The following is a 72,089-nucleotide window of genomic DNA, read 5'->3' on the forward strand; positions in this document are numbered from 1 at the left end:
ATTACTGCAACTCGCTGTTGGCTGGGCTCCCTGCCTGTGCCATTAAACCCCTACAACTCATCCAGAACGCCGCAGCCCGTCTGGTGTTCAACTTTCCCAAGTTCTCTCACGTCACCCCACTCCTCCGCTCTCTCCACTGGCTTCCAGTTGAAGCTCGCATCCGCTACAAGACCATGGTGCTTGCCTACGGAGCTGTGAGGGGAACGGCACCTCCGTACCTTCAGGCTCTGATCAGGCCCTACACCCAAACAAGGGCACTGCGTTCATCCACCTCTGGCCTGCTCGCCTCCCTACCTCTGAGGAAGTACAGTTCCCGCTCAGCCCAGTCAAAACTGTTCGCTGCTCTGGCACCCCAATGGTGGAACAAACTCCCTCACGACGCCAGGTCAGCGGAGTCAATCACCACCTTCCGGAGACACCTGAAACCCCACCTCTTTAAGGAATACCTAGGATAGGATAAAGTAATCCTTCTAACCCCCCCCCCCCCCCTTAAAAGAGTTAGATGCACTATTGTAAAGTGGTTGTTCCACTGGATATCATAAGGTGAATGCACCAATTTGTAAGTCGCTCTGGATAAGAGCGTCTGCTAAATGACTTAAATGTAAATGTAAATGTTAATGGCAACAACGGCTGACACTTAAATAACGTGCCATAGAATTCTGTGGTACTCCATCTAGCAAAGTCAATTTAGTGGGCTTCTGCAGTCACTACGGGGAGCTCTTTCTAGAGCACCCGGTTAAATTGCACTTAGGAGCATTTTTATCTCTGATTAAACTAGTGAGAAATACAGTGCATTCGGGAAGTATTCAGACCCCTTGACTTTATCAAAAACAATATACGGGGATGTTTTTCAACCATCCCCGAGCCCGAAGGCTAACCGGGAGGGTTCCGGGGGACAGACAAGACAACTGGGACAAGCCCTCAGCGCCGCAATACTGGACCAAACGAGATGGCACAAGCCAAACTGAGTTGGGGACAGCAGAGCACTCAGGTGGCGAAGCTAGCTAGCTAGCTGCTCCAAGTTATTGAATAGATGCAGGTATACTTATGTGCTTATAATATAGAGCTTTTACCAAGCGAATCCTCTCTGGAACGAGCCAAGAAAAAAAAGAAGTGGGAGTAGTGCGGTGGCAGCTATTTAACAGGGTCAGCCGCAGCACTACTAATTCTTACTTGGAATGTATCCTGCAGAGCGGAAGGATACCATATTGGAATAATCCAATATAGTGCGACGTAAATACATTCACAAGAGAAATCAAGTCAACAACTATGTGGGAGTTGTAGTTTTCATTAAGCAAATATTCAACCTAGTTCAGAGCAGAAACACTATAATTAAGCACAATGACCGTAATTCATTGCAAAAAAAAAAACTGCCTTCCCAGATCTCTGTACAGATACACTTTTATGCTATGTTAGGTTAAATACACACAGACTGCATAGACTACATGAGAGAGGAATGTACACAGCACAATAACTAGAGGGACAGAGACAGTTCGTGAAATTTGACTTATCTACTTTGAAGAACTAGTAAAAGGATTTCAGACAGCTCTGCAGCAGGCTAGCTAAATATGATGACTGTACAGTATGGGGAGCACATAATCTTATATGGCCTGGCTGCCTGACTGCTACTTCCTGAGCAGAGACTTAAAGGAATGAAAAATACATTTTATTTGTCTAAGTAATACACAGCTGAAATATTTCATAGTCATTTCCAATTGATGTCTACCCAATGTGGACCTGATAGAGACAATATTATCAATGGTTTTGGCAATTGAATGTTCACTATTTTTGGCTTTGGAATTTCAATTACAAAGCTCTAAAATCATTGTACCGTCATTATATCATAACGCATTAAAAAAAAAAAAAAAGCATAGATCAAAACCAAAATCCGTGATTCTTTTTTAATAATCGAACTGAAATGACCTCAAAAAGCACAAATCACTCAGCACTAACAAATTGTCCTCTAACCAGTGATGTACACATTCTTCCCAGATTCCGTGTGGTTTTTCAACTGTGTTAAAACAGTACGTGCAACTTCATCTCCCCCCTCGCACGCAATGTGATAATCGATGAGCGATTGACAAAACAGTGTTGAGTTTCTCTTTCTGTTTTGGTGATCCCCGTATCAAAACACAAACATTCCAGTGAACCGTGTTCTGCAGATAGTCCTCTGGGCAGTGTGTTGTGAAATCTGTGAATGTATTGTAATGTTTTTACAATTGTATAAACTGCCTTAGTTTTGCTGGACCCCAGGAAGTGTAGCTGCTGCTACTCAATCATTTATGTAAATGGTAAATCTCTACTGACAAACTGGGTAAATCAAGATGTAGCCAGTCTACTCACAATACAGGTGAATGCATATTATTCAATAGGAGTGTGTGCATGCATTGAGTTATTGAGCTTGTTCTAGCTGACTTCACAGGGCTACAGATGACAAACAATCCCTTCCATTTCAGACTTATTTTATTGGCAACTGCTATGAGAGCATATTTTATTGTACTGAACAACATTTTCATAAAAGAAGCAAATCGCTTCTTTTATAAAACTGTGCATTGTCTCTAAGAATGTAATGACGCCATTGGTGAGGCAGAATGTGGCCAAAGAGTTTCTAAACCTACAATTTAAAAATGGTGGAAAAACGATTGGAACCATTTCCGGGTTTTATCACTACCTTTTATGGGTATTATGACTCATAATGTTGTACTCAATTGCAAAAGAATTGGTGCTTTAAAGACAACTGGGTACTCGGGGAAAAAAACAAGGTCAAATCATGACGTCAGTGATCTTCAGGTCGGAAAGTCAGAGCTCTAGAAAGATGCCTGAGTTTGACTTGGAATTCCGACTTGGATGACCATTCCAAATGATTTTTCCTAGCTGGAGCTTATTTTTTCCCCCCAGGGTTCCCAGTTGTCTTTTTTTAATAATATGTTTATTATTTTCCAATAAAAATAAAGTAAAAAAGACAGCAATACAAACAATGACATTCATTGTACTGTTGGATGGGATGGTCAATTTAGAGGACAAAACAAAACTTAACTCACACATACACAAAATAAAACAAAATCCTATTAGGTGGTACATGTATAAGAAGACAGCATATAGTCATTACAAGCAGTGTAGTTCAGCCAAAAATAAATATTGAGTGGAGTACAGCACAGAGTAGCAGCAGATCGTCAGCCCAGTTATGAAGCGGGACTAGACCATTTATCCAGTATCGGCTGCCATATTTTGTAAAACAATGGACTTCTATTGGAGGTGTTGTATCGAATCTTTTCCATATGGATTACATTCCCTAAATCCCGTAACCACATTTCAAAGGTAGGTACAGTCTCCAATTTCCAAAATTGCAATATGAGCCTTTTGGCTAATAGAGTACAAAGAGAGACAGCTTTCCCCTCCTGGTTATTCCCATCAACTGTACCAAACAGAGCGATCAATGGGTCTGGGGCTAGAACTCTATCAAAGGCCTTAGATAAGTAATCAAAAATGAGAGCCCAGTAAGCATGTAATTTAGGGCATGTCCAGAATAAGTGGGTCAACGTCCCCTCCTCCTGCTTGCACCTCTCACATAGTGGTGAGGTGTCCGGGAATATTTTATGCAGTTTTACTTTTGAGTAGTGTAACCTGTGTATCACCTTAAACTGTACAAGGTTGTGTCTGGCATTCACTGAACTGTGGTTTATATTCCTGAGAGCTTCTATCCAGTCCTCATCTGAGAGTTCTGAACCAAGTTCTTGTTCCCAAGCCCTTTTAATGGTGTCTGTGGATACCTCTATGTGGGCCTGTAGCACATCATACAGTCTAGAGACCGACCCTTTTGAATGGGGTTTGACAAGGATCAAGCTATCTAATGTAGGACTATTTGGCTTCATGCCATACTGTGGGACATGTGTCCTTAAGAAATTCCTGATTTGGAGGTATCTGAAAAAATGTGTTGTTGGCATGTTGAACTTTGCCTGTAATTGTTGGAATGAAGCTAACTGACCATCTATGTATAAATTACCAATTGTTGTGAGCCCCTTCTCCCTCCACTGTGAAAACACCACATCATCCAATGCAGGGTGGAAAGCATGATTCAGGCTAATCGGGGTGTCTATGTAAACAGTGGGTATGTTAAGAAAATCCCTAATCTGTTTCCAGATCCTAAGCGTATGACAAATGACTGGATTGGAGTCATAAGTGGCTTTTTTCACATATGATGGGCTATTAACAAGTGCAGGGAGTGAGGAACGTTGACAGGAGGCCTGCTCGATCAAAAGCCATGAAGGCATATCCTTCTGTCTCATCGCAGGTAAACTTTCCCTCCAGAAAGACACAATGTTCAGATTAGCAGCCCAATAATACAGTTTGAAGTGAGGAAGGCCAAAGCCCCCCTCTATCTTGTACTTGCATAAATGCTTCTTTGAAATTCTGGCTGCCTTGTTATCCCATAAAAATGGAGTTACTATTGAATCCAGTTTCTTAAAATAGCTTTGTGGTATGAAATTGGGTAGACATTGGAAGAGGTAAAGAAACCTGGGTAGGACAACCATTTTAATAGCGTTTATACGACCAACCAAGGGTTCCCAGTTGTCTTGAATCCACTGAAGTCAGAGATTTCCGAGTTCGCAGTTGTTTGAACACGACTTAACCTCTCTTGGGTACGTGAGACGTTAGCGTCCCACCTCTTCAACAGCCAGTGAAACTACTGGGTGCCAAATTCAAATACAGAAATACTCATTATAAAAATTCAGAAAACAAAACATATTTTACATAGGTTTAAAGATTAACTTCTTGTGAATCCAACCACGGTGTCAGATGCTTTACGATGCAAAATGCTTTACGCCGAAAGTATACCTTACGATTATTTGAGAACATAGCCCACTAGACAAATCATTACAAACAGTAACCAGCCAAGTAAAACAGTTACCCAAGTCAGAAAGAGAAAATTAATCCCTTACCTTTGATGATCTTCATATAGTTGTACTCAGCAGACATTAATTTACTCAATAAAATGTTCCTTTTGTTTGATAAAGTCTCTTAATATCCAAAAACCTCCGTTTTGTTTGCGCGTTTTCTTCAGTAATCCACAGGCTCAAACGCAGTCAAAACAGGAAGAAAATAAAATCCAAATTGTATCCGTAAAGTTCATAGAAACATGTCAAACGACGTTTATATTCAATCCTCAGGTTGTTTTTAGCCTAAATAAATCGATAATATTTCAACCGGACAATAACGCCGCCAATTTAAAAGGTAAACAAAAAACGCACTCTCTCCGTCTCACGCATGAAAAAGCTCTGTGACACTTTAGGGTTCACTCATTCAGACTGCTCTTACTTCCTCATTTGTCAGGATACAAGCCTGAAACAATTTCTAAAGACTGTTGAAGGCATAGAAACTGCAATTTGAGTCAATGGATACTGTAATGGCATTGAATAGAAAACTACAAACATAAAAAAAATCCTAAATTAATTTCAGGTTTTCGCCTGCCAAATCAGTTCTGTTATACTCAGACACTATTTTAACAGTTTGAAACTTTAGAGTGTTTTCTATCCAAATCTACCAGTTATATGCATATCTTCTGGGCCTGGGAAGCAGGCAGTTTAATTTGGGCATGCATTTCATCCAAAATTCCGAATGCTGCCCCCTACCCTAGAGAAGTTAAGTGCCATGGGCTCTTCAGTGACCACAGAGTTGGGACACCCGTTTAAAAGTACCATCTTATTCAACTGTATTGAGGAACATTCCATTGTTAGTTAGTACTTAACATTATTCAAATGCAATGAATATTATAAAAAGATAGTGTGATCGGGGATTTCTAATGGAGAAGCAGTTTGATGTGGCTAAGGTATCGAGTGGAAACCAGACGGGAGGCGAGGAAGAAGTGAATGAATTTTTGGTGGCGAGGGAGACGAAGTGAATTAATAAAGTTAGTCACAATCTGCTTTGAAATCAGCATATTATGCATTACAACGTGCATATTATCACAAACAAAGTAGTGAATTCAAGGAACGTTACCGATATCGTCCTCCATTGTAAAGTGTACCATTTCTAAAGACGGTTGATATCTAGTGGAAGGCATAGGAACTGTCCTAAATCAATGGATACTGTAATGGTATTGAATAGAAAACTACAAACATTTAAAAAATCCTACTTTCTGGATGGATTTCTCTCAGGTTTTCGCCTGCCAAATCAGGCCTGTTATACTCAGACATTATTTTAACAGTTTTGGAAACTTTAGTGTTTTTTTATCCAAATCTACCAATTATATGCATATCCTAGCTTCTGGGCCTGAGTAGCAGGCTGTTTACTTTGGGCACGCTTTCATCCAGAGGTGAAAATAGTGCCCCCTACCCTAGAGAAGTTAAGAACAAATTATTATTTACAAAAGGCCTACCCGGGGAACAGTGCCTTGTTCAGGGGCAGAACGACACATTTTTACCTTGTCAGCTCAGGCATTCGATCCACCAACCTTTCGGTTACTGGCCCAACGCTCTAACCACAAGGCTACTTGCCGCCCCCAAAATAAGTGGACGTGGCACTTTGCTCTTCACTATAAAAGGGGCTGCACTGATAGAGTTGATCTTCTCAATCATGTGAGACACATTTGACAGAAGTAGCCTAACGAACGTATAAAAAAAAAATTCTACTGAAGTGTTTTTTGTTTTTTTTATCTAAAAATGTCAGTATACCATGCAACACTAGCACATAGGCAAGAGTCAGGAGCACTAAGCAGTGCTCCACAGTCCTGCACGCACAAACATGCACACACACACACACAAGCATTTAATTGTCCCGTGTACACTTTGCTGTATCCTGTGCAGATGACAAATAAATGTTGACGCAACTGCACACAGTCTCCAATTGCAGATGTAGCAAGTTTCATTGCTCTCTGAAGACCAGCTCATTACTCAGTAGCACCTCATCCACTTCCCCCTGGAAGCCCTCCTCGAATGGTCATTAGTCTGCAAATTAACCTCCACACCGCACGTCAATGATAATTGCGTTTGTGGGTTAATGCTATCACTACTGTGTGAATGGACCTGCTCAACACCTGTAACTGCGTGCTCTGCTGTGTTCAGCTAATGAACCTCCCAGAGGAACCATTCAGACGTCTATGTTCTCAACGTTAACCTCAACACGTCTGCCATTGAGCTTTAAGATGAAAATCGAGATTATGACTATAGCAATGAGTGCCATTTGACATTCTCACCCATATCTGATCAGTCTCTACATACGAGTTAACCCATGTAGTCATTGAATATAGGCCTTGTTGGATGAAAGACCATGCCCAAGAACAAGAACGTCACAGTTCACTTTGGAAGCCAGAGAAAAGACATTTGTTAGAACAAAAAGAACATTTATTGTCTAGACATTTCAATTGATTTATATTAGCTAGCATTAAGACCATTTAGTGTTTTTTCCTGGTTAGATATTTTCCATGTAAAAGACATACCAAACATTTGTTATTTCTAAAGCAATTACTGTAAGAAAACAAATATATACACTTTTTACAAGTACTCGACCGATAAAATACAAAGAAAAGAAAACTAATTACACAATAGCAATAGCAGACATGTAGGAAAGGACACAGTACTAGGGTGTGAAAGGTCTGAGTGGAAAGTCATGTCTGAAAGAAGAGCAAGCTGAGGTCAGAGGTCACAAATGGTAGAGATCACCTGGCCATTCACATTCTTTGTCTGTAAAAATAAACTACAATGCCATTAATTCGGCACCTCTGAGGTTTCGGTCCGCCTTTCTGTCCATCTGTCTATAATGAGGTTTCGGTCCATCTCTCCATATCCATGCATACATCCGCCCGTCTGTCCATCATCAATTGTTCTGGAAGCTCTGCCCATGAATGGTCATGTATAGAGAATGTTCTGTAGGATCCCATGACCCAGGGTCAGTTGTACAGTTCAAAGGTCACGTATATACAGTACCTTCAGAAAGTTTTCATACCCCTTGACTTATTTCACATTTTGTTGCGTTACAGCCTGAATTCAAAATTGGATTAAATATAAAGTTGAAGTCAGAAGTTTACATACACCTTAGCCAAATACATTTAACCTCAGTTTTTCACAATTCCTGACATTTAATCCTAGTAAAAATCCTGCTTTAGGTCAGTCAGGATCACCACGTTATTTTTAGAATGTGAAGTGTCAGAATAATAGGAGAGAGAATTATTTATTTCAGTTTTTATTTCTTTCATTGCATTTCCAGTGGGTCAGAAGTTTACATACACTCAATTAGTATTGGGTAGCATTGCCTTTGAATTGTTTAACTTGGGTCAAACGTTTCAGGTAGCCTTCCACAAGCTTTCCACAATAAGTTGGGTGAATTTTGGCCCATTCCTCCTGACAGATATGGTGCAACAGAGTCAGGTTTGTAGGCCTCCTTGTTAGCACATACTTTTTCTGTTCTGCCCACAAACTTTCTATATGATTGAGGTCAGGGCTTTGTGATCGCCACTCCATTACCTTGACTTCGCTGTCCTTAAGCCATTTTGCCACAACTTTGGAAGTCGGCTTGGGGTCATTGTCCATTTGGAAGACCCATTTGCGACCAAGCTTTAACTTCCTGATGTCTTGAGATGTTTCTTCAATATATCCACATAATTGTCTTACATCAAGATGCCATCTATTTTGTGAAGAGCACCAGTCCCTCCTGTAGCAAAGCACCCACATAACATGATGCTGCCACCCCTGTGCTTCATGGTTGGGATGGTGTTCTTCGGCTTGCAAGCCTCCCCCTTTTCCCTCCAAAAATAACGATGGTCAATATTGCCAAACAATTCTATTTTTGTTTCATCAGACCAGAGGACATTTCTCCAAAAAGTTCGATCTTTGTCCCCATGTGCAGTTGGAAACCGTTCTTCCTTGCTGAGCGGACTTTCAAGTTATGTAGATATAGGACTCGTTTTACTGTGGATATAGATACTAGAGGTCGACCGATTAATCAGAATGGCTGATTACAAGTTTTCATAACAATTGGTAATAGGCATTTTTGGATACTGATCATGGCCGATTACATTGCACTCCACGAGGAGACTGCGTGGCAGGCTGACTACCTGTTATGCGAGTGCAGCAAGGAGCTAGCTAGCATTAAACGTATCTTATAAAAAACAATCAATCTTAACATAATCACTAGTTAATGGTTGATGATATTACTAGTTTATCTAGCTTGTCCTGCGTTGCATATAATCGATGCAGTGCCTGTTAATTTATCATTGAATCACAGCATACTTTGCCAACTGGGTGATTTAACAAGCACATTCGCAAAAAAAAGAGCTGTCGTAGCACCAATGTGTACCTAACCATAAACATCAACGCTTTTCTTAAAATCAATACACAAGTATATATTTTTAAACCTGCATATTTAGTTAATATTGCCTGCTAACATGAATTTATTTGAAATAATTGTTTCACTTCTCTTGCCTTCTGTGCAACAGAGTCAGGGTATATGCAGCAGTTTGGATGCCACCCGTTAGATCAAATACGGAACGGTTCCGTATTTCAGAGAATAAACGTTTTGTTTTCGAAATGATAGGTTTCCGGATTTGACCATATTAATGACCTAAGGCTCGTATTTCTGTGTGTTATTATGTTATAATTAAGTCTATGATTTGATAGAGGAGTCTGAGCAGTGGTAGGCAGCAGCAGGCTCGTAAGCATTCATTCAAAAACACTTTCCTGCGTTTGGCAGCAGCTTTTCGCAATGCTTGAAGCATATCAACTCCCGAGATTAGGCTGGCAATACTAAAGTAACTATTAGAACATCCAATAGTCAAAGGTATATGTAATACAAATGGTATAGAGAGAAATAGTCCTATAATATAACATAAAACTTCTTATCTGGGAATATTGAAGACTTATGTTAAAAGGATTGACCAGCTTTCATATGTTCTCATGTTCTGAGCAAGGAACTTAAACGTTAGCTTTCTTACATTGCACTTTTACTTTCTTCTCCAACACTTTGTTTTTGCATTATTTAAACCAAATTGAACATGTTTCGTTATTTATTTAAGACTAAATCGATTTTATTGATGTATTATATTAAGTTAAAATAAGTGTTCATTGTTCATTCAGTATTGTTGTAATTGTCATTATTACAAATATATGTATAAAATCGGCAGATTAATCGGTTTCAACTTTTTTCGGTCCACCAATAATCGGTATCGGCATTGAAAAATCATAATCGGTCGACCTCTAATAGATACTTATTACCCGTTTCCTCCAGCATCTTCACAAGGTCCTTTCCTATTGTTCTGGGATTGATTTGCACTTTTCGCACCAAAGTATGTTCATCTCTAGGAGACAGAACGCGTCTCCTTCATGAGCAGTATGATGGCTGCGTGGTCCCATGGTGTTTATATTTGGTTACTATTGTTTGTACAGATGAACGTGGTACCTTCAGGCATTTGGAAATTGCTCCCAAGGATGAACCAGACTTGTGGAGGTCTACAATTTTTTTTCCTGGCTGATTTCTTTTGATTTTCCCATGATATCAAGCAAAGAGGCACTGAGTTCGAAGGGAGGCCTTGAAATACATCCACAGGAACACCTCCAATTGACTAAAATTATGTCAATTAGCCTATCAGAATCTTCTAAAGCCATGACATTTTCTGGAATTTTCCAAACTGTTTAAAGGCACCCCACCCAACATCCTATAATGACAAAGTGAAAACATGTTTTTAGAAAGGCTTGCTAATTTCTTGAAAATAAAATACAGGTATCTCATTCACACCTCTGAGTCAATACTTTGTAGAAGCACCTTTGGCAGAGACTACAGCTGTGAGACTTTATGGGTAAATCTCTAAGAACATTCCACACCTGGATTGGGCAACATTTGCCCATTATTCTTTTCAAAATGATTCAAGCTCTGTCAAATTGGTTATGGTCATTGCTAGACAACTTTTAGGTCTCGTCATAGATTTAAGTGAAAAATGTAACTAGGCCACTCAGGAACATTCACTGTCTTCTTGGTAAGCAACTCCAGTGGCCTTGTGTTTTAGGTTATTGTCCTGCTGAAGGTAAAGTAATCTCCCAGTGTCTAGCAGAAAGCAGACTGAATCAGGTTATCCTTTAGGATTATACATGTGCTTAGCTCCATTCATTATTTGTATTTAATGCCCAGTCCTTAACAATTAATAGCATACCGATAACATGATGAAGCCATCACTATGTTTAAACATATGGAGAGTGGTACTCAGTAATGTGTTGTATTGGATTTGTCCCAAACATCAGGACAAAATGTTAATTGCTTTGCCACATTTTCTGAAGTATTACTTTAGTGTCTTGTTGCAAACAGGATGCATGTTTTGGAATATTTGTATTCTGTACAGGCTTTCTTTTCACGCTGTCAATTGGGTTAGCATTGTGGAGTAACTACAATGCTATCCATCATCAGATTAACACAGCCATCCTAACACAGCCATTAAACTATTTTAAAGTCACCATTGGCATCATGGTGAAATCCCTGAGTGGTTTTCTTCCTCCCCGGCAACTGAGTTAGCAAGGATGCCTGCATCTTTGTAGTGACGGGGTGTATTGATACACCATCCGAATTGTAACTAATAACTTCACTATGGGAAGTTATTTAAAAAGGGATATTCAATGTCTGCTTTTTCACCCATCTACCAATAGGTGCACATCTTTCGAAGCATTGGAAAACCTCCCTGGTAGTTTGTTGTTGAATCGGTGTTTGAAATTCACTGCTCGACTGAGGGACCTTACAGATAATTGCACTGTCTGTGTGGGGTGCAGAGATGAGGTAGTCATTCAAAAATCATGTTAAACACTATTATTGCACACAGAGTCCATGCAACGTATTGTGTGACTTGTTAAGCACATTTTTACTCCTATTTAGGCTTGCCATAACAAAGGGGTTGAATACTTATTGACTCAAAACCCATTTGACATTATGGGGTATTTTGTGTAGGCCAGTGACCAAAAAGAAATCTAAATTCAGGCTGTAACACAACAAAATGTGGAAAAAGTCAAAGGGTGTAGAATTTTCTGCAGTATCCCCTGACCCAGGGTTGGTTTTAGGACAGTGAAAGCTACTTTGGGTTGTCAGTTGCTGATCATAGTGCTCACCAGTGCAGTCTAGTAGATGACTTCATAGACAGTGGCCTTCTTATCTCCAGAACCTGTAACTATGTACTTATCATCCACTGAGATGTCACAGCTTAGCACTGACGAAGACTCCTTCGACTAGAGTTAGAGAGAGAGAGAGCAAGAGAGCGAGAAAGATTGAGGGAAAGATTAGTGCAAGATCAACACCCAGCCTTGATACAAGATAAATAAAACATGTTGGTAGGTAGGCCGTCGGAGTGAACAGACGGTTGTCCAAGTGGACAGGTGTGTGTGTGTGTGTGTGTACCTGGAATATACTGGCTCCGTACGGTGTCCTCCACGCATTCAGCAGGTTATCCTTTCCTGTGCTCACAAACCATTTACCTGGGCAGGCAGAGAAATAGGAGACAGAGCTTTAGGAATCACATAGACATACAGTAGAGCTAGGACAAATACTACTGTGGATGCAGGGGCCAAATCCCAGAGAACAGAGTATAAATAAAATGAATTTAAAAAACAATCAATCACATCAAGTTAGGATTAGAGCTACTGTATATGAGGAAACAAGGAGAGAGCCAATTGCACTTCCTTGACTCCTCACCTCCTTTCTCCTCTCCGCCTCCTCAAAACCCACTGGATGATAAAGTCAGAAGTCCCTCCCCTCTGACCTTCTCCTCCAATGGATTTTGAGGAGGAGAGAGGACACGAGGAGTCAACGAAATACAATTGAGATTCTCCAATGAAAACCGAATATAAGGCTGTCTACTAGGTCAACAAAAAAAGTTGAACTGCATACCTGTATTAAACAGGGAGTTTAATATATCTCGGTTCAAAGTGGAAAATGAACCAGGGAAAGGCGACTCATTTGGGGGCCAGTTCCATCAGTTAGAAAATGCCAACATAACCTCAGTATACATGGAGACAAACACCAGTAACATCGTTGTTCAGATGCATCGAACATAAAGAATCTTCAAAGTAGCCATCATTTGCCTTGATGACAGCTTTGCACACTCTTGGTTACTACATGATTCCATGTGTTATTTCATAGTTTTGATGTCTTCACTATTATTCTACAATGTAGAAAAAAGTAAAAATAAAGAAGAACCCTTGAATGGGTAGGTGTCCAAACTTTTGACTGATACTGTACATCAAGTTACAGTACACAGCTAACAAAGACATTGTATGTGTCCCAAATGACCCCCAATGCTATATAGAGCATGGTCAAAAGTAGTGCACTACATAGGCAATAGGGTGCCATTTGAGACGCAAGAATACACTAATCTTGAGCACGTCAGCCCCAGAGCTCTGGTGACATGGCCTTACCACAGGAAGCAAACTGGAGAGAGAGCACACAGCTCTCGTGGAGGTGGAGCTGGTACTTGTCTGGCTTGGTGACGTGGAGCACCTCCACATTACTACTCTCCATCCCCACCGCCAGCCACTCTCCCGTCGGACAGTACCCCAGAGAAAAGATCTGGAGAGGGGGCAGAGGGACAACATGGTCCATGTGTGTGTGTTCATGTGCGTGAGAGATAGACAGTAACATACAGTAGTATCCCAGAGAGAAGATTTAGAGAAAGGGCAGGGGACAACCAGGGCCCGGTTTCCCAAAAGCATCGTTATTAACGTTGCACTTGAAAACGCTCGTAAACTAAACACCTGCCTCAGACCACTTGTAGAACAGCTAAGTGTGTCATTCGATGCTTTTTTTGCCCTCCCGTGTCACTTTATACAGAGAAGAACATAGAATCATATGATTTATCAGTCTCCTTGTGACCGCCGATAACTTCAGGACAAAGATCACTACAAATACAAAGTTACCAATGTGTTTGCAATTGATACAAACCAGCGACGTATAAAATATATACGCTTAAAATGAAAAATTAGATGACTGCATTAAAACATAGGCCTGTAGGCTACAGGCCTATTTCAATCCAATCGAAATGAATTTAACGTTCAATCAATTGAGCTCCATTACCCTACTTGTAGGCTACTGTCTAATTTGTCTCAATACATTTAATGATGTGTAGCCTAACATGGTGAATTTGTGCATTTTTTGGGGGGGTAAACAGAATAAGGTGCCTCAATATTTACAGCCGTAGGTGGAAATCTCTCTGAGCTGATCCCTGATTGTGAAATAATTCTAATGTTAAGGAAAAATGTGAATGGAGAAAGCTGATCCGAGAGCAGCGCGTCGTTTCTTTCGATCCTATCAGTATCGACATGTACTCTTAGCAACCTCTCTCTCTGCGTGGTATTTGGGGGAAACGCATGTTGCATCTTCGGCCATTGTAGGAAAGAAATGTAAGTTCCATCGCTACTGGGAAACCGGTCTCTAATCAGTGTGTGCGTGTGTTCAGGGGCGTGAGAAATCGACACAGACACAGCTGCCACAACAAACAACCCTGCCTTTCTCCTCTTTACAATTCACTCCTTAGGTGTTAAGCTAATAGCATCCTGCTAGAAGGCTAAACGTGTTTTAAAAAAATCTGAAAACAACAGCCTTACCGTGAAATGCTTACTTACAAGCCCTTAACTTCTTTGATATAGGGGGCAGCATATTCACTTTTGGATGAATTGCGTGCCCATAGTGAACTGCCTCCTACTCTGTCCCAGATGCTAATATATGCATATTAGTATTACTATTGGATAGAAAACACTCTGAAGTTTCTAAAACTGTTTGAATGATGTCTGTGAGTATAACAGAACTCATATGGCAGGCATAAACCTGAGAAAAAATCCAAACAGGAAGTGAGAATTCTGAGACTGGTCGATGTTAAAGTCCTCGCCTATTCAATTCCCTGTAATATATGGATCTGTTTGCACTTCCTAAGCCTTCCACTAGATGTCAACAGTCTGCAGAACGCTGAATGAAGCCTCTAGTGGGATGTGGGGCCGGATGGAAGGTGTTTCAGTCATTGGTCTGGCAGATTGCCAGTTCTTGATCACGCACTTTCCTCATGATATCGCCTTACGTTCCATTACTTATACAGACATGAAGGAATCCTCCAGTTGGAACGTTATTGGATATATATGATAACAACATCCTGAAGATTGATTCTCTATTAAGTTCGACCAGTTTATTCGACTTGAAATATAACTTTTTGAAGTTTGTCCGACGTTTGCCTGCATCTCCGCGAGCATTTGGACACGTGTACTACACATGCTAGCAAAAGTAGCTAATTGGACATAAGTAATGGACATTATTGAACAAAACAACGATTTATTGTGGAACTAGGATTCCTGGCAGTGCATTCTGATGAACATAATCAAAGGTAAGGGAATATTTATGATGTAATTTCGTATTTCTGTTGACTCCAACGGCGGAGAAACTTTACGTAAAGTTTTTTTTTTTTTTTTTTATCTGACACAGCGGTTGCATTAAGAACAAGGGTATCTTTAATTCTGTGTAAAACATGTATCTTTCATCAAAGTTTATGATGAGTATTTCTGTTATTTGACGTGGCTCTCTGCAATTACTCCGCAATTACTCCAGATATTTGAGGCATTTCTGAACATGGCGCCAATGTAAACCGAGATTTGTGGATATAAATATGCACATTATCGAACAAAACATAAATGTATTGTGTAACATGATGTCCTATGAGTGTCATCTGATGAAGACCATCAAAGGTTAGTGAATAGTTCTCTATTTCTGCTTTTTGTGACCATCTTTTGCTGGGAAAATGGCTGTGTTTTTCTGTGGCTATGTACTGACCTAACATAATTGTTTGGTGTGCTTTCGCCGTAAATCCTTTTTGAAATCAGACATGTTGCCTGGATTCACAACATGTGCAGCTTTAATTTGCTGTCTTTCATGTGTGATTTCATGAAAGATTGATTTTTATAGTAATATATATGAATTTGGCGCGCTACATTTTTTCAGGATTTTGGCCAAGTGGGACGCTACCGTCCCACCTATCCCAGAGAAGTTAATGGTGTTGTAGTAGTGCTTGGTCATGCAGTTGTGGGTGGATATGGTGTACAGGAGGGGGCTAAGCACGCACCCGAGGGGTCCACGTGTTGAAGATCAGCATGGCAGATGTGTTGTTGCCTACCCTTACCACCTGGGGGCAGCCAGTCAGGAAGTCCAGGATCCAGTTGCAGAGGGAGGTGTTTAGTCCCAGGGTCCTTAGCTTAGCGATGAGCTTTGTGAGCACTATGGTGTTAAACGTTGAACTGCATTCTGACATAGATGTTCCTTTTGTCCAGGTGGGAAAGGGCAGTGTGGAGTACGATTGAAATTGCCTCATCTGTGGATCTGTTGGGGATGTATGCAAATTGGAGTGTGTCTATGGTTCTGGGATGGAGTTGTGAGCCATGACCAGCCTTTCAAAGCACCTCATGGCTATCGACTTAAGTGCTACGGGCGATAGTCATTAAGGCAGGTTATCTTTGATTTCTTGGGCACAGGGACTGTGGTGGTCTGTTTGAAACATTTAAGTATTACAGACTCGGTCAGGGAGCGGTTGAAAATGTCAGTGAAGACACCTGCCAGTTGGTCCACACATGCTCTGAGTATATGTCCTGGTAATCAGTCTGTCCCCAAGGCCTTGTGAATGTTACTGTTCAAAAGGTCTTGCTCACATCTGCTACGGAGAGCGTGATCACACAGTCATCCAGAACAGCTGGTGCTCTCATGCACGCTTCAGTGTTGCTTGCCTCGAAGCGAGCATAAAAGTCATTTAGCCCATCTGGTAGGCTCGCGTTACTGGACAGCTTGCGGCTGGGTTTCCCTTTGTAGTCCGTAATAGTTTGCAAGCCCCACCACATTCGACGAGCGACAGAGCCGGTGTAGTAGGACTCAATCTTAGTCCTGTATTGACGCTTTGCCTATTTGATGGTTCATCTGAGGGCATAGTGGGATTTCTTATGAGCATCCGGATTAGTGTCCAGCTCCTTGAAAGCATCAGCTCTAGCCTTTAGCTTGGTACGGATGTTGCCTGTAATCCATGGCTTCTGGTTGGGATATGTACGTACAGTCACTGTGGGAACGACGTCGTCGATACACTTATTGATGAAGCCGGTGACTGAGATGGTATACTCCTCAATGCCATTGGATGAATCCCGGAACATATAGTCTATACTAGTGAAAAACAGTCCAGTAACGTAGCAGCCACATCATCTGACCACTTCCGTATTGAACGAGTCACTGGCACTTCCTGCTTCTGTTTCTGCTTGTAAGCAGGAATCAGGAGGATAGAATTATGGTCAGATTTGCCAAAAGGAGGGCGAGGGAGAGCTTGGTACGTGTCTTGTTTTCCCTCTGGTTGCACATATGACATGCTGGTACAAATTAGGTAAAATGGATGCAAGATATCCTGCATTAAAGTCCCCGGCCACTAGCAGCGCCACTTCTGGATGAGCATTTTCTTGTTTGCTTATGGCCTTATACAGCTCGTTGAGTACGGTCTTAGTGCCAGTGTCAGTGTGTGGTGTTAAATATACAGCTACGAAAAATAGATAAACTCTCCTGGTAGATAGTGTGGTCTACAGCTTATCATGAGGTACTCTATGTCAGGCGAGAAATACCTCAAGACGACCTTAATATTAGACATTGCTCACCAGCTGTTATATTGACAAAGACACACACCCCCACCCCTCATCTTACCGGATGTAGCTGTTCTGTCCTGCCGATGCATGGAAAACCCAGCCAACTGTATATTACCTGTGTCATCGTTCAGCCACGACTCGGTGAAACTTAAGCTATTACAGTTTAATGTCCCGTTGGTAGGATAGTTTCGAAAGGAGCTCATCCAGTTTATTCTCCAGTCATTGCACATTGGCCAATAGAACGGATGGTAGAAGGCGGGTTACCCACTCACCAACGAATTCTCACAAGCCACCCTGATCTGCGCCCCCTGTATTTCCTTATTTTCTACATGTCAATGACAGGGATTTGGGCCTTGTCCGGGGGCAACATTATGTCCTTCGCGTCAGACTCATTAAAGAAAAAATCTTCATCCAGTTCGAGGTGAGTAATCGCTGTTCTGATATTCAGAAGCTCTTTTCGGTCATAAGAGACGGTGGCATCAACAAAATAAGTTACAAAATGCGGGGGAAAAAACACAAAACAGCAGCCATCCCCTCCGGTGCTATTGCGTATTACACTATTGTGTATTATTGTGTATTACACTATTGTGCTCCCTATTTTCACATAACAGATACGTAGTGTATTACTCCGGATACGCCTATTGCACTAGCAGGCTGTAAAGAATACACTGCTGCGAGGAGAAAACGAGCAGCGACCAAATGGTATGAGATCATTCCTCACCAGTGATTTTAGATGCCGGGCTCCAAATTATTATTTTTCATTGGTAACAACAGAAAATAAGATTTTATAAATTGAGATTGGTTAAAATGCCCAATATTGGCCTCATCTCAATCAGATCAGCTCTGATTGGTCAAAAGACCAATTAGTGGCAAAAATATCAGAATTGGCCTGCCTGTCTAAACGCAGCCTATGAATTATATCTAATTTGTGCCCTAGAAATAAATATGTAAAAATGGAAATACATATCTTTATTATAAAAGCTAAAATGTTTATACGAATACCTGTCATTGAAATTACAAAGTAATTTGTGGAATATTAAGTTTCTAAATTGTATAAAAGCACTATTTTCCCATTGAGATGTATAACGTTGAACATTTTACACTCGCTTTTACACTCGCTTTGAACATTTTACGTCGCTTTAAAGACATGTAGGGATCATACATGTAGAGGTCATAGATGTATTGCTATGATCATTGATGTCCTGAAGAAGCTATGCCTTTTCCTTTATCTGTGGCTCCAAATGTTTGGATATCCTGGTTAAGTAGGGCCCCATGATTTCCGCGATGTGGAAAACGTGGACGGAATTGCGGAATTTGGTAATAAAATGGAATCAACTGTAAAACGTGGAATATTGCAGAATTTTTCATCATTTGGCTGAAATTTACTTTTAAAAAAAGTAGGTCTAATTATTGTAGTAACCTACCCTTATGTCACCGCACAACTTGGCTGTCACTTTGAGAAACATGTCAAAGAGGCTGTCAGAGGGCCAAGTCGACCCTAACCCCTAAATTCAGAGCAGAGCAATACCCAAAGGACTCTTATGAGTCAGGCAATAAGCTGTTTTGCAAATTCTGTCAACATACTATTGATTGGACCCGTAAAAATACATGTGATGACCACTTAAAGTCTAAAGCCCATGTGAAGAACAAGGAAAAGCACCATGTTAGCCAGAGCATGCCTGTTCAAACGACCATTACTAGTGCAAGCGCATCAGCAGATTCAAAACAAGAATTTATTCAGGACTTTGTGTCATCCCCTTAGAAAAGTTAAGAAAGCTACAGTCGTTACTAGCGAAGCATTGCAAACAGGGAGGAGCGGTGCCCGAAAATGAGAGCAGCCCCCGTCAAACGCACCTGCCAAGTGTGTTCGCCCAACATATGACTGCCGTTCTACAGAAGGACCATGGGCAGAAGTTTGTGGTGGTTGCTGACAAGACAACCAGATGCAAGGGATTGCAGCATTCTAAACATCGTCATTGGTGAGTTAACTTAGCCTACTAATATACCGTTGCAATAGTCTACATTTACATTCTGCAATGTGAATTGTACGCATGCAAATTGTGATATTCCAAACGACGAGCTATCGCGGTGAAATACAGGGATGCATAATGTCAGCAGCTGTCTGCCTCTCCATTCTAGCTAACTATGGCTGTATCTATATTGTGTTTCACCTTGAAATTTAAATAACACTTAGTGTCACAATATTATTTGAAGTTAAAACATAATTCAAGTTTTTCCTTATCTTTCATTGTAGGTGTTGAAAACCAGTACTTTATGGTAGATGACATTTTCATGGACAGATGCAACTACTCAACATTTTCCCAAGCTATACTAGCCTCCCTCCACAGCAACGATCTGAACCTGAATGATGCCTGGGCAGTGGTCACAGATAAGGCCTCCTACTGCATGAAGACATACAAGGAGGTTCTGAAAGGAACTCTGCCATGTCATCAATCTGGTGGGTGAGACCTGGCAGCGCTACAAATATTTATCTCAAGTTGCATCACTTGTGACATGGATGAGATCCGTCTTCTTCAAGAAGCCTGCCAGAAAGAGAAGATGGGTGAGCTTCCTCATTATGAAGAGTTCGTGTAGGCCAAGGATCCTAATGAAGCAGTGAGCTCCAGATGGAATAGCTGGATTGAGACAGTGAGGTACCATGCAGAGCATGTTCATCTGTACAGAGAGTTTTTGGTGGCAAAAAAGTCATCCTCCCAAGTCACAAACATCCTCAGCCAGCTGGACACAGAAGGTTGCTGCATTGTTGCCTAGATTCTTGCATTATTTATTTTCCATTTAAAAAAAGTGCAATGGTGTGTTGCATCATTACAAATGTACTGTTATATCTTATTAAATTTACTTTATATTCAATCCCATTATTAGACACTCTTGATGATAAAATGAACGTAAATCGTAAATAAATTCAGAAAAATAGAAACGGAATTTGGGAAAAAAATAAAACGGATTTCATAGGGCCCTAACAAAGTTACCAGGTTGTTAGCTAGCCAATGAGGTAATAGGACTGAACAAAATGTCATCGAAATGGTTAATAACGTCGACACACGAGTAGTTTTAGAACAGCCCACAACATGATTTATGAATGTAGAAGGTCCCGGTGATCCACTATAGGTAGATAAAAATGTTGTGGCGGTAATATAGGTTAGATCTTTTGACCTGGTAGGGCTAGAAGCAAGCCGTTTTCGCTGTAGTAATGGTGCAACCATGACGCTAACGCATTTGCACTCGCTTTTACGCTTCAGGGCACTCAAAAACAACGGTACAACAAAGCCTTATCATTGCAACAATTATTATCTGGGATACTTTTATCATAGTCGCACCGTGCTCCCAAAATAAAACCCCATGTCACACAGCTAAATATTTAGTTGTATATGCGCCCAAATTCGTCACACTTTAGAGCCCTGCCTGTGTGTTTGCAGGGTGTGTGTGAACCTCTGGTTCAAGTCGTGCTGCTGGAGCTGTTGTGTGTCTTTCAGGAGTGTGTGTGTGCGTGCATGTACCTGTGAGGTGAAGTCGTGCTGCTGCAGCTGGCGTCCCTCTCTTAGGTCCCAGGAGCGTACGGTGTTGTCCAGCCCACCCGTCCACAGCTTGGTCCCATCGTTGGAGATGTCAATACAGCTGGCTCCGTCTGTGTGGCCCTGGAACTGTCTGTGATAAACACAATTAACAGATGTTATCAAAAATATGTGGTCCTGTGTGGCTCAGTTGGTAGAGCATGGCCCTTGCAATGCCAAGGACTGTGGGTTCAATTCATATGGAGCCACCCATATGAAACAGTATGCAAACATGACTAACCATTAGGGGGATGAAACAATATCTGACAATGGACCAGTGGTTAGAGGCTACTAATTTCTACCTGCTCCCTATTGGCAATGTATTCTCCCATGTGGTCCTTACCTGACCAGGGTCTGGTTGTGCAGGTCCCAGACGGCGATGTTCCCATCGCTGCAGCAGGAGAAGCACACCTTGGAGTCAGGGGAGATGGCCAGGGCATAGCAGGCCGGGGCTGAGGAGGTCAGCTCCGCCTTGATGCGTGGAGTGGGCGTGGCTAGGTCCCAGATTGACAGTGTGCTGGCCTCGCCCCCCACGATGAGCGTCCGGCCGTCGGGGAGCAGCCGGCACGAGCGGATATAGTTGTCTCGGTTCTGACAAGCGCGTGCACAAAGTTATTTTTTGTCTCTAATACACAAACTATGCACACAAAGTGGTACGTACAGTACCAGTCAAAAGTTTGGACACCTACTCATTCAAAGGTTTTTCTGTATTTTTACTATTTTCTACATTGTAGAATAATAGTGAAGACATCAAAACTATGAAATAACACATATGGAATCATGTAGTAACCAAAAAAGTTTTAAACAAATCAAAATATATTTTATATTTGAGATTCTTCAAAGCATCCACCCTTTGCCTTGACAACTTTGCACACTCTTGGCATGCTCTCAACCAACTTCACCTGGAATGCTTTTCCAACAGTCTTGAAGGAGTTCCTACATATGCTGAACACTTGTTGGCTGCTTTTCCTTCACTCTGTGGTCCAACTCATCCCAAACCATCTCAATTGGGTTGAGGTCAGGTGATTGTGACAGCCAGGTCATCTGATGCAGCACTCCATCACTCTCCTTCTTGGTCAAATAGCCCTTACACAGCCTGGAGGTGTGTTGGGTCATTGTCCTGTTGAAAAACAAAGGATAGTCCCACTAAGCGCAAACCACATGGGATGGCGTATCGCTGCAGAATGCTGAGGTAGCCATGCTGGTTAAGTGTGCTTTGAATTCTAAATAAATCACCAACAGTTTCACCAGCAAAGCACACCCCCACACCTCCTCCTCCATGCTTCACGGTGGGAACCACACATGCAGAGATCATCCGTTCACCTACTCTGCTTCTCACAAAGACACGGCGGTTCGAACCAAAAATCTCAAATTTGGACTCATCAGACCAAAAGGACAGATTTCCACCGGTCTAATGTCCATTGCTTGTGTTTCTAGGCCCAAGCAAGCCTCTTCTTCTTATCGGTGTCCTTTAGTAATGGTTTCTTTGCAGCAATTCAACCATGAAGGCCTGATTCACACAGTCTCCTCTGAACAGTTGATGTTGAGATGTGTTTGTTACTTGAACTCTGTGAAGCATTTTTTGGGGCTGCAATTTCTGAGGCTGGTAACTCTAATGAACTTATCCTCTGCAGCGGAGGTAACTCTGGGTCTTCCTTTCCTGTGGCGGTCCTCATGAGAGACAGTTACATCATAGCGCTTGATGGTTTTTGCGACTGCACAAAGAATTTTAGTTTTTTCGTAATTTTCTGCATTAACTGACCTTCATCTCTTAAAGTAATAGACTAATTTATCTTTGCTTATTTGAGCTGTTCTTGCCATATGGACTTGGTCTTTTACCAAATAGGGCTATCTTCTGTATACCACCCCAACCATGTCACAACACAACTGATTTGTTCAAACGCATTGAGGAAAGAAATTCCATAAATTAACTTACCAAGGCACACCTGTTAATTGAAATGTATTCCGGGTGACTAATGTACCTCATGAAGCTGGTTGAGAGAACGCCAATATATATTTTGATTTGTTTAACACATGATTCCATATGTGTTATTTCATAGTTTTAATGTCTTAACTATTATTCTACAAAGTAGAAAATAGTACAAATAAAGAAAAATGTAGGTTTGTCCAAACTTGACTGGTACTGTAGGTGTATATTTAAAGCATGTACCCTGCCCACAAACACACATCCTGTGATGTTGGTTGAAGAACAATGCTACCGAATACGTGCTTTAACTGTGCGATTTTGGATAACAGTGTGTATTATTAGGTCTAGCACTCACCAGGCAGTCCAGTTGGGACACAGGACTCTTGTTGCCAGGGTGACTGATGTCCCAGACCTTGACGCAGCCCTTGCCGCCTGTGTAGACATGGCGCGTGGGGTTGCTGATGGTGACAGCACAGACCACCTCACCGTGGTTCAGCGTGTTGATCTGGCGTGCATGGCGCGGGATGCCAGGGCCCACCAGGGCATCTGGAGGGAACGGTACCGGCTGCATCTGTCCATCGGCGCTAACATGGAAGGAGTAGGCTCTGAGAGGAGAAGGTCGAGGAAGAGGGGGACAGGTGGAATTGAGGCATGAAACACATTTGGGGATATTTGTCTTGCTACTACAGAGAACATAGTACTATAAAAGACACTCTCCTACAGTTTATATACGGAACACACGCAACTCACGGTTTGCCTCCAGGGATGCCTGATAAGCTTGGGGTCATTCCAGGGACTCTCATGTGAGGATGAGGGTCAAAGCCGGCCTGAGGGAGAACACACACAGAGGGGTCATGAGTACACACAGAGTGATCATAAGGAGTACATACTCAAACAGCCACAGGTACGCACACACACCAGAGAAATGAGGTCAGTAGATACCGCAACGGATCCTACATAAAACATACCGACATTTAGCTGTTTAGACACGCAATGATCGCACAATATGGAATAAGAGACACACGAGCACACACACCCACCATAGGGGAGCGTCCGTAGGCAGCCACAGCGGCAGCCGCCGCAGCGCTCATCTGAGGGGACATGTTGTGGAGGCCGGCGTAGCCTGCGCCGGCACTTGCCAGCTCCCCATTCATGGCGGCGTGAGGCAGCATGCCAAACGGCCCGGGGTACGGCCCTGACACCGCCAGCGGAGTCCGCAGACCAGCGGCTAGGGAGTAGACAAGAGCTGTTTTCAGATGGGTTTAATGTATCTGCAGTGCAGTCAGAGTGCAGCATATTCATAACCATATTACGCAAAACACATCCTAAAGGCAAGTTTGAACTCTTAACAGAAAGTGCTCCCAACTTCAAAACTTGACTGCTGACATGCAAAACATTTTTGGGATTGTATTAACAGTGGACTAATGAACAAAATATTAAAATATTAATTTGAGTGGAGTACGCCTTTAATTAAAATAAACAAATACATATTAGTAGGTAGCCTATACTATAGGCTGTTAGGTATGATTGGAAAAGGTCCTGAGGTCAATTCAAATGGGGTGAAGTTTCTCTTACTAGGTGGGTGAGGTAGCTCCATGGAGGGGGGCTTGGATAGGCTGGGGCGGAGAGCGGGTGTGGCACTGGGTCCGGGGGTGGAGTCTCCTCGGTGAGTGGGAGTGCTCGACTTCGGTTGAGGCGTACCCGGCTTGTCACGCTGCCATGGAAACATATAGGCTGTCGTTACCCAGATATCACACCATTAAAGAGAGAGAAATCAAGGGATGGATTGAGGAAGGTGGTAAGAGATAAGACATTCCACCACTCTTTAGAGGGAAATGGGAAGGTCCATTAAAAACTGCGTGTTTCTGTGACCCGGGATTAAAGACTTCAGACAGCGAAAAGTATCAGTGTGTGGAGAGCTTTGGCCACACCCACCATTCCCATCTCTTTGGACTTGAGGGAGGAGGAGCTTGCAGAGGAGGCTGTGGAGGCGGGGCTACAGGATGGGTCCTTCTTCAGGAGGCGTGTCTTGTCCAGCCCGTTCTCTCTGGGGGAGGGCAGGGGCGTACCATGAGGGGAGGCAGGATCCTGGAGAGGGGGGGGGGGGTCACACACACACACTGACTCACACTCAGCTCCCTACTTCCCCTGATGTGAAATGATTAAATTCATCCCAAATGGCACTCTATATAAGAAATAGCGCACTACTTTTGACCAGGGCCCATACGGCATCCATAGAGTTGCTTTGAGCCATCTAGCGAGGTCTGATTCAGAGGGGTTGGGTTAAATCTGGAAGACACATTTCAGTTGAATGCATTCAGGTGTGCAACTGACTAGGTCTCCTCCCTTTCCTTTAAAAACCTCCTGAGTCACGGCCTGTTCACCCTGCTATCATCCAGAAGGCAAGGTCAGTACAGGTGCATCAAAGCTGGGACAGAGACTGAAAACCAGCTTCTATCTCAAGGCCATCAGACTGCATAGCCATCAATAACCGGCCTCCACCTGGCTACTCAATCCCGCACCTTAGAGGCTGCTGCCCTATGTACATAGACATGGAATCAGTGGTCACTTCAATAATATAACACTGGTGACTTTAATAATGTTTACATACCGTTTTACTCATTTCATATGTATATATTGTAATGTACTGTATTTCAGTCAATACCACTCCGACATTGCTCGTCCTAATATTAATACATTTCTTAATTCCATTCTTTTACTTTGAGATGTGTGTATTGTTAGATACTACTGCACTGTTGGAGCTAAGAACACAAGCATTTCACTACACCTGCAATAACATCTGCTAAATACATGTGACGAGTAAAATTTGATTTTATTTGACACACACACACACACACACACACACCTCATTGGAGACATCCACCACCAGGTTGTCATCACTCTTCTCTCCATCACTATCCTGTGGGGACAAAAGGCGTGTCAGTGTCATTCATTGTTCACACACACACACACACACACACACACACACACACACACACACACACAGCTATCCTCCTCACTGCTGCTGCTTACATAATGACTAGAGTCCTTGTCCTCTACTTTCCTCTTCTTGGTGTCGTTGGGGAGTTCAGGTCCGTTGCGTCGCTTGTCTGAGTTCCTCAAACTGTCAGCAACCGGCAGGGTATTACTCTGCCAAAGACAGGAAGAGAGGATGAGAAGAAGCAAGGTGGAAAGAAATAAGGAAATAGCAGATATGTGCTATAGGCCAAGGGAAGGTGGGGCTGTCTGCCAGTCAAAGCCCTTGTGTCATGCAGTCCCCACAACTACACCATTTGGATAGTGGTGGATATAGTGGATATACATTTCGGGCACATGGGAGCAACACAACCACACAGCGAGAAGGCCCTGATTAGTGTGAGTTGTTCTGCCGCTCTATCAGTCCTCCCTCTCCTAGCCCTGTCCAGTTTTTACAGCGGCAGCTAAAGGGCAGTGTGTACTTTGTGTGTGTGATTCACTTCCACCATCCCCTCCCCCAGCTCCCCTGACTCTGTGGATTAGCCCATCATGTTGGAGTCCATTTAGGCCTAAATCTGTCATTGAAAATGTGCCTCCAGGAGCAGCAGAGACATACACACAGCCCCAACCGACAGGCCGTGGGGAGGGAGGCCCCCCTCTTTCTCCCCATGCCTCCCCTCTCCTTGTCCCCAGCCAAAGGCTCCTTCACACCCCCCCCTTCTCAGGGGGAACATTATTTAAAGGCTTTAGAAAGCAGATTGCTGACCCACAAAACACAAGCAATTTCCCGCCGTTCTCTCAGGTCATACAATGCTCCCCCCTGTCAGTGGCTGTATTAAACACAATGAGACCCTTTAAGCGTGGGATTAGGAGAGTGGGAGGAGCAATCTGCTCACAATGCAGGGGCAGTGAAGGGAGAGACCCCCCCCCCTCCACCGAGAGAAGCCGATCCAGATCAGAGATACAGCCCAACACCCCAACCCCCTCAAATGTTATTTGTCACATGCGCCAAAATCAACAGGTATAGACCTTAGTGAAATTATTTCTTACGAGCCGTTTCCCAACAATGCAGACTTGAAAAATTTGAAAAAAAATAGGGATATAGTCACACAAAATAACGAGGCAATATAATGTACAAGGAGTACCGGTACTATGTCAATGTGCAGGGGCACGAGGCAGTTGAGGTATATGTAGGTAGGGATAAAAGTGACTAAGCAATCAGGATAGACAAACAGAGTAGCAGCAGCATATGTGAAGTGTGTGGAAGTGTGTCTATGCGAGTGCTTTGAAGGGCTGGTCATGGCGTGCTTAGTCCCCTCCTGTACTCACTGTTCACCCACGACTGCGTGGCTGCGCATGACTCCAACACCATCATTATGTTTGAAGACCACATCACTGTGGTAATCTTGATCGACAATGACACAGCCTACAAGGTCAGAGAGCATCTTGACTGGCTGCATCACCGCTTCGTATGGCAACTGCATACCAACAAGTGCTCAGCATATCTGGGAAACCCTTCAAGACTGTTGTAAAAGCATTTCAGTTGAAGCTAGTAGAGAGAATGCTAAGAGTTGGCAAAGCAGTCATCAAGGCAAAGGGTGTCTACTTTGAAGAATCCCAAATATATTTTGATCGGTTTAACACTTTTTTGGTTACTACATGATTCCATGTGTGTTATTTCATAGTTTTGATGTCTTCACTATTATTCTACAATGTAGAAAATACTAAAAATAAAGAAAAACCTTTGAAAGAGCAGGTGTCCAAACTTTTGACTGGTGTGTGTGAGATTATATATACACTGCTCAAAAAAATAAAGGGAACACTTAAACAACACAATGTAACTCCAAGTCAATCACACTTCTGTGAAATCAAACTGTCCACTTAGGAAGCAACACTGATTGACAATAAATTTCACATGCCGTTGTGCAAATGGAATAGACAAAAGGTGGAAATTATAGGCAATTAGCAAGACACCCCCATTAAAGGAGTGGTTCTGCAGGTGGTGACCACAGACCACTTCTCAGTTCCTATGCTTTCTGGCTGATGTTTTGGTCACTTTTGAATGCTGGCGGTGCTTTCACTCTAGTGGTAGCATGAGACGGAGTCTACAACCCACACAAGTGGCTCAGGTAGTGCAGCTCATCCAGGATGGCACATCAATGCGAGCTGTGGCAAGAAGGTTTGCTGTGTCTGTCAGCGTAGTGTCCAGAGCATGGAGGCGCTACCAGGAGACAGGCCGGTACATCAGGAGACGTGGAGGAGGCCGTAGGAGGGCAACAACCCAGCAGCAGGACCGGTACCTCCGCCTTAGTGCAAGGAGGAGCACTGCCAGAGCCCTGCAAAATGACCTCCAGCAGGCCACAAATGTGCATGTGTGCATTCAGCAACGACTGAGATACATAGGATATTACAGTTCTTCAGATCACGTTGATAGGATAGTCTCGAACGGAGCTCGTCCAGTTTATTTTCCAAAGATTGCAAGTTCGCCAACAGAGGGCAGCTGTGGTTTATCCACCCCTTCAACGTAGACTCTTCCTTTTTTCGAGTGTCAGGGATTTGGGCCTGGTCCGGGATGAGCAACTATGTCCATTCCCTCAGACTCATTGAAGAAGAAATCATCATCCAAATTGAGGTTAGCGATCGCTGTTCTGAAGCTTTTTTCAGTCATAAGAAATGGTGGAAACATTATGTACAAAAGTTAAGATGAGAGCAAAATAAACAAAATATCACAATTGGTCAGGAGCCCGTAAAATGTCTACTATTCTCTCCAGCGTCATTCCCTCCCCTCCCACCAGCCATGATGTTTACCTAAGAGGCACACACACACTCAAAAGCCATGGATGCATGTGTAAATGAAGCCCAGGTGGTTGTGAGAATGAGAGAAAATGGAGGTGAATCAAAGCAATGATGGTGGGTTGTACAGAGTGGTGCGTGCTAGAAAGATAGTGAGGGTTTAGGAAATGATTAGCAGGGGTTAAGTTCAAAAGTTCTCGGGCGTTGAGTATAGTGTTGTAAAGTAGCATCAGGTCCCCAAGCACCGGGGACTTGTTGCTTCTCTAGTTTCATCCTTTCCTTATTAAAACTACAATGCTTGTTTCAAGGTATTTGACACACGCACACAGGTGTGAACGTTGGAATGAGTAGGGAAGGGAATGAGGAGGAGGATGCAGCCAGAGGTAACAGGAAGTACTTACTGTGCCCGGCTCTTGCTCTGTTCCCATAGCAACGACGACACAGCATCACGGTGATAAGGTCATCAGGGCGCACACGAGGGAGGCAAGACAAAACACACAAAAAGAGAGAAATTCTAATCCTGAGTCCTGCACTTGTGGTTTTCAGTATATTTATTAAAAACAAACCCAATGATGATACAGTCTTGTCAGTTCAGTTTGTCTATCTGTGCGGCCCAGACAGACTCCTCCTCAGGTGCAGGCCCAGTAACAGTGGGTGTGGCTGCTGCTCACCTCTCAGCTGCTCAGCCTCCGCCGGGTGTTTCTTGTCCTCTTTGCCCGCCAGGTGGTGCAGTGGCGCCCCCAGGGCACTGGACAGGGCGAGCAGGCTGGCCCCTCCCCCTAAGTGGGCTGGGTTGAGCCCAGCTGGGTGGGGGGTGAGGGGGACATGGGGGCCGTGCGCGTGGGACAGATGCTGATGCTACAGGAGAGAGAGGGAGAAGCAATCAATTACTAATCCATAATCAATATGGCCTACCACTGGAAAGTGTGTCAATCAATACGACAAGCCATTAATATACAAATGGAGCCGAGTGATCAATGTGAAAATATATAGAGGAATTCATGACCCTTCAGTTTTTCCATCAAGAGCATCTTTCAACGACGTGGCATGCTTACAAATAATGTCAGAGGCAGTAAACCTCCCCTTTAACACACACACACACACAAAAAAACACCTCCCTCTAGGGTCAAACAATAAACAATAGTGACAGCTGGGATCACAGCCCAGAGCCTGAGGATGGAGGGAGGATACGAGAGGAGGGGGTTAGAGAGCTACAGCTGCTGCCTGCAGGCCAGGGAGGGTGGGGGCTCTGGTGGATTGGGGTCGTATAGCTGTCAGGTCTCGGTGTCTTTCACACCAAATCAGGTGCTCGTCTGAGCGTGAAATGCTTTTGTGTTCCAAAACATAAATTATTGCGTCTTCAGACAGTAGCCACGGGAATCAAACCCCTGAGGTTTGCCACGGGGGGAGGGAGATTTCAGCAGTAGAGTGGGGGGAGGGGCGGTGGTGAAGGTCAACCCTCTTTATCTCACCTAATTGACTAAGATTCCCCCCCCCCCCCCCTCAGAGAACCACAGGAGAGACGCCAGAGCACTCTATCCCCATCTCCATGCCTACTCTTTCACAGCGCTAATCCCTGGGCTTGCCTTCCAAAACACACACGCACCATCCAAGCCCTTGTTCGCTGTGCCAAAACAGCACAGCAAAGGACGCTCTCACACACACACGGTGAGAGTCAATGGAGGGGAGGTATTGGTGGAGGCAAGGGGAGCCCTGTGTGTTAGGGGGTGTTAAAGGTGTCCACATGCTTCCCAGCTGAAACAGTTCGGGAAGAGTTTGTGCATATATTATCTACGCCCCTTCATCGGTGATTGGTTAACAGTAGGGATTCTTCAATGAGAAACGAATCGTTTTCATATATATATATTTTTTTTTAAATTGAGAAATACTGCACAAAACATCTTACATAGATGTGAAATTTAGTCATCTTAGATGAATTCTACAACGTCTCCAAATAGAGACAGTACACCCTTGCCATTTTGTTTTCTTGTTTTTCAAGGAAAGGTCTTAAGGGAGTATGCGCCAGCCGAACTGAAGAATGCTGACGCCTTTAGGGTAGGCCGCAAGGGGAGAGGTGACAGGGTGGCCACGCTTCATTACACTCATTTAACACACATAAACAGGGTGACTGACAGCTTGGTGAGAGGACCAGACGCTCAAACCCCCTTTATACACGCACACTAGAATCCTGCAATTAAGACACAAATGGCAACTGCCACCCCCTGCCACAGCCATCGAGCAAAGCCCCCACCCCCTCCAAAGCTTCCCAGAACCGTTGAGAAAATCCAAAACAGCAGCCTACACACAGCAGATCTTATGGTTGCCAAACACAGTAGTATCATATCCTTGGGTAAATAACGCAGTAATATTTCAGTAAAGAAAATGTCACAAACACACCGTCAGAGTACACACAAACACAGGAAGTTGTAGTAGAGAGTGCATTTACTGTGGGTGGTAGACCGGGAAGGCCACGTACCCCGATGACAGAATTGAGTTCGCCCATGGTGACCTGCTTGGCCCTCTCCACTGCCTGGATCACCTGCTGTTGGTGCTGCATGGGCGCGCGCACACACACACACACACACACAATACAGGGGAGCGAAATAAGATTGCAAGAGGCTTACCCGTTTGTGCCTTTCAATGTTCAGCCCGTAAGACCTTTCATAGTACTGTGAACACACACACACTTACCTCCTGTGAGAGGAAGGGGATGACTTGTGCACAGATGGTATTGAGCCTCTTGGCAATCTCGGTCTGTTGGATAGAGTAGAGGATGGATAAGTATGGGCAATGTCAACAACACCTGGAATAGCCGCACAACTACATTCAGCCGTGCACTGAGATCCAAAGGGATTCCCGATTGTATTCACAGCTAGTATGTTCAGGTCAACTCCACCTGGGGTGTATGCATTAGTGCACACCATAGCAAACTTTTTTGCAACAAGAAATTTTTTTGCAATGAAAATTAGAGAGTTTCTTATTAGACAAGTTCAGGCATGTCCCTCCCCGTTTCGGCCTGTTTGCATCCAAGTACAGCATAGGTCAACTCCACCTGATATCCCCGTGTATGTGTGATGCTGGAGAGTTACTGAAGGATAGGCAGACATCTAACTGCTCATAGGAGCAACTGCTGCTATCGGTCACGACATGGGCTCACTGCACACAACACATATTAGTCAATATGGGTATGAATGACTCCATACACACAATTAACTTGGGGGGGGGCTAGTGAACAGCTTGCTGCCACAGTTGACAGAAAACACATGCAGTTGTTCGCATACACATGTTCGAGTGCACCACAGGCATACGCAGGCAGTCACACACATACGTGTGCAAACCAGAGCATGTGAGTGGAGTTTATCTGTTGGAAATCCGAGCGGTGAGGAGAAGCTGCAACTCCAAATTCGCTCCATTCATTAAAAATCACAATTTAACCAACTATTTTTGTGACTACTTGGACCTACCATATGGTTTTGAAGTATTGAAACAAAACCATATGATTTGAACGAAAAGTATTTTCATAAACATGAAACGGTGACAGTAAGAAGGGCTCATCATTTCAAATAGGCTACATGTTATATTAAACAGCATATAAAAACTCGAAATAGGTCAAGAGCCAGGCAAGCAGCCTAACGAAAATGAATTATACTGAATAAAAATCTAAACGCAACATGTCAAGTGTTGGTCCCATGTTTCATGAGCTGAAATAAAAGATCCCAGAAATGTTCCATACGCACAAAAACCTTATTTCTCTATAATGTTGTACACAAATTTGTTTACATCCCTATTAGTGAGAAATTCTCCATTGACCAAGATAATCCATCCACACGATTAAACAGCATGATCATTACACAGGCACACTTTGTGCTGGGGACTAGGGTTGGAAACTTTCCGGAATCTTTCCTGAAATTTTCCATGGCAAGTTAAGCCCTGGAATTTGAGGAAGTTTGCTTAAAATGTATCAATAAAAGTTAGCTTATAACAGTGAACCTTTTTTTGTGGGATACACATAAGGCAATTCTAGGTCTTAACATATTGCAACTCTGCATCTTCCATCACATGTGCAGTGCACTCTTCCATCACACGTACAGCTGATTTTCAAGATCTTGCACACTAATGAGATTTTTGGTATTTAGTATTTTATTAGGATCCCCATTAGCTGTTACAAAAGCAGCAGCTACTCTTCCTGGGGTCCACACAAAACATGAACATAATTACATAATACAGAACATCATTAGACAAGAACAGCTCAAGGACAAAACTACATACATTTTTAAAAAGGCACACAGTCTACATATCAATGCATACACACAAACTATCTAGATCAAATAGGCGTTGTGCAACGAGGTGCTGCTATGTTTTTTTTTTTAAATCAGGTTTGCTGTTTATTTGAGCAATATATGATAGGAAGTTCCATGCAATAAGGGTTCTATATAATACTGTACATTTTCTTGAATTTGTTCTGGATTTGGGGACTATGAAAAGACCCCTGGTGGCATGTCTGGTGGGATAAGCGTGTGTCAGAGCTGTGTGTAAGTTGACTATGCAAACAATTTGGGATTTAAGAAATATATGATTTTTTTGTTAATTAGTAAATAGTAGCCTACAGCTAAGTGTGTTTAAATCATTTCTAACTTGTTAACAATTTCTGCTAGTTAGTTTTTGCAATCATGTGGGTTTTAGCTTGCTTGAGCCTGCTAACTGAGTGTTAATTCACCTGTTTCCATACATGTTATTTTAAAACATTTATCTTACAAAGGAGTTGTTTAATCTAACTGCTTAACTATTAATCTGCACATGTAATTGTATTTGTTTTTTCCTACTCTCATTTTTTGTAATCTTTAAGGGAAAATGCCATCTGATGTGTGGCGACATTTCACTGCAGCTAATGTAGAAGGAAATGCTGTGTACATTTGCGAATACTGTGCCAAATCATATGCAAAGTATGCAACAAAGATGCAGAATCATCTGGCCAAGTGCATAACGTTCCCTCAGCGCTCACAACAAACAACCTCTGACAAAAGTCCCTCTACTTCTATTCAAGTTGAAAATTATGAAATCTTATCGAAATCTTATGGAACCTTATCGATAGCAACATCTCATGGTCCTCCTCGATTCAGAAGTTTTTTGACTCAATGGAGGAACGTAGTCAGAGAAATGGTGATGAATGTCTTGTTTGAGCTGTGTATGCAACTGGTTCACCTCTGATGCTCACAGGCAATGTGTATTGGAAGAGATTTCTGAATGTTCTTCACCCAGCATATACCCCTCCAACCAGACATGCTTTATCTACTCAATTGCTGGATGCAGAGTTCAACAGAGTTCAAGCAAATCATAGAGAACACAGACTGTATTGCAATCATCTCTGATGGGTGATCGAATGTCTGTGGGCTAGGAATAATTAACTACATCTCCACCCCTCAACCAGTATTCTTCAAGAGCACAGACACAAGGGACAACAGACACACCGGTCTCTACATTGCAGATGAGCTGAAGGCCTTGGATGACCTTGGACCACAGAAGGTATTTGCACTGGTAACAGACAATGCTGTGAACATGAAGGCTGCTTGGCCTAAAGTGGAGGAGTCCTACCCTCACATCACACCCATTGGCTGTGCTGCTCATGCATTGAATCTGCTCCGCAAGGACATCCTGGCACCTAAAACAAGGGATACACTCTACAAGAGAGACAATGAAATGGTTAGGTATGTGAAGGGTCATCAAGTAATTGCAGCAATCTACGTCACCAAGCAAAGTGAAAAGAATAAGAGCACCACATTGAAGATGCCCAGCAACAACCGTTGGGGTGGAATTGTCATCATGTTTGACAGTCTCCTGGAGGGGAAGGAGTCTCTCCAAGAAATGGCCATGTCACAGTCTGCCGATATGGACAGCCCCATCAAGAGGATCCTCCTGGATTATGTATTTTGGGAGAGAGTGGTAAGCAGCCTGAAACCTATAGCAGTAGCCATTGCACGGATTGAGGGAGACAATGCCATCCTGTCTGATGTTCAGACTCTGCTTGCCGATGTAAGAGAAGAAATCCGTACTGCCCTGCCCATTTCACTGTGCTCCAAGCAGAGGAAACTGCAGTTCTGAAATACATCAAAAAGCGTGAAGACTTCTGCTTGAAGCAGATACACACAGCAGCGTACATGTTGGACCCCAAGTATGCTGGCAAGAGCATCCTGTCTGGTGCAGAGATCAACAAGGCCTATGTTGTCATCACTACCGTGTCTCGCCACCTTGGCCTGGATGAGGGCAAGGTTCTCGGCAGTCTGGCAAAGTACACTTCCAAGCCAGGGCTTGGGATGGAGATGCAATATGGCAGTCATGCCAACATCACATCAGCAACCTGGTGGAAGGGACTTTGTGGATCTGAGGCACTTTCCCTTGTTGCCTCCATCATCCTCCAAATCCCACCAACATCAGCCGCCTCAGAGTGCAATTGGTCCTTGTTTGGGAACACACACACACCAAAGCACGCAACAGGCTGACCAATACAAGGGTTGAGGAATTGGTGGCTATCCGGCCAAATTTGAGGCATTTTGAGCCTGACAACATGCAATCCTCAACAATGTTGATAAGTGACAGTGAAGATGAGGCCTCAGAGTCTGATGTTCAAGAGGTGGACGTTGAGGAGTCCCAGGGAGAAGACATGGAAGCCTGAGAAGAAGACAACCAAAGCTTTAGTGTCTAGACTATCATTTTACACACGTATGTTGAAAACATTTTAGGGAGATGCGATGGATCATTGGGGATCATTCAATATTCTCTTTCTTTTGTTGTTCGGTGAAATCATCCCATGTGAAGAGTCAACTCATTTAATTAGAGTTCAATTCATAACTAAATTGTTTTTTTTATTTCTATTGGAGGGATTTAATCATTTGCAATTTCTACTTATTATAAGGTAAATGGTTTATGTTTCTGTCTCCATATGATATGGTAAATATATCCAATGCAAAAAACATCCACATTTAAATGGTATCCATTTGCATATATTTCCGTTAATTCCCATATATCCCGACGGAAAGTTTCCGCCTCTGAATATTCCCCAAAATGGTCAACCCTACTGGGGACAATAAAAGGCCACTCTAAATGGTGCAGTTTTGTCACACAACATAATGCCACAGATGTCTCAAGTTGAGGGAACGTGCAATTGACATGCTGACTGCAGCAATGTGCACCAGCGCTGTTGCCAGAGCACTTAATGTTCATTTTTATAACATAAGCCACCTCCAACGTTGTTTTAGAGAATTTGGCAGTACGTCCAACTGACCTCACACCCGCAGACCATGTGTAACCATGCCAGCCCAGGACCTCCACATCCTGCTTATTTCACCTGCGGGAACGTCTGAGACCAGCCACCCAGACAGCTTATATGAACTGTAACTCAGCAAAATCATAGAAATTGCGTTTATATTTCTGTTTATTTAGGCTAAATTATGATTAGCCTATTTCAATGCTGTAGCCTACAAATAAATACACTTGTGAAGCATTTGCGTGTGTGACATACTAGGTCGGCATGGACATCAAGCTTCAGGCTCTTGCAATGGTGCCTGCAAAGCAGGCCGGCAGCGGAGAACACACCCGCCGCTCTTGCAGAGCCACTAGGGATGCTAAACACCCTTCAGGACACTCTTGCCAGGCTCGGCAGGGATGCCTTTTTTCCCTTCTATTAGGTAGGCTTAAAGGTTTTTAGGCAAAATAACCCTATTAAAACAGAATGCTCTTTGAAAGAGGTAATATATGTCAGGCCTATTGGGCCAAAATCAACGATAGCCTAATGAATAGATAATAGAACGAACATTAAATCAACTTTTAAGAGAACAGATGTTTTATTATTTATACACACTAGCTACCCACCTCATTCCTTTCTGTTAGCAAGTGCACGTAAGTATGCCATGTATTTTCCGATTCACAATGAGTCTTGTTGTGAACACTACATCCCTCCACTCCCGCTCTTCCTCATCTTTGTAAGTCCCCATGATTTTGCACCCAGGTGTTTTATCAGTTTCCTTATGAACATATTTTGTGAATTCCATGACAGTTGCTAAAGCTAGGGGCTATAGCAGCACACAAGTAACCTACAAATGCATGCTGGGACGGGTATGCCCTGAGCTCTACCGGAGCAGGCGAGAAGGACGATGCTCCAGCCATTGGGGAACAGGCTCCGCGCTCTATTTAAAATGGACACGCTCTGCTCCTAGCGCCACTCCAGCTTTGCTCACATACTCTGGTGCAGACACACACACACACACACACACACACAAAGCAGTGAATCAAATACAGGCCCCAGCCTTGCTATCATGTCAGCCTTAGATTAGGTTTCACCGTGTCTCACTCTTCTATTCTTCCACTCCCATCGGCGCTTAAAATAATCTCATCACTCCTAATTTAATTTGGTCCCACTCTCATAACCATGGCCGGGCATCCGGCCCCCGGAGGTGACTGCGATTGCCTGGATACCCTATATCCCCACGGAGGCGGCAAATCAGATGATCCAGCTGAAATTACATATCGGCCAAACAAATTGATACGAGGCGGGCCAGGGTACAGGGGGAACTAGAGGAGCCTCCGAATGCAGTAATGGGATATTACTCAGACACATGCACACACTCGCACAGACAGTCACACGCACAGACACTCACACTCACGACACAGCCCATTTGTCTTTGAAAAGCTGGTGAGAAAACTGGAGTGCGGGCTCAGAGGCCATATGTATCAAGTTTCTCATCGCAGAAGTGACAACCTAGGATCAGGTCCCCCCTGTCCATGTAATCGTATTCATTGTGATCTAAAAGGCTAAACTGGGCCTAAAATCAGCATTCCTTCTCTGGGACGCTTGATACATACGGCCTCAAATCTCCATAACATAAAAACACGGCTGCACCAGAAGAGGACTTGCCATCCCTCTGAGCCTGGTTCCTATCGGTTTCTTCCTAGGTTCCTGCCGTCTAGGGAGTTTTTTCTAGCCACTGTGCTTCTGTAAAGCACTGTGACAACTGTTGATGTAAAAAGGGCTTTATAAAAATACATTTGATAAATTGAGTTCCTCCAGCCAGTCTTCTAGCAGCCCAGCTATTGGCCCTGTCCTCATGTGACACGTCCTCAGAAGCCTCGGCCTGACGGGCTTATCATTAGCACACACGCAGGCTAGCTCCTAGAAACACAGCAGATAACCTATAATACCTCGCTAGGGCAATAAAATACCTGCCTTTCCCACTGTGCTTTCCCAGAATGTCTGAGGGGCATTCTTAGCCAGCAGATAGGTACTGCAGGCCAGGAATAGGCTGTGTCCAGTACACTACCGCTAAGCTAAACCCACGGGAGGGAGCTAGTTACAGGGAAACGAAGCTTCCTGAAGCATTGAGCATTTCCAGTCAATTGTGTCAAAAAGTTGGCTCATTACTTGAGGCTTTGATCAACACAGTGTACAGTAGTTGCACCTGCTGGTCAAAATCATTTAGAGCAGCCAAATTATTATAGATGATGTCGCACCAGGGTAGCCTTTTTGCCTTCTACCAAACTAATCAGGTGGCTGTTCGACAAAACAACGCTTCAATTGTCAGTGATTAGGCGCTTCTGATAAAGTGACAAACATCTGCCCACGGCTTCGAAGTAAACTGCTTAGTCATTTCAATGCATGCCTCAGAGCCCTGGCATCAAACGTAACATCACTAGAGGGAGCTAACGGGATTAATTAAGGGGTGGTTAAGGAAAAAAAATCATGTGACCCGGAGCTTTGGGCCAAAGTGGGTAAGTGTGATTTACCTGCCTGTGTCTTACCCAACCACACTCCAAAAGTCAGACAGAATGGTGGTTATCACACATGCCAGAGGGTTACATTGAAAGGATCGCCTGTCGTCATTGAGTAGACTGACGCTCTTACGAAGAGCATAAGACGATAAGTGCGTTCAGCTAGGGTAGTAGGTGACAAAACCAACCACACGTCCCAATCATGATGAGTTCTCAAGTCATCACCTAGGATATCAGTGGTTGGGGGCCTTCAGGTCATAGGACAGAGGGTGTGACCTGAGCAGCAGGGCCTGCCAGGTGGCAGAGAAAGTGAGCCCTACAGGGACTAGGAGAACATATGTTGAATTTCAGAACTACCCCACTCTCTTAAAGATCAACTGCCCTTTATAACCAACTTCTCTGGTTTGAAATGGCATGTGGCATCGATACGGGTCAGAAACATGAATTCCAGTGTCAAAATTGACTAAAATGTGTAAATAGGATAATATTGGTCATAAACAGAGTTTGGTAAGTGACTGTGTCATCACTTGAGGGTTTGGTTTGGCTTACTTGAGTGCATTCAGGAAGTATTCAGACCCCTCGACTTTTTCCACATTTCGTTACAGCTTTATTCTAAAATGGATTAAATAAAAAAATGTTCGTCATCAATCTACACACAATATACCATCTTTTCAAAGTGAAAACGGGCTTAGAAATCTGTGCACATTTATTAAAAATTTAAAAACAGAAATACCTTATTTACATAAGTATTCAGACTCTTTGCTATGAGACTCGAAATTCAGCTCCGGTGCATCCTGTTGTTTCCATTGATCATCCTTGAGATGTTTCTACAACTTGATTGGAGTCCACCTGTGGTAAATTCAATTGATTGGACATGATTTAGAAAAGGCACACACCTGTCTATACAAGAACCCGATGGTCAATCTGTCAGAGCTCCTCTGTGGAGATGGGAGAACCTTCTAAAAGGACAACCATCTCTGCAGCACTCCCCCAAATCAGGCCTTCATGGTAGAGTGGCAGACAGAAGCCACTCCTCAGTAAAAAGGCACATGACAGCACGCTTGGAGTTTGCTAAAAGGCACCTAAAAAAGGAGATTCTCTGGTCTAATGAAACCAAGATTAAACTCTTTGGCCTGAATGCCAAGCATCACATCTGGAGAAAACCTGGAACCATCTCTACGGTGAAACATGGGGGCAGCATGGGGAAGTCTTTCAGCGGCAGAGACCGGGAGACTAGTTAGGATCGAGGGAAATATGAACGGAGCAAAAGTAGAGAGAGATACATGATGAAAACCTGCTCCAGAGCACTCAGAACCTCAGACTGGGGCGAAGGTTCACCTTCCAACAGGACAACGACCCTAAGCACACAGCCAAGACAACGCAGGAGTGGATTCGGGACAAGCGTCTGAATGTCCTTGAGTAGTCCGGACTTAAACCCCATTGAACATCTCTGGAGAGACCTGAAAATAGCTGTGCAGCGACGCTCCCCATCCAACCTGACAGAGCTTGAGAGGATCTGCAGAGAAGAATGGGAGAAACTCCCTAAATACAGGCGTGCCAAGCTTGTAGGGTCATACCAAAGAAGACGAGGCTATGATTGCTGCCAAAGGTGCTTCAACAAAGTACTGAGTAAAATGTCTGAATACTTATGTAAAACATACATATACACATTTGAGAAAACAAAAATCCTGTTTTTGCTTTGTCATTATGGGGTGTGAGATTGAGGGGGGAAAACAATTTAATCAGTTTTAGAATAAGGCTGTAATGTAACAAAAAGTCAAAAGTGAAGGGGTCTGAATACTTTCTGAATGCACTGTACGTCAACAATTAATTCCCCCTTTTGCCTATTGTGACCCAGTGTTTTCTGTGAAAAGACTGGGCGAGCTGCCTTTACATGGCCTGGTGTCCTGTACGGGTGAAGGACATATGGAATGGTTGAAAATGAGCAAGTCCTGCTCACCAAGGGCACCCGGTCACGCAAAACGGACCTGTCGACTGGAACCTCTTCACCAGACAAAACGTGTGGTTAGTACTTGCCCTTTCTCAGGAAATAACTACTCTATAGAAAATGGGGTTACATAAAGTTGTTCAACAATCATGGGCATATGGCCAGGATATGGATTACATCCGACTAGTTTCTACTTGGGCTGTCAACTGTCAAATCTGAGACTGGTGTGTTGGTAAGTAGCTAAGATTTGTTGATTATTCATTAACAGCTACAGGTCATTATTTAATAGGCTATGCCGCTATGATACTAAGCTATGATACCGTGATGTAACTAGCCAAATAAACTTACCAAAAAAAGAAAATGTCCCTTTTTCAGGACCCTGCCTTTCAAAGATAATTCGTAAAAATCCAAATCACTTCACAGATCTTTGTAAAGGGTTTAAACACAGTTTCACATGCTTGTTCAATGAAACATAAACAATTAATGAACATGCACATATGAAACGGTCGTTAAGACACTAATAGCTTACAGACGGTAGGCAATTAAGGTCACAGTTATGAAAACTTAGGACACTTCAGCGGCCTTTCTACTGACTCTGAAAAACACCAAAGGAAAGATGCCCAGGGTCCCTTCTCATCTGTGTGAATGTACCTTAGGCATGCTGCAAGGAGGCTTGAGGACTGCAGGTGTGGCCAGGGCAATAAATTGCAACTAAGACAGCGCTACGGGGAGACAGGACGGACAGCTGATCGTCCTCGCAGTGGCAGACCACATGTAACATCACCTGCACAGGATCGGTACATCACACCTGCGGGACAGGTACAGGATGGCAACAACAACTCCCCGAGTTACACCAGGAACGCACAATCCCTGTATCAATGCTCAGCCTGTCCGCAATAGGCTGAGCGAGGCTGGACTGAGGGATTGTAGGCCTGTTGTAAGGCAGGTCCTCACCAGACATCACCGGCAACAACGTCGCCTATGGACACAAACCCACCATCACTGGACCAGACAGGACTGGCAAAAAGTGCTCGAGTCGCGGTTTTGTCTCACCAGGGATGATGGTCGGATTCGCGTTTATCGTCGAAGGAATGAGCATTACACTGAGGCCTGTACTCTGGAGCGGGATCCGTTTGGAGGTGGAGGGTCCGTCATGGTCTGGAGCGGTGTGTCACAGCATCATCGGACTGAGCTTGTTGTCATTGGAGGCAATCGCAACGCTGAGCGTTACGGGGAAGACATCCTCCTCCCTCATATGGTACCCTTCCTGCAGGCTCATCCTGACATGACCCTCCAGCATGACAATGCCACCGGCCATACTGCTCGTTTTGTGCGTGATTTCCTGCACGACACGAATGTCAGTGTTCTGCCATGGCCAGCAAAGAGCCCGGATCTCATTCCCATTGAGCACGTCTGGGACATGTTGGATTGGAGGGTGAGGGCTAGGGCCATTCCCCCCAGAAATGTCCGGGAACTTGCAGGTACCTTTGTGGAAGAGTGAGGTAACATCTCACAGCAAGAACTGGCAAATCTGGTGCAGTCCATGAGCACTGCATTACTTAATGTAGCTGGTGGCCACACCAGATACTGACTGTTACTTTTGATTTTGACCCCCCCCCCCTTTGTTCATCGACACATTATTCCATTTCTGTTCGTCACATGACTGTGGAACTTGTTCAGTTTATGTCTCTGTTGTTGAATCTTGTTATGTTCATACAAATATTTACACATTTTAAGTTTGCTGAAAATAAATGGAGTTGACAGTGAGAAGAGTTTACATAGCCTCTCCCTAACGTGTAATGTGAGAGGAAGATTTGCATGTCTAATGTTCGCTAGCTAGCTCATCATCAAGCAAACCTGGTGACATGTTTGATGCATGTTGTCAGCTTGCTTTCAATAATGTTGTAACTCAAATTGACTAGCTACTGTTTGCTGTGATTGAATGTCAAAGACTCCCAAATCAAACTCTCGTTTACCTTCAGTCATGGCTGCAAGCATTTCTTAATAAGCAGTGATGAAAAACAAGGCCAAATCAGGAAGTGCAGTCGCCCTTTAACTCCCAGGTACTGCTGGTTCTGTAGTTCACCTGAGGACTGGATAGGCTAAATTTCAACCTATCAGAGGGCAAGATGGAGCTAGACCTAGTACCATACCAGTTAATTGAGCTCCATTCAATTCCGTATAGGATCTACGTAAAGTCCCTAGGAGTGAGTTTAGAATTCAGCCCCAATACCTTTATTTGAGCAGGAGAACGGGGATGCTCTCCATTCTCCTAAAACTCAATACACCCAGGCAGCAGAGACGGGAGCTCCAATTCACAGGAGGTTGGTAGCAGGTTCATTGGGGAGGACGGACTTGTGGTAATGGCTGGTGCGGAATAGTTGGAATGGTATCAAATACATCATGGTTTCCATTAGGGATGCACAATATGTCGGTGAACTTATCAGAATCAGCCGATATTAGCTAAAAATGCCAACGTCGGCATCAGCCCGATGTCTGGTTTAACGTCGATGTACAAAACCGATATCAAAGCTGATGTACCTACATTATATAGGTAGGCACATGACGTAATGACGCAATGTAAAATTTTGAGCTACACGTGCAACACAGCATTCCTAACCTAGCCCACAATATCTGCTGTGTGGATCGAGCAGTCAACAAGTTGAGCAGTCATTTGAAAGAGTAAGAAAATTTCATCTAGACAACTCAAAAGCAAAATCCATTAAAATGCCAAGATAATGGAATTCATTTCCCTTGACAATCAACCATTCTCTGTCGTGGGTGATGCTGGCTTTTGCCGACTGGTCGAGCACCAGATCCTCTCAAGCTCTGTCAGGGTTGGGGAGCGTCGCTGCACAGCTATTTTCAGGTCTCTCCAGAGATGTTCAATCGGGTTTCAGTCCGGACTACTTCCGGCGCCGACAGATGGCCGCCTCGCTTCGCGTTCCTAGGAAACTATGCAGTATTTTGGTTTTTTTACGTGTTATTTCTTACATTGGTACCCCAGGTAATCTTAGTTTCATTACATACAGTCGGGAGGAACTACTGAATATAAGAGCAACGTCAACTCACTATCATTACGACCAGGAATATGACTCTCCCGAAGCGGATCCTGTGTTTTGCCTTCCACCCAGTACAATGGATCTGATCCCAGCCGGCGACCCTAAACAACGACGCCGTAAAAGGGGCAAACGAAGCGGTCTTCTGGTCAGGCTTTGGAGACGGGCACATCGCGCTCCACTCACTAGCATACTACTCGCCAATGTCCAGTCCCTTGACAACAAGGTTGATGAAATCCGAGCAAGGGTAGCATTCCAGAGAGACATCAGAGACTTTAACGTTCTTTGCTTCACGGAAACATGGCTCACTCGAGAGACGCTAACGGAGTCGGTGCAGCCAGCTGGTTTCTTCACGCATCGCGCCGACAGAAACAAACATCTTTCTGGTAAGAAGAGGGGCGGGGGGGGTATGCCTTATGATCAACGACACGTGGTGTGATCATAACAACATACAGGAACTCAAGTCATTCTGTTCACCTGACTTAGAATTCCTCACAATCAAATGTTGACCGCATTATCTACCAAGGGAATTATCTTAGATTATAATCACAGCTGTATATATTCCCCCCCCAAGCAGACACATCGATGGCCCTGAACAAACTTTATCTGACTCTATGTAAACTGGAAACCACACACCCTGAGTCTGCATTCATCGTAGCTGGGGAATTTAACAAGGCTAATCTGAAAACAAAACTCCCTAAATTCTAGCAGCATATCGATTGTGCTACCAGGGCTGGTAAAACCCTGGATCATTGTTATTCTAACTTCCGAGACGCATTTAAGACCCTCCCCCGCCCTCCTTTCGGAAAAGCTGACCACGACTCCATTTTGTTGCTTCCAGCCTACAAACAGAAACTAAAACAAGAAGCTCCCGCGCTCCATTGCGTCCAACAACATTGAAGAATACGCTGATTCGGTGAGCGAGTTCATTGGAAAGTGCATCGAAGACGTTATACCCACAGCAACGATTAAAACATTCCCAAACCATAAACCGTGGATTGATGGCAGCATTCGCACGAAACTGAAAACACGAACCACTGTTTTTAACCAGGGCAAGGTGACCGGAAACATGACCGAATACAAACAGTGTAGCTATTCCCTCCGCAAGGCAATCAAACAAGCTAAGTGCCAGTATAGAGACAAAGTAGAGTCGCAATTCAACAGCTCAGATACAAGAGGTATGTGGCAGGGTCTACAGTCAATCCCGGATTACAAAAAGAAAACCAGCCCTGTCGCGGACCAGGATGTCTTGCTCCCAGACAGACTAAATAACTTTTTTGCTCGCTTTGAGGACAATACAGTGCCACTGACACGGCCCGCTACCAAAACCTGCGGGCTCTCCTTCACTGCAGCCGAGGTGAGTAAAACATTTAAACGTGTTAACCCTCGCAAGGCTGCCGGCCCAGACGGCATTCCCAGCCGCGTCCTCAGAGCATGCGCAGACCAGCTGGCTGGTGTGTTTACGGACATATTCGATCAATCCTTATCACAGTCTGCTGTTCCCACATGCTTCAAGAGGGCCACCACTGTTCCTGTTCCCAAGAAAGCTAAGGTAACTGAGCTAAACGACTACCGCCCCGTAGCACTCACTTCCGTCATCATGAAGTGCTTTGAGAGACTAGTCAAGGACCATATCACCTCCACCTTACCTGACACCCTAGACCCACTCCAGTTTGCTTACCGCCCCAATAGGTCCACAGACAACGCAATCGCAACCACACTGCCCTAACCCATCTGGTCAAGAGGAATACCTATGTGAGAATGCTGTTCATCAACTACAGCTCAGCATTTAACACCATAGTACCCTCCAAACTCGTCATCAAGCTCAAGACCCTGGGTCTCGACCCCGCCCTGTGCAACTGGGTACTGGACTTCCTGACGGGCCGCCCCCAGGTGGTGAGGGTTTTAAGTTCCTCGGCGTACACATCACAGACGAACTGAATTGGTCCACACCCACAGACAGCGTTGTGAAGAAGGCGCAGCAGCGCCTCTTCAACCTCAGGAGGCTGAAGAAATTTGGCTTGTCACCAAAAGCACTCACAAACTTTTACAGATGCACAATCGAGAGCATCCTGTCGGGCTGTATCACCGCCTGGTACGGCAACTGCTCCGCCCACAACCTTAAGGCTCTCCAGAGGGTAGTGAGGTCTGCACAACGCATCACCACACCACCCGATGTCACAGGAAGGCCATAAAGATCATCAAGGACAACAACCACCAGAGCCACTGCCTGTTCACCCCGCTATCATCCAGAAGGCGAGGTCAGTACAGGTGCATCAAAGCAGGGACCGAGAGACTGAAAAACAGCTTCTATCTCAAGGCCATCAGACTGTTAAACAGCCACCACTAACATTTAGTGGCTGCTGCCAACATACTGACTCAACTCCAGCCACTTTAATAATGGGAATTGATGGAAATGTATTTAAAAATGTATCACTAGCCTCTTTAAACAATGCCACTTAATATAATGTTTACATACCATACATTACTCATCTCATATGTATATGTATATACTGTACTCTATACCATCTACTGCATCTTGCCTATGCCGTTCTGTACCATCACTAATTCATATATCTTTATGTACATAATCTTTATCCCTTTACACTTGTGTGTATAAGGTAGTAGTTGTGGAATTGTTAGGTTAGATTACTCGTTGGTTATTACTGCATTGTCGGAACTAGAAGCACAAGCATTTCGCTACACTCGCATTAACATCTGCTAACCATGTGTATGTGACAAATAAAATTTGATTTGATTTACACACTACCAAGTGCGCTATTTTTCAGATGTTGCCCTACCGGAGTTACACAGTAATAGCATCACTGCAAAAAAATAAAACATTTTAATACAATTGCGTCACTGCTATTAGCTTCACGACTGACATTTGGACCAGCGATATCAGCCCCATGATCATGTCGAGTCTGACAGCACAGCGGGTCGCTGAGGATTTAGTACTGAGAAAAGTCGTATTGCATGCTCATGAATGTGCTGGTTGTCATACCGCTGCTGCCATTTGAATGGAATTTGAGAACATGAACACTCACTAGCTCGATTCCAACAACTGACTCGAGAAATAAGCTCATCAACTGCGCCTGCAGCAGATGTGATACCCACTGTCATGGCATTGAAACACCTGCGCAACAAAACTGCACACAGGCTGTGAACAAGCAATTCAGTGGCACTCGCTTTACTGTGTCGCCACCATGCTCAATGCTATGTACAAGGACCGCTACTTCAATGCAGACAACAAAAAAACTGGGTTTATGTGAAATGTTACATACACAGCTGGACAAGATGGAAAGTGCGCAGTGCGCACCGAGGAAGAGAGGCCATGGACAGACACAGCTTAAACTTCACTGCTTGACATAAATGATAAAATCCTGGTTCAGAATGAAACGACGGAACAATGAAACAGCACAGCAAGTAAGTGAAAGAAATAGGTTTTGATTATGTTTTACTGGTAATGGGGACATACAATGACAGCCTACCCTGGCCAAACCCGGATGACGCTGGGCCAATTGCGCGCCGCCCTATGGGACTCCCAATCACGACTGGATGTGATACAGCCTGGATTCGAACCAGGGACTGTAATGACGCCTCTTGTAATGAGATGCGGTGCCTAAGACCGCTGTGTCCATGTGTGTGTTAACTATTTAAACTGTATTATTATGCTTAAAACCTGTTGAGGACAGAGGGCGCTGTTTTCACTTTGGGGGAAAATCGTGCCCAATTTAAATGGCCTCGTACTCAATTCTTGCTCGTACAAAATGCATATTATTATTACTATTGGATAGAAAACACTCTCTAGTTTCTAAAACTGTTTGAATTATATCTGTGAGTAAAACAGAACTCCTTTTGCAGCAAACTTCCTGACAGGAAGTGGAAAATCTGAAATCGATGCTCTCTTCTAGGGCCTGCCTATTAATAAAGTCCTTGATATTTATTCGTTTAGATGCACTTCATACGTCTTCCACTAGATGTCGACAAGCAGTGAAAGAAGAAATTGAGTGTGTAACTTGATCTTGGCTCGAATAATAGCTCTTGGCATGACGTGTCACCAGTTTCCTGTTTTCTGGAGAGCGCGAGAAGGGACCTGGATTTGCCTTCTGATAAGCTGTCGTTATGGACGACTACTATCTCCGGCTTTGATTTTATTTGATACATGTGACAATATCATCGTAAAGTATGTTTTTTCAATATAGTTTAATCAGATTATTGAAATTTTTTCGGGAGTTTTGCCGTGTTCCGTTCTCTGAGTTTGTTGACGATGGAGAAATTCGCGCCACTTTTTATTTTTTTATTTTATTTTTCCGTTATTTTACCAGGTAAGTTGACTGAGAACACGTTCTCATTTGCAGCAACGACCTGGGGAATAGTTACAGGGGAGAGGAGGGGGATGAATGAGCCAATTGTAAACTGGGGATTATTAGGTGACCATGATGGTTTGAGGGCCAGATTGGGAATTTAGCAAGGACACCGGGGTTAACACCCCTACTCTTACGATAAGTGCCATGGGATCTTTAATGACCTCAGAGAGTCAGGACACCCGTTTAACGTCCCATCCGAAAGACGGCACCCTACACAGGGCAGTGTCCCCAATCACTGCCCTGGGGCATTGGGATATTTTTTAGACCAGAGGAAAGAGTGCCTCCTACTGGCCCTCCAACACCACTTCCAGCAGCATCTGGTCTCCCATCCAGGGACTGACCAGGACCAACCCTGCTTAGCTTCAGAAGCAAGCCAGCAGTGGTATGCAGGGTGGTATGCTTGCTACTTGGCAAGTGTGCTTGCTAAATCGAGAGGGAAAAGGGCCGTTCTAATTGTTCCCGACAAAGGACCCCTTGTACAACATTCTGATGGAAGATCAGCAAAAGTAGGACCCATTTTATGATGTTATTTCATATATCTGTCGTACATGTGAACTAGTCGTTTGCGGCCAGGTTTTGGGTACTCTCTCGCCATAACGTAAACTGCATATCGTAATGAAGTTATTTTTAGAATTCTAACACGGCGATTGCATTAAGAACTAGTGTATTTATCATTTCCTATACAACATGTATTTTTTAGTTATGTTTATGAATAGTTATTTGGTCAGAATATGTGTGTCAGAAAAAGTGTCCGAAAAATATCCGGACGTTGTGGGAAAAAGGTGCTACGTTAGCACAATGTATAACCACTGATTTCAGCTCTAAATATGCACATTTTTGAACAAAACATAAGTGTATGTTATAGGACTGTCATCTGATGAAGGTTTATGAAGGTTAGTGAAAATTAATATATTTTGCTGGTTTATTCCCTATCGCTAACGTGCCTATTGCTATCGCTAACGTGCCTTGATGAATGAATGCGGTAGTGTGGTAGGCTATTGTAGTAAGCTAATATAATGCTATATTGTGTTTTCGCTGTAAAACACTTAAGAAATCGGAAATATTGGCTGGATTCACAAGATGTTTGTCTTTAATTTGCTGTACACCATCAATTTTTCAGAAATTTTTTATGATGAGTATTTAGGTATTTGACGTTGGTGTCTGTAATTACTTTGGCTGCTTCGGTTCTATTTCTGACGGTAGCTGTGATGGTAGCTGCAATGTAAAACTGATGTATACCTCAAATATGCACATTAATCAAACAAAACATAGATTTATTGTATAACATGTTATAAGACTGTCATCTGATGAAGTTGGTTCTTGGTTAGTTAGGTTGGCTTTGTGCATGCTACCTGTGCTGTGAAAAATGTCTGTCCTTTTTTGTATTTGGTGGTGAGCTAACATAAATATATGTGGTGTTTTCGCTGTAAAACCTTTTAAAAATCGGACATGTTGACTGGATTCACAAGATGTGTATCTTTCATTTGCTGTATTGGACTTGTTAATGAGTGAAAGTTAAATATTTCTAAAAAATATCTTTTGAATTTCGCGCTCTGCCTTTTCAGTGGAATGTGGGAGGAGTTCCGCTAGCGGAACGCTGGTGCCAGACAGGTTAAAAAGGCGCTCAAATTCTAAATATCGGTATCGTTTTTTTGGGCAAGGAAAATGTAAGCTATCGGACAAAATTGTCATAGTTTAAATAGTTTCCATGCGTTTGATGCCATTCCATTTGCTCCGTTCCGGCCATTATTATGAGCCGTCCTCCCTCAGCAGCTTCCACTCCTCCAAGGGGAGGCCACATTAGCCTGGGGCTGGAGAGGCCAGAGCAACAGGCTACAGTGAGGAGGCAGTACGGATACATCACTCACAATACGCCCCCCTCTGGAAACAACGAACAGAAAAGGCATCTCCCTCACAATAGGAGGCATGCATTAGTATCAGAAAGAGAGAGGGGGAGAGACATAGAACCCACAAAAATCCTTCCTCAGCAAACCACCCAGGCCAATCCACCTCCAATTTCCTCTGTCCTGACCAATCGATTTCTGTGGTAATTACTGGTAAATGCTGTGAGCCAGAGTGCTCTGGTCCTGTGGGGCAAACTTGTGTGTGAGAGATATATGGGAGTGCTCCTTTGCATTTCCTGGATCAGGGAGTTCCGTGATTGATTCCTATGCCTTCCCCAGCCCAGCCTCTTCAATGCAATAAAACAGGCTACTCCCCCAGACAATACCAATCAATCAGAGTAATTCATCCTGCCTATGGGCTCGTACCACCGGGTCTAACTAGAGAGAAACAGAGCACCATCTATCATTGATAAACTCTGATAAAACACACTCCAGTTCCCTGGCAGGCTAAAAGCTCCCTCCCTGGGTGAACCCACACACTATAGAGGAGAGATAGAGAAGAGTGTGTGAGGCTTACCTGTTTGTGCATTTCAATGTTCAGCCCGTAAGACATTTCATAGTACTGTGGATGACAGAGTTGGAGTTACTAGGATTACAGTAAATTCCAATTTCCTATATCTCAATGTAGACTGCTTCTTGGCCATACGAGAGATATGTGAATAATACTACTGGTGTTTGAAACGGGCAAAACAACCTCAAAATGTGGCATTCACTCCAACTCAATAATGTACTGGAGATCATTGAGCACAGAATGTGAGAGACAATGTGTGTTTGTGAATGATGAGTGTGCGTGTAGTCCTGTTCGTGTGTGTGTGTGAGCAACAATAAGCGTTAACAGTAAGCTTGCACGTACAATGTGGCAATAATATCTAGCCACACATTGACAGTGTTAACATCTACGAGTTGATTGGTTGAGAGTTGAACATAGGATTGTGCTGATTGGACTCACCATAACATAGTGCCTCTGCATCTCTGTCTTCTCACTGGCCAGCTTCTCACACTCCAATTTCAAACTGCCGAAGACAGGGACACAATCAGAACAAAGCAAGAGGCCTTGGATACCATCACCAATCCTGAACACAACTAGAAAACATTCAAAATTCAGTTCAGATAAACATGGGCAGGAAAACCTCTTGGAATCATGGAAGAGCCATATTTGTTTACCTTTTTCCAGTAACAGGTCTAGGGCTACAGGTCTAGGGCTATAGTAGCAGCAATATAACCTACTGCCTGCTACTGTGAATGCAGGGCATTCCAGCTCACTGCTTTACCTCTCACTAGTCCCAAATACAGCAACATGCAGTTGCACACATGGGGAATAAGAGGGGATTTATAATAATCTGACCTCAGACGCCACCCCTCTGGCTCAAGCACATCTGCATGTCTTAGACCTATACAGTCTGAGCACACAAACTGTGACATCTTGGCCTCAGAGTATGTGTGTGTGTGTGTCTGTGTGTTGAACAGCCACTCACCTGTGGTACTGAGCTTGGAGAAACTGGAACTCCTCTTTGATGCGGTCCAGTGACTCTGGGATGGTGAATTTGAAAGGTTGGCCTGAGGCCTGGTGGGGTGTCTGTAAAAATAAGACATTTTTTAAAAAGAAAACACATCATTCAAAACCGGTGTTTCTGCATCTGATGAAGCATTTCAAATACTTCAGCTGTAGGCTAATTAGTAGTGAATTACACAAAAAGCAATACGGCATTCGCTGCCATGTGCGATATACGCCTTGCCCTAATTACTGGGAGTGAATCATGATAAACTCATTACAGAAATGTTACAGGCCGACAGCCGCTAAGGCAATGACAAACAAAGGAACTTCGACCGACCCGCCATCGTGGGCATACAGAGCTATACAAATGCTAAAATGGTTCAACATGACAAATGAGTGCAGAGAATCTGCGGATGAGGAATGCGTTTCACTGTCCAACCTTACCGGGTGTCGACCCTGGGGATACATCGTTCTACCTCGGCAGATGCCCGGTTCCTGATAAACCCGTCTGCTAACAAAATAGGGACAGGCGCGGGGATGCTCCAGATTACGATAAATTCATCCTAGCTCCTTCCGAGACTGTCCGTTAAATGACACAAACAAATCCGACCATTCGTCCTCATAGATCTCCCGTCAACACTTTATCCGCGGTGCTCCGGTGAATGATGCGTGTAAGAATCTCCTTTTCTCTCGCTGTAAACTACTCCAACATACGATCATGTATCAACCATAGAAGGGAGAGAAAAAACAGGTGAGGACAACAACAAAAAAAGTCTCCTACTAGTCTTCCTATTCATGTAGACTGTAATCCTGTCCACGCAGCAATATCCAAATAGCCCGAAACTCCAGTTAGTCAACAAGCCAAACCCACAACGCGGTCATTAGAAGCGTAGGCTACTAAAACAAATCGACAGAAGTTAATTGCAATTTGACTTGCCGCAATAGCTTGTGGTGAATGCTCGGTATAAATTAATATTCGTTAACCGAAGAATTTCCTGTATTCGAATACATGGGGGGGCTGTAGTGCAAGAAAGGTTTCGTAAATGTTTTTGTTGTTTTGATAACTACCAGCACAACAACATATAACGTTAGCTTGCCTCAAAAGCAACTTTCTCACGCGGTTTCAGACCGAGGGAGTTCTATTAACCTGAGCCGCGGTACACCGCTCTGGTGAACGGGCAAAAGCAGCGAGGAGCGCCCTACTCAAATCGAACAGCAATCTGCACCGTTTGGTCAAATTGTCAGCATAGAACCATCGTCCATAAAAATCTATTTTCCATAAAATATATGTTCGATTTTTTTTAAAACGAATTTTCATTGGGAAGGTAGATAAAGCGTTTTGATCAAGCAAATAAGCAATCACTTTTGCAGGTCAGAACACAGAATCATACTCTTTACTACAAGTGCTTAATCTAGCCTAGGCTACTTCACTTTTGTTTTGAACCTATTTAGCCGTGGGCTTTGGATGGGGAACCTGGCACACGCCCGGAGGTAACCTAGTTCCATAACGAATGCAATCCATTTTCAACCAGGTTCATGCTCCCCTCATGGGAAAGCCAGTGCCAGATAATCGAACGCCTCCACCCAGCTAACCAAAAAATGAACCGCCCCCGAAAATTGCACAGGCCAATAGCCACAGGTCTTTTCACGTGGCAAAATGATGCGATTTGTAGAATCCTCCAATAGATGTTCTATACATGTATTCAAGCCTGGCGATTAGTTTGAGCTACACAGACACTAGCCAATCCCGAATGACAGATAGGTTTAGCGAGGAATGGCGCACAAAGCAGTTACCTACTGAAGAGTGACAGATCTCAGCTGTCAATCAAAGTAACGTGGTGCCGTTAAAGGTCCTTAAATGCGCGATGATATCACGAATCCCCCATCAGATCAATTCTTTGAACGCCCTGCTATTTGAAATTTGTAGTTGTGTCTTCACCGGGTGAATATACTGTAGCCATAATGGCAGGTTAAACGGACACACCTGGTTCCCAAATGGATGACGTATGTCACGCAGCTGAGAGACTTGTTTGGGGCTGGGTGGTAACCAGTGATGACCCCCTTCCTGTAGCCCGGTTGACAAAGTGAATTCGTTGACAGGGCTGGGTTCCATGAGGGAGGTGAAAATAAACATAATTTACTTGGTGGGGATAAAAACAACAATAGTATAGAAGAACAAGTTGTCGTCTCAAGTTTTCTCAGCGGTCTTGAGGAAGAGGGAAGATGGCAAGTACGCCCGAATGGAGTCAGAGGAACCCATAGAGGTTGGTAAGAAGGCTGGAAGAGAAAAAGGGAAGAAAGGGGAACATATTAAGAGTAAATATAGAGTGCTGCAGAAGGAAATTGAACACGACGAGAGTGAGGATGAATTAACTGCTCTGGCAGGTGCGGTGAAGACCGCCGAGTTTGAGCCCAGTTGGAGTAAGATTTTTGAAGAATGGATCCTTGCCTTCTGGCTGATCCATGTGTGGTGTCAGGTTGGGTGGAGAAGAGGTCGGGGAATGTTGGGTCGGTGAAAGTGACTCGAAGTGGAATTGTGTAGATTTTGTTGGGTGTCTGTCATCCAGAGGGGAGCTTGTGCGTTGCCCCGCGCAACTGGGGACAAGAACTGTGACTAGCGTTCCTCTCAGGGCGCCGTTGAAAAGAGTCAGTACTGGAGTGGCGTTAAATGTTCAGGAGAGTCAACTGAAGTTGAAGATTCCCGGTGTCTGTGACGCCCGCCGTTTGGTGCAACGCAGACCCAGTGGAGAGAGTGGTGAAACAGAGAAGACACTGTCTGGTACTACTGAGGTTTGATGCAGAGACTTTACCAGATAAAGTCAAGTTAGAATGTGTCAGTTATCCCGTGAGAGATTTGTCCCGAACCCATTACAGTGTCTTAGGTGTCAAGCTGATGGTCATGTGGCAGTAGTGTATAGGAGGGAGATTCCTAGATGTGAGAAGTGTGCAGGAGGACATGAGACAAAGGAATGTGTAGTAAGTATCGGTGGAAAAATGTGTATGTGTAAACTGTAGGGATACCCATGGTGATGGAGATCAGAGGAGGCCGGTGAGAGAAAGGCAGTTTGAGGTTGCCAGGATCAGAATAGTACCAGAAGTAGTGCAGAAGGTGTTGTATGCTGAGGCAGTGAAGAGAGTAGTAGAGGAAGATGGGTCCAGGGTGAGAGATCCTAAGAGGATCCCTGTGAGTTGGCCGAGGCCAATAGAGAGTGATAGGAATAACGCACTCCAGTAAGTTTTTTTTGTGTGTTTTTTTTTGGTGCTCACGGACATGGTTGTCAACTGTACATCAGGAAAGGAACATAAATCATAGATGTTATATGTTGCGGTGGCAGCAGCAGGTAAGTACTTGGGTGTACGAGATTTTACTGCAGAAGAGTTACAAGGTGTTTTGAACGATAATGTCTTGTCCTCCCAGTCTGCTGGCCTTCTGTAGGATTAGATGGGGACAATGTAAAGGAATAGGGGTGAGGTTGTAATGGGTGTAGGGTTAGTTGGTAGGGCACATTTCTTTTCTCACAAAGTGTAATGAATTCATACTACAGAATAGTAGGCTGATACACAACCAATACAGTAGGTGGCGGCATGCACCTATAACATTTGTTTGTGGACCGCCATAATACCAAAGAAGAAGAAGCAGAATTAAAAGTTGTATTTATTTCATCTTTATTTAACCAGGCAAGTCAATTAAGAACAAATTCTTATTTACAATGACAGCCTACCAAGAGGTAAAGGCATCCTGTGGGGACGGGGCTGGGATAAATAAAAAAGTAGGACAAAACACACATCACGACAAGAAAGACACCACAACACTACATAAAGAGAAACCTAACACAACAACAAAACACATGACAACAGTTGAGTGTGGCGACAAATGGATTTGGTTCAGTCGGTTGTCCTGATAAGCCCATCGCAGCTTGCTAGTTTATGCTGGCTAGATGGCAACAACAGCAGCATGGCGCTAGTTAAAACCTGTCAAGTAAAGTGATGTCTATTTTGATGGGCGTGGGAGAAAAAATGTGTAGTATTGGTCACCATTTGGATTTGGTCACCATCTCCAATTTGTTCCATCCCTCTTTTTATTTGGAGTAGGATAGCAGCCTACATGACTAATAACTTGTAATATTGATACTAACTATCTGATGCCACAGGGAAACAGTCTACACTGCTCAATGGGGAGAGTTTGCTCTGCAAGTCTACAACACACCACACCGGGCACAGTGTCCTTCGCTCCCACTTGCCAGTAGTAAGGAGAGGGAAGTAGCTAGATAGTGTAGCCACTGCCTGAACTGCCTGAACCGAATTAGTTCGTATCCACTCGACTCTCAAACGTCATCAATTTGGGCAGCAGGCGTGTCCGTATAGCCTCTCCCAACCATAATAGACATGTATAGATAATAGATAGACATTATGATTGAATCTTGCGTGTCTTTACCCAATGCGGGACTTGTCATAAAACAGGTGGGATAAGCCTTACAATATGTATTCAGCCTTAGAATATGTGATGGTTTTCTCATTGATGTTTGTCCTGTGGCAAGATTTGGAAACTATAGTATTGAGTGAGTAGATAAGGGGATTGGGAGTTCTGGGTAGACTTTAACAAGCTGTTAAGTATACTAGATGGCGCTTTCTGCCACACATATACGTCTAGATACGTACACCTTATCCGTAGAGACATCTAAGTACTTATGCTTGTCGAAATTAGTAAGTGATGTAAGTGCATGACTTACTAACCCTACAATCCAATCCTATATGTTGATTCCATCTGTGCTATCCAGTTTAGAGTAAACAAGAAGGTGTATTCCAGGCAAACCCCAAAGGTAGAACGCTGCCTGACATTTTCAACAACGTTTGGTCTTTTTGTATTTTGACAGACAGGGTAGATATTGACATGACATGATCATGACATGATCATTGTCACTTCATTTTCCTCGCAAACCACTCTCTGGCCTATTTCTCTGTCCCCCCCACCTACATTTGTTTAGAGTGGAGACGCACACCATTATCACCTGCTTTGAAGGACAGATATAACCAGCATACAAGCCTCTATTTGGTTTGGAAATGTTCATTCATTTCTGATTTGGTGGCTAAACAAATTACTGTGCTTTTATAAAGAACAAGAGAGACAGCCAGGAGAAGTGGCTATTTCAGCAGTGACCGTGTCAGTCCTGCTGTAGTGATGAGAAACTCTCACAGATAGTGGCTGAACAAGCAACTTCGTGTGGGAGGCTAAATGGAGTGATCCCACTCTAGTCACTCACCACAATAGAAGAGGAGAGGGCTGCTACGCAGGATTCATGGACATGAGGTCTGTCAGCAATGGACATTTTCTTGAGGTTTTCAGTTGAGCTGTTCTATGAAGCCAGTCATTTGTTTCACGCGGCTTCATGGTGCGGTAATTCAGGCATAGCGGTGGACGTTCCACACGATGGTGTTAATCAATTGTGAAGACTAAGTAAGATATTTATTTTTGATAGATGGTACCACATTATATTGCACTAATTTCTCTTATAGCCCCTGAATGCATTGTGTTTGATTGTGTTGAAACTGAAAAGAAAAAGGGGGCAAAATTCCTGTCTGTCTTGTCTTAATATCCAAGGGCATAATTTGACAAAAATAAACTCTGTCTGTCTGTGTGTTTGTCTAGCACTGACTTAGGAACAGCACAGAGGGGTGAGTGAATCCACCAGAGACACTAGCAGACGGACCCCATGATCACACAGTGGCATAGCAGCCACAGCAGCCCCATCCCAAGAAGCGCTATGAGATTTCACAGGAGGGCTGAAAAAAAAGAAGGAAAACATGTGGGGGGCGAATACCAGAGAATATGTAAATGACACGCTGTGCACCCCCACCTCCCCACTCCCTCCCCCCTCCAGGCCGACCTCTGAACCAAAATAAACCCCCTGGTTTATTAGCCTCAGCTGGGCTCAGAGCCACTTCAAAGGCAACATGTGGAGCTGCTTTGGTTCCGACCGGGATATTGGGCCCAGATGGGCGACAGCCGTTCTGATGGGTGTCCCGCACAGATTAGATACTTTCAGTAGGGTATTTGTGAATATAACACTGTGTGTGTGTGTGTGTGTGTGTGTGTGTGTGTGTGTGTGTGTGTGTGTGTGTGTGTGTGTGTGTGTGTGTGTGTGTGTGTGTGTGTGTGTGCGCGTGTGTGCGTGACATGGTTGAGTGCATGCATGCTTGTGTATGTGATGAGAAGGATGGGGTGGTGGTTGCTCTGTCTGCGTTTCCTTACACGTGTAGCTGTGGAACTCATAATGCAAATCAGGTGTCCATGCCCGAGTGGCTCATAAACTCTCTGTGAAGAGATGGGGCTTTGCCCTCCGATTAGAAATGCTTAACACCACCCAACAACACACAGGCCATACTGCAACCCTGTCCTGCTCACAGCTCTCTAACCGGTGGAGGGCATGACGTTTATCAAAAGCATAAAGATAGATGCTTCATTTCATCAATGAAACGTAGAAGTACTTATGTGCAGTTAGGACAGAGTACCAGCACCAGTGTGTGTTTGTATTGTACTTTTTTATTTTTTATTTTTACTTGTTGTGGTTTGGCTATGTTTGAACTGCACTGGTCATGTTTTCCCTATAGAGGGTTGGGGATTAAGTGTGCACACACACAAACACACACACACGAGAAGTACATTTTCTTTCAAGCAAACACCATGACAGTGCTAATGTATGTTAGGGCATTCTGCTTGATCTCCCCATTCTCTTTGAAACGTTCTCTTTCTGACGACATAACAAAGAAAGCAGTATTTTTTTCTGGGCTGTACTTGTCAATTCACTCAACAGCATAAGATTATTTTTTGTCTGTAAAAGAAAAAAATGTATTTAGCTCAATCAATTTTTGATGCGTCTCTGTACATTGAAACGTTTCTCTGTAAAAGGCATTCACTTTGTGTTTTTTTACAGAGAGCTCAGTTATAATGAACCAGCGATCTGAGTGACATGGGTTACTGTAAAGCTCAAGGGGAACAAAGATGGCTCCATAGTTGGATAAACAGCATTTGTTTAACACTAATGAAAACACACTTTGGGAAATACCCTAACTCAGGCTAATAATGGCAACTTGCTGTGGTCATGTGCCCCTATATGGGCCTATACTCACACTAATTGCCCTGTGTGTGCATACAGCATATTATTTGTATATTCTTGTTTGTTTGTGGGAGGTTCATATGTTTGTAGACTTTGCATGTCTGCATTTGTGTGTGTATAATTTGAATGTGGTGAGTGCGGATGGTGTGTGTTTATGTGTGTGAAATCTCCTCAGCTGACTTGCTAATCCAGTAGGCAGGCTTAGACACTGAGACTCTCAGCCCTATGAGTAACCTCTAGTACAATTAAACTAAACTAAAACACACACTGAGAAATGGGATAAAGTAAGAAGCAGCATCAGGAAAAACACATGCCTTACAACCTCTCAGCCTCCTATATCCAAACCTCGCTTTTCAATTGCTTGTGCATGCTTTACTGACCTACCCTCTCTTTCTTTCTTTCTCTCTCTCTTACTCTCTCTCTCTCTCACTCTCTCTCTCTCTAAGCTGGTCTAAATCCCTCTGTTTCTCCCACTCTATTCATGTCACCTTAAAACTTCTCTAGGATAGGGGGCAGCATTTTCACGTTTGGATGAAAAGCATACCCAAATTCAACTGCCAGCTACTCATCCCCAGAATATAAGATATGCATATTGTTAGTAGATTTGGATGGAAAACACTCTGAAGTTTCTAAAACTGTTTGAATCATGTCTGTGAGTATAACAAAACTTATTTAGCAGGCGAAACCCCGAGGACAAACCTTTCAGAATTTTTTTTTTGAGGTCACTCTCTTTTCAATGAGATTTCATTGGGAAACCAGATTTCTAAGTGACCTGCTTGCAGTTCCTACCGCTTCCACTGGATGTCAACAGTCTTGAGAAATTGGTTGAGGTTATTCCTTTGTGTAATGAAGAAGTACGGCCATCTTGAACGAGAGTCACATTAAGTGTCCTGTTAGATAGAAGTGCGTTACCAGAAAGCTGGCTATAGTTGGTTTTAATCCTGTATTGAACACAGATCATCCCATCTTCATTTTTATCGATTATTAACATTAAAAAATACCTAATGTTGTATTACAAAAGTAGTTTGACATTTTTTGGCAAAGTTTACAGGTAACCTTTGAGATATTTTGTAGTCATGTTTCACAATTTGGAACCGGTGTTTTTCTGGATCAAACGCGCCAAATAAATGGACATTTTGGATATATATCGACGGAATTAATCGAACAAAAGGACCATTTGTGATGATTATGGGACATATTGGAGTGCCAACAACAGAAGCTCGTCAAAGGTAAGGCATGAATTATATTTTTTATTTCTGCGTTTTGTGTCGCGCCTGCAGGGTTGAAATATGCTTCTCTGTCTTTGTTTACTATTGTGCTATCCTCAGATAATAGCATCGTTTGCTTTCGCCGAAAAGCCTATTTGAATTCTGACATGTTGGCTGGATTCACAACCAGTGTAGCTTTAATTTGGTAACTTTCATGTTTGATTTTTAGAGTAATTTTCATAGTAATTAATTAGAATTTGGCGCTCTGCATTTTCTTTGTTTTTTTGCCAAGTGAGACAGTAGCGTCCCACCTAAACTCAGATTTTTGGATATAAATATGAACTTTACCGAACAAAACATACATGTATTGTGTAACATGAAGTCCTATGAGTGTCATCTGATGAAGAACATCAAAGGTTAGAGATTAATTTTATCTCTATTTCTGCTTTTTGTTACTCCTCTCTTTGGCTGGAAAAATGGCTGTGTTTTTCTGTGGCTATGTACTGACCTAACATAATCGTTTGGTGTGCTTTCGACGTAAATCCTTTTTGAAATCAGACATGTTGGCTGGATTCACAACAAGTGTAGCTTTAATTTGGTGTCTTTCATGTGTAATTTTATGTAAGTTTGATTTTTATAGTAATATATTTGAATTTTGCGCTCTGCATTTTTACTGGCTTTTGGCCAAGTGGGACGTTAGAGTCCCACATATCCTAGAGAAGTTAACTCAACGACTCAGCTTGTTTGTTGTTGTATGTGGCTAAATTCAAAGTGATTAGTTTCAGACAAGGTTATTATAGTTTTGTGTTTTTCTATTTTTATAAAAATGTAAGTTTAGTTTCAGTTAGTTTTCTGACTTAATTTACTAGGTTTTATTCAGTTTTAGTTTGATAAAACATTTCTATTTCGTTTTTATATTATTAAGTTTCAGTTTTTAAGTGTTAGGAACAGAAAGTAGCCTATGCGTGGGAGGCAAGTAACCATGGTTGTGGTGTAGGTTGTTTTTCTTTCCTGTTAGCGAGTGATAGCTAGTAGTCTTGGAAAGCAACAGCACTAGGTCTGAGGAGGATGTCAGATTGTCTTGGACATTTCGGAGGGAAAAAATTCCTGGGAGGGTCCTCTTCAGACAGAGAACTCTCCAGACTCTCCGGCCAATCCTGAAAAATTGAATTCTTTCCGTAGTCTGTAGTAGAGGTCGACCGATTATGATTTTTCAACGCCGATACCGATTATTGGTGGACCAAAAAAAGCCGATACCGATTAATCGGCCGATTAAAAAAAAAAACTGTAATAATGACAATTACAACAATACTGAATGAACACTTATTTTAACCTAATATAATACATCAATAAAATCAATTTAGCCTTAAATAAATAATGAAACATGTTCAATTTGGTTTAAATAATGCAAAAACAAAGTGTTGGAGAAGAAAGTAAAAGTGCAATATGTGCCATGTAAGAAAGCTAACGTTTAAGTTCCTTGCTCAGAACATGAGATAATATGAAAGCTGGTGGTTCCTTTTAACATGAGTCTTCAATATTCCCAGGTAAGAAGTTTTAGGTTGTAGTTATTATAGGAATTACAGGACTATTTCTCTCTATACCATTTGTATTTCATATACCTTTGACTATTGGATACTCTTATATGCACTTTAGTATTGCCAGTGTAACAGTATAGCTTCCGTTCCTCTCCTCGCTCCTACCTGGGCTCGAACGAGGAACACATCGACAACAGCCACCCTCGAAGCAGCGTTACCCATGCAGAGCAAGGGAAACAACTACTCCAAGTCTTAGAGCGAGTGACATTTGAAATGCTATTAGCGCGCACCCTGCTAACTAGCTAGCCATTTCACATCGGTTACACCAGCCTAATCTCGGGAGTTGATAGGCTTGAAGTCATAAACAGAGCAATAGCTGCTAGCAAAACGCATGAAAGTGCTGTTTGAATGAATGCTTACAGGCCTGCTGGTGCCTACCATTGCTCAGTCAGACTGCTCTATCAAACCATAGACTTAATTATAACATAATAACACACAGAAATACGAGCCTTAGGTCATTAATATGGTCGAATCCGGAATCTGTCATCATCAAAAACAAAACATTTATTCTTTCAGTGAAATACAGAACCGTTCCGTATTTTATCTAACGGGTGGCATCCATAAGTCTAAATATTCCTGTTACATTGCACAACCTTCAATGTTATGTCATAATTACATACAATTCTGGCAAATTAGTTCGCAATGAGCCAGGCGGCCCAAACTGGTGCATATATCCTGACTCTGTGTGCAATGAACGCAAGAGAAGTGACAATTTCACCTGGTTAATATTGCCTGCTAACCTGGATTTCTTTTAGCTAAATATGCAGGTTTAAAAATATATACTTCTGTGTATTGATTTTAAGAAAGGCATTGATGTTAATGGTAAGGTACAGTCGTGCAACGATTGTGCTTTTTTCGCAAATGCGCTTTTGTTAAATCATCCCCCATTTGGCGAAGTTGGCTGTCTTTGTTAGGAAGAAATAGTCTTCACACAGTTCGCAACGAGCCAGGCAACTTCTGCATATCCCCTAACTCTGTTGCAAAAGAAGTGACACAAAGAAATTCATGTTAGCAATATTAACTAAATATGCAGGTTTAAAAATATATACTTGTGTATTGATTTTAAGAAAGGCATTGATGTTTATGGTTAGGTACCTTTTTCGTGAATGCGCACCACATCGATTATATGCAACGCAGGACACGCTAGATAAACTAGTAATATCATCAACCATGTGTAGTTAACTAGTGATTATGATTGATTGATTGTTTTTTATAAGATAAGTTTAATGCTAGCTAGCAACTTACCTTGGCTTCTTACTGCATTCGCGTAACAGGCAGGCTCCTCGTGGAGTGCGAGGCAGGTGGTTAGAGCGTTGGACTAGTTAACCGTAAGGTTGCAAGATTGAATTCCCGAGCTGACAAGGTAAAAATCTGTTGTTCTGCCCCTGAACAAGGCAGTTAACCCACCGTTCCTAGGCCGTCATTGAAAATAAGAATGTTCTTAACTGACTTACCTAGTTAAATAAAGGTGTAAATTTTTTTTTTTTAAACGACCAAATCGGTGTCCAAAAATACCGATTTCAGATTGTTATGAAAACATGAAATCGTCCCTAATTAATCATCCATTACGATTAATCGGTCGACCTCTAGTCTGTAGGCAGACATTTCAGACCGTTGCGATTTGAAACCAAGGTTTGAAGGCAAAACCTTTGCCGCGGTTTTCGTAGTAGATGGTGCAAACTAGCGAAATGCACTCATTAAAAATAACCTCTGCCTTCTCCATCTCGCTAGCTAGCTACTACTTTGTGTCCGGCGGGGATGCTTATGCTAGGGCAGCAAGCGGATAAGGGGGTGACGTCACCGGAAAAGGCAGTGACTGTCTTCCCATGTTCTGACTCCTTTCTGCCTTGACTGACGCAAGTACTTTTAAACACGTATATGCTGGAACATTGGTACATTGCGGGAGACAATCCGTCTGTCTAGAGAAACTGCAAGTGAAAGTGATGCACAAACTAGGCCTATTAGAAACATCGCCCTCTCCTGGCAGCATTTACCTGCTTGAAAAAAGCACAAAAACCTATTTGGATTTTTGCCCAAAGTTTAGAAGAGAAAAAACTAAAGCGGAACATAATTTATGATGTTAGTTTGTGTCAAATATAATAGTTTAGTTTAATATGATAACCTTGGTTTCAAAACACATGATTATTCCATGAGGGTGGGAGTGTGTGTTTGTGTTTGTGTGGAAGGGTGCAAAATCCTGACTATCACGGTGAGCAGTGACTGTATGGGGGGGGGGGGGGACAAGAGGGATACGTAAGCAGATTTTGCTGAGTTATTAAACACTTGTGCTAAAGAGGCTTAGCCCTGCATCCCACATTGCCTGCCAGGCAATCGGATCACAGCAGATCAGACGGGATCACAGAGCCCGGGTGGGGGTGGGGGGGGGCTGGGTCACAACAGCAGATTACACCCAGGGAAATATGTGAAACAATATGAAAAAAACAATCAGATTACACCCCCCCCCCCCCCCCCCCTTAACCCTGATGTAGGCAGGGGTACAGATCCACTGTTTGCTTGATGAATCCCTACTAAATAAAATATGAAATTTACAAAGGGGAAAAAACACAAGATATACAGCCTACACTGGAGGGATGGAGGGGTGCCCTTTCTCTGCCTGCCTGACAAGGAGAAAGGCCATAGACCAGACATTCAGGTATTTTTCATGGTTTGATGTTTCTGAAGACACAATGGGGTATTGTGTAATGTGTTATGGTGCGGAATCCATTTTCTTGTTTACTTCCTCTAGGAACAAGGCTTCTCTCTGATCCTCTGATCTCCACATCACCTCCTTGGCAATAAAGCTCCTCCGTCATCATGGCAACTAGCCACTGTGACACATTCTTGCCCTAATCTAATGTTCTACAATGATCCATGGTGTTTATTAGACCAACAAACATGTCCCATGACTGATCCTGCATTCCACAAAACAGACCACTGGTTTTCATATTAAAAGTGTCTGTCTGTCTGTCTGTCTGTCTGTCTGTCTGTCTGTCTGTCTGTCTGTCTGTCTGTCTGTCTGTCTGTCTGTATGCATGTGCCTGCATGTGTGCATGCGTCTGTGTGTGTGTGAACACACATGACTTTACTCTTTGTTAACACTAATTCTTCACTGAAATGATTGCTCTACTTGTAATATGCTGACACATGCACATTTGTGGCCTGCTGGAGGTCATTTTGCTGGGCTCTGGCAGTGCACCTCCTTGCACAAAGGCGGAGGTAGCGGTCCTGCTGCTGGGTTGTTGCCCTCCTACGGCCTCCTCCACGTCTCCTGATGTACTGGCCTGTCTCCTGGTAGCGCCTCCATGCTCTGGACACTACGCTGACAGACACAGCAAACCTTTTTGCAACAGCTCGCATTGATGTGCCATCCTGGATGAACTGCACTACCTGAGCCACTTGTGTGGGTTGTAGACTCCGTCTCATGCTACCACTAGAGTGAGAGCACCGCCAGCATTCAAAAGTGACCAAAACATCAGCCAGGAAGCATAGGAACTGAGAAGTGGTCTGTGGTCACCACCTGCAGAATCACTCCTTTTTTGGGGGTGTCTTGCTAATTGCCTATAATTTCCACCTTTTGTCTATTCCATTTGCACAACAGCATGTGAAATTTATTGTCAATCAGTGTTGCTTCCTAAGTGGACAGTTTGATTTCACAGAAGTGTGATTGACTTGGAGTTACATTGTGTTGTTTAAGTGTTCCCTTTATCTTTTTGAGCAGTGTATATAAGATTCTGTTGGCACTCCAATATGTTCCATAAACTTCACAAATGGTCCTTTTGTTCGATTAATTCCGTCGATATATATATCCAAAATGTCCATTTATTTGGCGCGTTTGATCCAGAAAAGCACCGGATCCAACTCGCGCAACATTACTACAAAATATCTCATAAGTTACCTGTAAGCTTTGTCCAAACATTTCAAACTACTTTCCTAAAACATCTTTAGGTATTTTTTTAACGTAAATAATCGATAAAATTCAAGACGGGATGTACTGTGTTCAATACCGGAGGAAAACGAAGTGTAGCAAGCTTTCAGGTCATGAGCCTCTAACAAAGATTACACTTCCCTCTACCCTCGTTCTGAACAGTGCTACCTCTTAATTTCTCAAAGGAAAAACCTCAACCAATTTCTAAAGACTGTTGACATCCAGTGGAAGCGATAGAAACTGCAAGAAAGTCGCTTAGAAATCTGGATTCCCAATGAAATCTAATTGAAAAGAGAGTGACCTTAAAACAAAAAAAAATTCTGAATGGTTTGTCTTCGGGGTTTCGCCTGCCAAATAAGTTCTGTTATACTCACAGACATGATTCAAGCAGTTTTAGAAACTTCAGAGTTTTTTCTTTGCAAATCTACTAATAATATGCATATCTTAGCTTCCGGGCCTGAGTAGTAGGCAGTTTACTTTGGACACGCTTTTCATCCGGATGTCAAAATACCGCCCCCTATCCCAAATAAGTTTTAACACTAATCAAGGCCTCTTTCAAAATGTCCCACCTAGAGGGTGTGTGTGTGTGTGTATGGGTGTGTGCAGGGGCATCATGGAATTTTGCATTTTTCAAAGAACTGAAACAGCTTTTTTCCTGCAATCTAGAGCCGTAATAATTATGCCCAATTATGTGTAAAAAAAACATGTTTTTTTTTCTGCATAGGTTATTTAAGCATACCTCTTTACCTGTTCAATTAGCATTTTAATAAATTATGCACGTTGATTTTTTATATTTTATGCCTTGTGAATTTAGTACAACTGCCACACTGGTATATAGTATCATAACCCAATAATGAAAGTAAATTTAGTCAATTGTGTATCTATTTATTGTCATTTTAGTTTTGAAAATAACAATCAAAATGTCTGTCAATCCCTAACACGGAACCCAAACCGGCTGCGCGCGTGCGCCATAGTGCATACATTTATTTTGTCACCCTACACCAAATGCGATCACTACACGCAGGTTAAAATATCAAAACAAACTCTGAACCAATGGCACTAATTTGGGGACAGGTCGAAAAGCATTAAACATGTATGGCAATTTAGCTAGTTAGCTTGCACTTGCTAGCTAATTTGTCCTATTTAGCTAGCTTACTGTTGCTAGCTAATTTGTCCTGGGATAAAAACATTGAGTTGTTATTTTACCTGAAATGCACAAGGTCCTCTACTCCGACAATTAATCCACACATAAAACGGCCAACCGAATAGTTTCTAGTCATCTCTCCTCCTTCCAGGCTTTTTCATCTTTGAACTTATATGGTGATTGGCATCTACACTTCGATAGTATTACCACGACAACCGGCAAAACAGTTCATCTTTCAATCACCCACGTGGGTATAACCAATGAGGAGATGGCACGTGGATACCTGCTTCTATAAACCAATGAGGAGATGGGAGAGGGTGGACTTGCAGCGCGATCTGCGTCAGAAATAGGAATGACTTCTATTTTAGCCCTTGGCAACGCAGACGCGAGCAGTGTGGGTGCAATAATTGAATAACATTGATTCCTACATTTATTTTTGCAATGCTCGCGCATGCGGTGCAAAGGGTGAAGTCAGGGTATTACCCTAAAGTCTAGCAACATTGCCAGCAGGCATAGTTAGTTAGACAAGCTACGATAATTTGATTGATGGCCTGAAATGGCTTGGTATGCAGCTATGAGATTGGGAGATTGGGAACCTATATCTAGCTGGCTAGCTAAAGCCAACTTCATAAAAATTCTAGGTGGATAGTATTACACAGAAACAACAAAACATTTTAGATTGATTAATTCATCAAGAAGGAATCAATAGGCTACATAGCTTGATTTTGTATTTTTAATTGGTTTAATTGTCAGGGACCAAGATGTCAATGCACCAGATTTAACAAGATAGCAAATTTTCATCTGTAGTACCTTTTCAAATGTAAACTTAATTAGATGATAAAAATTAATTTACAAGCATGCCTCCTGCCCATCACCAGCAGCTAAAATCAAATAAAATACTGCATGTGTCACTTCACACGCTCTCTCCTCCTCCACCTGCCTAAGCATCTCTTTGCTCTGTGCACCTTGGAAGGAACCACTTACTAGGGGGCGGGGGTACTCTTTGCTTGGTTCAGTCAGTGTGCCCCCTCCACAAAATACAGCTGACAGTTCTTTTATAAATAATGATGACAAAACATGGGCTTAAAAATGCAGTTTTGTAATTAAGTTTACATCTGAAAACTAAAAAAAATGATAAATCTGATGGGGCACATGCCTTTGTGTCCCCTATGGACATGACGCCACTGTTAGTGTGTGAAAGAGAGCAAAACAGAGAGATAAAGTGAAATATATGTCAGAGTAGAGAGACAGAAGGTGGTCATATTTATTGGTGACCTGTCACACCTGCTCCCGCTCACCCTCTCTGCCCTTCATTACGCACACCTGGCACCATCATTACGTGCAGCTGCGCAATATTGGACTCACCTGGACTTAATTACTTTGTTGATTACCCCCTTTATATTTGTTTGTGCCCTGTCAGCATTGATGTCGTTATTTTCCCCCTGTCCAGACGCTGTTCCTGTTCTGTTTCATGTCTGTGTTTCATTAAATGTTCACTCCCTGTACCTGCTTCTCGTCTTCAGTGTTGATCCTTACAGTGACTGGTGTTATAATACCACCACAAACGTTTTAAGGCTGTTATACTGAACAAACATGAAATGTTCCATAAGCACTAAAAGCTTATTTCTCTCAACTTTTGTGGACAAATTTGTTTATATCCCTGTTAGTGAGCATTTCTCCTTTGCCAAGATAATCTATAAACCTGACAAGTGTGGCATATCAAGAAGTTGATTAAACAGAATTATCATTACACAAGTGCACCTTGTGCTGGGGACAATAAAAGACCACTCTAAAATGTGCAGTTTTGTCACACACTACAATGCCACAGATTGCTCAAGTTGAGGGAGCATGCAATTGGCATGCTGACTGCAGGAATGTCCACCAGAATTGTTGCCAGATAATTGAATGTTCATTTCTCTGCCATAAGCCACCTCAATGTTGTTTTATAGAATGTGGGAGTACGTCCAAATGGCCTCACAATCGCAGACCACGTGTAACCACGCCAGCCGAGGACCTCCACATCCGGCTTCTTCACCTGCGGAATTGTCTGAGACCAGTCACCCAGACAGCAGATAAAACTGTGGGTTTGCTCAACCGAAGAATTTCTACACAAACTGTCAGAAACCGGCTCAGGGAATCTAATCTGCTTGCTCGTCGTCCTCACCAGGGTTTTGACCTGACTGCAGTTCGGCTTCGTAACCGAATTCAGTGGGAAAATGCTCATTTTCGATGGCCACTGGCACACTGGAGAAGTATGCTCTTCACGGATGAATCCCGGTTTCAACTGTACCGGGTAAATGGCAGAGAGTGTGTATGGTGTCGTATGGGCGAGCGGTTCGCTGATGTCATTGTTGTGAATGGTCAGATATACCGTGATAAAATCCTGAGGCCCATAGTCGTGCCATTCATCCGCCGCCATCACCTTATGTTTCAGTTGCAGGAAAACAGTATATCTCCCAGACGGTCGACGAGGAGGGATACCTTCTTCGTCAACACCACGACCAACTGGCACAACTGGGGACGGCTATGGAAGAGGTTCTTTGCAGTGAGCAATGTCTCGAACATATCCAGGAGGCGTTGCCATCAACTAGCGAAGGATACTCTACGACCAGTCGACCCAGCGAGCCAGCACAACAGCCCATTCAGCAACCCACTCAGGTCACGGATGCCTATTTGACCCTCCCGGATAAATATGACGGCACCCCATCTAAATGCCGTGGCTTCCTACTTCAGTGATCCCTCCTCTTTGTGCACCAGATGGGATCCCCCACCACCGAGAGGTCCAAGGTTTTGTTAGACTTCAGTGCGGCCTTTGACATTGTCGATCATAGTCTGCTGCTGGCAAAACGTATGTGTTACGGTTTTACACCCCCTGCTATATTGTGTCTAACAGAACACAAAGGGTGTTCTTTAATGGAAGCCTCTCCAACAGAATCCTGGTAGAATCAGGAGTTCCCCAAGGCAGCTGTCTGGGCCCACTACTTTTTTCAATCTTTACTAATGAATTTATACTGGCTTTGAGGAAAGCCAGAGTGTTTATGTATGCGGATGACTCAACACTATACCTGTCAGCTACTACAGCGACTGAAATGACTGCAACACTTAGAGTTGCTGTTAGGAGTGGGTGGCAAGGAATAAGTTAGTCCTAAATATTTTTTAAACTAAAAGTATTGTATTTGGGACAAATCATTCACTACCTGAACCTCAACTAAATCTTGTAATAAATAATGTGGAAATTGAGCAAGTTCAGGTGACTAAACTATTTGGAGTTACCCTAGATTGTAAACTGTCATGGTCAAACCATATTGATACAACAGTAGCTACGATGGGGAGAAGTATGTCCATGATAACAACACTATCAACAAGGCAGGTCTTACAGGCCCTAGTTTTGTCGCACCTGGACTACTGTGCAGTCGTGTGGTCAGGTGCCACAAAAAAAGGTCTTAGGGAAATTGTAATTGGCTCAGAACAGGGCAGCACTGCTGGCCTTTGGATGTACAAAGAGAGCTAATATTAATAATATGCATGTCAATCTCTCCTGGCTCAAAGTGGAGGAGCGATTGACTTCATCACTGCTTGTATTTATGAGAGGTATTGACATGTTGAATGCACCGAGCTGTCTGTTTGAACTACTTGCGCACAGCTCGGACACCCATGCATACCCCACAAGACATGCCACAAGAGGTCTCTTCACAGTCCCCAAGTCCAGAACAGACTATGGAATGTGCACAGTACTAAATAGAGCCATGACTACATGGAACTCTATTCCACATCAAGTAACTCATGCAAGCAGTAAAATTAGATTTAAAAAAACATTTTATGGACCAGAGGGGACTGTGGAGCAACACAAACATAGGCACAGACACATACATCCACACACACAAGATAGCATATGCACTATACAGACACGTACACGTGGATTTTGTACTATATAGATGTGGTAGTGCTGGAGTAGGGGCCTGAGGGCACACAGTATGTGAATGTATTGTAATAAAAATAAAAATTGTAAAAACTGCCTTAATTTGCTGGACCCCAGGAAGAGTAGCTGCTGCCTTGGCCAATGGTCAACTAATGTGTCTTGCCCCACATTTGAAACCCTGATGATGCAATGGGGATCCATAATAAGTACAAATACAAGGTTACCACGGTTATTTCTCTGCTGGATGGGTGGGTGGGGGGAGGGGGGGGGGGGGTGTTGGAATGGGCCACGGCCACCTGGGAGAGAGGAGAGGAGGAGCTAGATTCATATGAAGGGTTCATGGCTCTGTTCAAATGTATTTTCGATCATGCACCGGAGGGCAGAGAAGGGGGTGAGCGCCTACTTCAATTACGGCAGGGGGACCAGACGGCTGTCTAGTACGCAGTCACCTTCCAGACAGTAGAAGCATCCAGTGGATGGAATGAGCCGGCGCTACGTACTCTATTCAGAAGAGGTCTGCGAGAGGAGGTCTAGACGGAACTGGCCTGTCGAGACAACAACCTCTCCTTGGACGCACTCATTGCGATGGCCATCTGCCTGGAAACCCAGAACACACTGGAGTGTCATTATGCGCGTAACGCTGGTGATAGGTGTGCGCCCTAACGAGCAGCCTGGTGACCTAGAGGCCAGAGAAGGAACACACGTGACATAACAAGTTTAAGATAAACAAGCCTTTCTAAGAAACGTCTCAGTTTGGCATCAATGATCAATTATGAAAGATCATGACTATGATGATCTAGTTCTGATTAGCCTGTCTCTTTGGCTCTGAATTGAAATGCAGTCATGTGCATGTCAGCGCATGCTAAGACCGATCTCCACTCAATAAACCCTCTGTGCTGAGGATTTGTGAAATCCAATTACAGCCTACTACGCCAGAGGAGAGCATTGGCTGTGAATTGATGATCAGCGGTTATCAGTCTTGGACAAAATAGGTTTTCAAGGCACCTTGAACCACCTAATGCCCCCCTTCAACCCCAACCCCAATCCTAATCTTGACCATGACCCTGTGTGTCCAGGGTAACTGGGGGCAAGTTCTCTGGTGCATTCTTTAGTGCACACCGTAGCAAACCCTAGTAAAGCGTTTTGGAACACAAAACTTGAGTTTCTTATTGGACAAGTTTAGGTATAGGTCCCTCTATGTTTCGGCCCTGTTTGGTTCCTAGTGAATAAACCCCAAATCTGATGGAGGGGTGAAATGTTGAAAACATCAGAACAATGTTTGTGGCAGAACGAAGTACTCGGGTTGGGGTGTAGGGTTTGAGCATAGCCTGAAGGTAGGGAGGGGCAGTTCCTCTTGCTGCTCCATAGGTAAGTACAATGGTCTTGTAGTGGATGCTAGCTTCGTCTGGAACCCATTGGCATGTGCGGAAGAGCGGGTTGACATGGGAGAACTTGGGAAGGTTGAAAACCAGATGGGATGCGGATTTCTGGATAAGTTGCAGGGGTTTGATGGCACAAGCGGCGAGCCCAGCCAACAGCGAGTTGCAGTGCATTCTTAGAAAAAAGGTGCTAAGTAGAACCAGACACGGTTCCTCAGTTGGTCCTTATAGGGGAACACTTTTTGGTGCTGGGTAGAACCCTTTGCAGAGGGTTCTATCTACAACCCTCTAAAAAAGGGTTCTTCAAATAACTCCCTCTATATTCTTCTTCCTAGAACCATCTATGAAGGGTTCTACCGAGAACCCTTTTGTCTTTGGAGGGTTCATCC

The 72,089-nt window shown here is 43.3% G+C and overlaps 1 protein-coding gene across 5 annotated transcripts; it reads right to left on the minus strand.

The window, feature by feature from the left end:
- Positions 1-7,318: 7,318 nt before the first annotated feature.
- On the minus strand, positions 7,319-52,956 carry LOC129825940 (transducin-like enhancer protein 1). 5 transcript variants are annotated; one of them, XM_055886081.1, is made up of 21 exons: positions 51,857-52,956; positions 51,393-51,493; positions 50,867-50,930; positions 50,435-50,479; positions 31,569-31,631; positions 31,324-31,428; positions 29,549-29,735; positions 29,279-29,295; positions 26,142-26,258; positions 25,975-26,028; positions 25,044-25,196; positions 24,684-24,822; positions 24,149-24,354; positions 23,859-23,935; positions 23,464-23,713; positions 21,525-21,772; positions 21,128-21,275; positions 13,380-13,530; positions 12,364-12,440; positions 12,078-12,194; positions 7,319-7,862 (listed from the first exon to the last, which is right to left on the minus strand). In XM_055886081.1, exons 1-20 carry the CDS (start codon positions 51,878-51,880, stop codon positions 12,087-12,089), a joined length of 2,334 nt encoding a protein of 777 aa, XP_055742056.1. In that variant the 5' UTR covers positions 51,881-52,956; the 3' UTR covers positions 7,319-7,862; positions 12,078-12,086. The 5 variants fall into 5 exon arrangements, with proteins under 5 accessions (XP_055742056.1, XP_055742058.1, XP_055742057.1 ...); XM_055886083.1 differs by having other exon boundaries at positions 7,319-12,194; positions 31,354-31,428; XM_055886082.1 differs by having other exon boundaries at positions 7,319-12,194; positions 24,149-24,336.
- Positions 52,957-72,089: the final 19,133 nt, after the last annotated feature.

Source organism: Salvelinus fontinalis, chromosome 28 (genome assembly GCF_029448725.1).
Source record: "Salvelinus fontinalis isolate EN_2023a chromosome 28, ASM2944872v1, whole genome shotgun sequence".
NCBI classification, from domain to species: Eukaryota; Metazoa; Chordata; class Actinopteri; order Salmoniformes; family Salmonidae; genus Salvelinus; species Salvelinus fontinalis.

Excerpts from the sequence above, each read along its gene's own strand:
- LOC129825940 (XM_055886081.1), bottom strand. The coding sequence starts at position 51,880 with ATGTATCCCCAGGGTCGACACCCG. Across the intron at positions 26,029-26,141 it reads ACAAGGACTCTAGTCATTAT|GATAGTGATGGAGAGAAGAG; the intron begins GTAAGCAGCAGC and ends TTGTCCCCACAG. Across the intron at positions 13,531-21,127 it reads AGCACGACTTCACCTCACAG|ATCTTTTCTCTGGGGTACTG; the intron begins GTACATGCACGC and ends CCCCCTCTCCAG.